Below are 72,089 nucleotides of genomic sequence, written 5' to 3'. Positions count from 1 at the left end.
GCATGTACACATATTTATCACATCAATATAAGCCTATGAATCAACTTTCAACAAGTTTGGACAAATTTTTCCCAATTTACACTCAAGATCCAAAAAGTCAGTACAAACTTTAGTTTTTACCCAGTTTTTTGTCAGTTTGGTGATCCAAATCTCTTGGGTCTTTACAAAAGTTGTTTGTACACATGCAATGAGTCAATGGTATGAACCTTGGTCAATTTAGATCAGAAAGTTAATAATCGTGATTATTAATTTTAGGCTTGAAATGAACACTTTTTTGCAGTTTTTTCAAAGATAGTCCTTATATGAGCTATTTTAAGCCTATGAATCAAGTCAAAACTTAATTTGGCTTAAGATGTCAAGAAAAAGTAAATAATCTAAGTTTTGGCCAATTCTTGAAATTTCTACCTCGAAGTGTCTTTGAACTTACCAACTGGTTCAGATAACTTTTAGGCTTACTCTCCAGTCGGATTGAGTGGTTTTGAGTCTTTTCGAACTATTTCTAGCCGTAGACCTAAAATTCTGCAACTTCCAATAACAACTCACACTTGATTCTTTCAGAGAGAGCAATGTTCTGAAATCCACCTCGGATCCTACTTACCCTAGTCCTAGATTCTCATGCAATGGGGTTGTGGAAAGTGTCCACAAACACTTGTGTTTTATGTTTTTCTTAGCACTGATCTTAAGACTTGTCTCGTCTACCAATCATTCTCAACATCCTAATCTAATTCTATAATCCGGCATTCGTAAAGGCACTCAGCAAGTACGATTACTTCCAAGCTACCTCTACACGGCAAAAGACGACAATCTTAAGCTATGCGGTTTCTAAAAGAAAGTTTTGAACTCTAGGCGAACCTAGAGGAAGTTAAAGGATAACATCACATAACGCTTGTGTTTTTCCTTAGTTTAGGTCTCTTCGATCCCGGCAACGACGTCAAATGTGGGATGCATGTCTAACCTCACCATCCTATCTTATTGCAGTATTAGCAAGAACCACGATTAATTTGTCAAACCATGGGATAAAGCTGACTCCACTAGTGCATAGAGGCCACAAGAGGTTGTCAATCTCTCGAAAAACAACTAACAACTTGGATCTAACTCAGGTTACACTCAAGTGACTGAAATCACCAAAAGCCAATCGCTCATCGGCGGCAAACAAATCACATCCGTTACAGCATCAAATGACATCCAAATGTAACGAAACTTCTAGGACAATTTTATAAGACCTAAACACGCATGCTTATGGTTTCATACCCCACTTTAGGTCAAGTTCCAAAATCGAGATTATTAACAACACTGGATTTTTGACCTAGTCGTTTTCTACCCAGAATGCATCTAAATGCTTAGCAATGATGCACCAATACCCCGCCTATGCTCAGTTTTCGATTTAAAAGTGTAAATTTCTAGTTATGATGAAATTAGGCCGCGGGTTGGCGATGCCAAAATCTACAAAATACTGTGAACTGCTTACGCCAATGCGTAGAGCTCTTACCTTCGGTTGCAATGAAACAAATGCAATCGCAATGTGACAACCGTGGAGGGAGTAGGAAGCGCAAGAAGGAGAGGAGTGAGCACCGTTAGCTCACGCTGTATATTTCTTATCCAAAAATTTATTAAAAACTTACAAAAATTGGCTTTTATACCTTAGCCAAGGTTTTTGGGTGGTCAAAACTAATGATCTGGAGTTCTATCAAAGCTGGGTAATGACTGGCTGATACAATCTAGAAGCTTGTAGCCCTAGCCCATTAATTAAAAATTTTATCCAACAAATTAGGAGTTACAATATTTTTGATTTATCAAAATAATAAATGTTTTACAAAGAAAATGGTGTTCGTGTTAGCTTGCTGCTAACAATAATCAATCCCACAAGAATTAACAATCACTTTTTCTAACAGTCCTAAGGGATTTTCAATGTGTCCATCTGCCAATTGATATTTCATTTGAGTTTGTCTAATGGTTGGTTTTCCCCATGATTCCCATTGTAAGGTCTCCGACCCCGAGCTAAAAGAACACCATTGTACCATGAAACAATCATAATGGAAAAAGTAACTATTTTTAGCAGTTTTTCAAAATTTGTCAATGCCATGATGTTTAGAATGTCATAAAGCTTCCAAAAGTGAATTAAAATAATTTTTGTGGAATTTTTTCAAAAATAGTAAGTTTTGACCGTCTCGAAAAATTGCACCCGTACCCCAAATTTGAAAAAAAAAAGCATTTTTGAACGGTGGGGACTGCTAAATATGGCAGGTACCCAGAGTAATACACCTTAGTTAGAGCTTAGTATAGCAAGTTCCGGCATTAAATTCTGATTCGTATTGCCCGTCTTAGGTTAAAATTAAAATTTCCTAAAGTTGTGCGGGGAGGCACTGGTACTCGGGGGCTGTGTGGGAACTGGCTCCAGGCCACTACAGACTGAGTTTGGCAGTAAGAGGGCGCCCTCACACACGCACAGGGCTCGTGGGCTACTTTCCATGCAAGAGAGAGGGAGACTAAGTGAGCTCTTGAGCAGGTTGGGACACTGGGTAAGTATGCAACTAGAGCTGCCATGCATGAAGTGAGTACTCCTCCAGATGCATATAGCAGGCAAATTCCAAATTTTCAGCTTGTGAACCTATATAAGAGCATGCTCACACACACACACAAGCATACATATATGCTCACATACACACTAAGTACGCACACACACACAGTCCTACACACACACACACACACACACACACACACACACACACACACACACACACACACACACACACACACACACACCTTGAGGAGGTGCTGCCGGCAGACATAGTCTTTGGAAGAGGAGCTAGGAGGGAAGGTGATGCCCGTTTCTCGTCTCAAGGAGGCCCTTGCATCAGAATTTTGAGAGGAATTCAGCCGGAACCTCGGTAATTTTTGATTTAATTCATGTTTGTTGTAATTCCCTCTCTAATATCCTCTTAATTCTGCATCTAGTATGCATAATCATAGTCAAAATACTCATTAGATACTCTCTAATTCTCCGTATCCATGATCTATTGCATAAATCTTAATCTAATTAGTAATCATGCAAGCAATTAGTCACTCTTAATCATAGTTTGATGCATGTTTAAGGAATCATCCACTAGCCACCGTTGATTAAAAATCAAGTCAGCTTTGAGGTGGGAATGGTCCATTGCATTCTATTACTCCATAATGTGTAAATAATTAAATTAGAATCAATTTCTCATGGATTAGGATTTAATTAGGGAAAATTAATCCATCATTAATCATTAGGAAGGGAGAAATCCTCTCATCTATGCATACAATAAATCTGCAATTCTCTACTTGCATTAAGAAGCGATTAAGCACGTCTATTTCATCTCTAGTAGAACTGATTAAGTAAAAATCTGAATTTCATAATTATCTAGGCCAAGTAATTAACCTTAGGGCCTATTCCCATAGAACAAGTATGGTGCTATCGGGATTCTCTATGTCTTGAAGTAAGTCTAACCTCTCGTACAAGGGGATTTGCTTATTGAAAATAATCTGTCATCATGGTTGTATGTTACTCTCGAATGTTAGCTCTCTTTTTCCAAGTTGTCAATTAAGCAGTGAGTATAAAATGGCCCGTGTAAAGAGAAATTGTTTCGGTGGTTCCCACGATCGCGAGGCATGGACAAGCAACACTAATGGAAAGGGAAAAGCTCCCATGGTCGACCAAGTACCAGCCATCTCACAGAGCAATGACGAGGAAATTGTGGAGGTAGGTCAAGTTTTAATTCAAGTTTGTTAAAGCAACATTGCATTCGATAACGTAGGATGAAAAACACATTTTCCAACATGTTGGAAATCAACGGAAACCACGGCATTTAAATTAATTGTATTTTATATTCAAGTAGGAAAGAATGCTTTCGGAATATACTGTCTGAAGTAGGAAAGATTGGTTGCTAGGGAAAATTTAGCTCAGCTAGTTAATTTTCAATTTCAATGTTGATCTAGTCCGAACCCCCTCTTGATCGGGGGCAGCTCGCGAAGTTATTTGCAGGAGCTAGAGTTGCTGGTTAAGGGCTCTTGAATCCACGACTGCTGGCTAAGCGGTGGATATCGATGACTACTGGTTAAGCGATGGAAGTCTACGACTGCTGGTTAAGCGGTGGACAACCTAGTTGTATGGGCAACTAGGCGACAACGGGTGGAGTAAACACTCGCTGGGGGATTTCGTGCCTCCAGAGCATTGGAACTTTAAATGAATGATTTTTTGAGTGAATTTTTCCTAGAGTTACTGTCTTGGTGCCGCTTTGCAATACTGGTTGAAGGGCTGTATTAAAGAACTTGTGAATCGGAAAAATAAACACAGAACTTATATGTTGAACAACCATTGTGGTAGTAATTAGGTAATAAAGGAAGTGTGAGTATGGGGTGGAAAGTGGGGGCTTAGCTCGGGTTGCCAATGCCTATGAGAAGGGTGGTCCCGATTGGTCGAGAACTCTCCATCCCCATAGTACTATAAATTGACGGTAGTATTACTCATTGCCCCAAGAGCGGCGAAGTCTCAAGTGTACGTGCCTCCAAAAGCTATGGGGAAAAAGGCACTTGAGACTTCTCTCCTCTTGGAAGGTGGATTTTAGGACCGATAATTGATTAGACACGCTTCCCCTGTGAGGTATAACTAGATCTCGATGCTAGAAGGCTCGAACTCGATTCACTTGGTGATGAGAGATCGTCCGCTAGTTGAACCCAAAACCATGTTGTTTGCTTCCGCTGTAGATCTAGTGGCCACCAAGTTTACTATTAGATCCGTCGTTTGAGACGACGGGGTGGGGACCTCACACCCATACTGCTTTCGTGGCTATGGCTTCGCTTGCCCCACTATTTACTATTGCCATGGTTTCTATATCATTATATCTCACTGGAAGGGTTGTGTTTCCTTTCTCCAACTTTGTTCATTGGAACGGATCTAATCTCTTTGATATCTAGTTCGTGTTTCAATTTTTTCAAATTTTTTATGATTAACCCTGTTATCCCCAACTTCTCTAGAGTTTTCTTTAGATCATTCCATAGATATTGTTTGATTTTTAACAGTTCTCCTAAAGTAAGAGTGCATTGAATGGGTGTAGACATGATTGAATGGATATTGTCTACCTCTAGGATCTGTTCCGCTCTTTTTATTTGAGTGGTTTTACACACTATGGACTCATCTTCGTTATCTCCCAGGTAAGAGGGTAGTGTTTTCAGAGTCATTGGTTTAGACATTCCTGAAGCTTCTGAGCCGCAATCCCCATACAAGGATTGTACATCCATGTCCATATCAGGAGGTAGATTGTCTAACCAGACCTCCTCTATAGGAGCTTACTTCAGAGTTAGGCTCCCATCATTAATCTCTCTAACTTTTTCCCATAAATGTCCTAGCCAGTCTTCTTCTACGAACGAAACTCCATCTAAGGCATCTTCACTGTCAGGCACTATGAGTTCTGGCTCTTTAGTTTCAAGGTGGGGTTCTACCACCACTTTGGATTTCTCTTTACTAGTTCCTACCACAAGCTCCTCAGGTTCTACCATACTCTCGAGCTTGGGTTTTTGTTTTTCAAGCATCTCTTGAGTAATTCTTACCAAATTTTGATAAGCTTCAAACTTATCTGCTTCCATATCTGGAGAAGGATAGTTTTTCCATTTGTTTTCCATGTTTTGGCCTACTTTAAGTCCCACTTGGTAATCTTTCAAGGCTGCATTGAGTCCCGCTTGGTAAGCTTCCAAGGCTACTTTAAGTCCCGCTTGGTAAGCTTCCAAGGCTGCATTGATTGGCTCAAAAATTTTGTCTACCAAAATTGATCCTCCAGATTTCACTGTGGCTTCCTTGATTTTACTTCCAGTTTCTTTCACTTTTTCTTGGAATAGTTTCTTGGCGCTCTCCTCAATTTCAACCCTTTGTTTCTGTTTTCTCATCTCATATTTGCTTCTCTTGGTCTTTTGAGAGGAAATTTTAGTATTCTCCGAATCATCAGAGGATTTATGTTTCTTTTTCTTAGCTTGGGCTCTAGTGATTACCTGATTAGAACAATAGGTTCACTCTCAGATGAGCTACTAGGTATCACTTGGACTACGTTCACTAATATTTTACCCTTGTTTAAAGGATCTTCAGGAAGTGTCCTTCCTTTTTGCAACATTCCATACAAAAAGCTTCAACTGGCTTAAGGTTCTTGTCAGGCTCTGGGCATTCATTTTTCCAGTGATCGTCTGCACCATAGTTGTGACAGTTTTGAGTCCTTGGCTTAATCATGGGTCTTACCATAGGAAGTTAAACACCTTGATTAGCTACATAGTACATCGGTGAAAGATCTGGTGTAGTATAAGTCACATGTTCTTCCATTGGTGGTGGATGTGAATTATACCAATCTCCTTCTATCATTATTGTAGATGGACTAGGATCAACATAGGGTGTAACAGACACTAGTGCTTGTTCATCTATGAGTCCCTCTGAATGCATGTACTTTACAAGTACTACATTGTGTCCAGGATATGGATATGGAGGTTGTTGACCCAACACAGGTTGAGGTCTTTCCATACCCATCGGTGGTCTTTGAGATGGAGCTATATTAGGCTGATATCTATACATGGGTTGTCCTTGTTGCCTCATAGGCACATATTGAACATTTCCATCATACTTTGGTCGATAATAGAACTCATTAGTCTCATGGTTGGTCCATTTACCCTCGATTGCACACCATTTTTGCGGCGTAATTGGTTGTCCCTGTTGAGGTATCTTTTGCCATGGTCCCCTCATAGGTGATTTTTTCATGTTATTCATCATTTCATTCATCCTTTTGAGCATGTCTTCTATGGCTGCAAGCGGTGCTGCAGCAGCTGTTCCCACTTGTGCTGCTTTGGTGGATGCTATTTTCTCACTTTGGTTATCCTTAAGGACATCTTCTTCATTGAAAATATCACAATTGTCTCCTAAGTCAATAACATCTGACACACACTCTTCTAGGGTCATATGTTTCTTGCTATACAATATAGCATGCAGTTCTTTGTTTAGCAGTCCCTCTAGAAACAATGATACTAATATTTCTTCTGTAGGTATTTCTAGCTCTGGGAATCTTGCAATGTATTGTTTTATTTTAGTTGCACAATCCCTAACAGACTCACCTTGTTTCTGTTTGAATCTATAGATTTGAGCTACCGTATTATGTTTGATCCCCGTTTTGGAACATGCAGCTACGAATCCTTGAGGTAATGTATTTAAGTCCATGATTACCTTGGTTGGAACCATATCCATACTTTTCCTTCTAATGTCATTCCAAATCCCTCGAATTGAGTATGGAAACAAATATGCATTCTGATCTTAGCACTTGTTTAAAGCTTGCTAAGTGGTCATATGGATCCCCAAATCCACTGTATTTTTTGACCCATTTTTGAAAATCAACTGCTATGACACTTCTATTTGGTTCAACCCCTGATCTCCCGGTCTTGTTCCGAGTCCTTCAAACCAGTCTGTTGGAATTAGTGACTCATGTAGCCCTGAACTGGCTTTAGTGTCACTTGGTTTTCTTTGTGATGAGGTAGTTTCTAGTTTTTTAACATTGCTCTCAAAATATCTCACGCGAAGTTCATCTCTTGGAATAGTTTCTGTTCCTTGGCCCAATATCCAATCCCTTATGGAGTACCCTTGGTATTTGGTTTGTTCCATCTCTTCAGGACTCATCATAACAAAATTATTGTCATAACAATTCCTAAATAGGTAGGTTGGTAGATTTGTTGAACCCTTGTCTTTGATTTTGAAGATATATATGATTTTCATGGGTGTTAATTGTCCTGATTTGGCATGAGAAGTTCATAGAAGATCTTTTACATTTCTATCCTCCCAACAATAGACTCCGATCCTAGGATTATCCGTGCTAAGCCATTTCAAAGGCTTCAAATCAACTTGATTGTATAACTCGAATTCTAAAGTCAGTGGTCCTTCTTTTGCTGCCATATCTGGAATTATGGTATTTACTTCTAACTCCCACTTGTCTATCACATAAGGTTTTCCACTTGTATATTGAGTTCCGTTTTTATCCATATACATTTTTCCTTATTTGTTTGCTCTAATTTCCTCTTCAAGCTCTATGTCATGGTCATCAATGCGAATAACATATTCTTCATTAGGATCCAAGTAAACTTGAGCTCCATGGCCATTAGTCTTATAAAAGGTGAGTATGTGCTTATACCGCACTGTCGTTCCAGTTCCAAAACGAGTCGAATAGGAAGACATTTTAGATGTTGATTCTGAAAAAGTGTCTGAGACTTCTACAAAGATAGTGTCCAAGTGATCGCTTTGATTCACACTCTCTTCGGTGGATACTCTACTAGAGGTCTCTCCAAATATGCCTTGGTTTGCTAGTATACGACCAAATCTAAGGTGCATATAGACTTGTGAAGCCCTGGATAGAGTACTTACCGTCTGATTGCTTTGTTTTCAGTTTCTTCCACTTGACTTGATTGCAACTCCTGTCAAGCTTCCAATTCCTTGTCTGCAACCTGATTCTTGTATCAGTGTTAATCAAGTTAGCTATTCTTTCACAAATATTGTACAATTTTTTGCTAACTATTGTGACTAGTCTATGTGTATCTCTTCAAATTAAGCTAAGGGGTCAGCAATTGAGACTTTCAGATTCTACTTTTGCAAAAAGTCAAAGGACTAATTTGCAACCTGAAAACTGAGTGAACATGTACTAATTTGGATCTGATTGAAACCCAAATTGCCCAGTGGTCTTGTATTATGTTGGTCTAACACTATACAAGTTCAAAAGTCCAAAATCTTGTCTCTATGTATTAGAAGTAAACAATCACGATTATTATCTTTTCTCAAATTTCTACACTTTTTGGCTTGATTTGCTAAGTATTCAACTTGTTAAGGTCTTTGGACAAGGTTCACTAAGTTTGAACAAAATTTATCCAAGTTATTAACTGTTTCGTGTTCGAAGACTCAATTTTCAGGAATCTGGCTTAAGTCCCACTTTTGTGATCCAAATTTCATCAAATTTGCTTTGTGTGGGCTACTTGATATGCTTGACCTTGTGGTACACTCAAAAGTGCAAAAATGTCCAATTTTATAGCAGATATAAATAATCGCGATTATTTACTCTTGTTATTTTTATGCAATTTTTTCCTACATTGTTGACACATAATGGTTAAACAACTCAACTTAAGCTTCCTAGCCAAGTTTCATGAAGTTCGGATTTTCCCTGTTCAAATGGTCAACAGTTTTGTGTCTACAGATTGACTTTATAATTTTGGCCACAATTTTCAATCCAATGATCCAAATCTTACCAAATTTGATTTGTGGGCTTAATATAACATGCTAAAACTAGTGGTATGTTGGGTCGGTCAAAAAAGTTGAAAAACAGAACAAAAGTAAATAATTGTAATTATTTACTTTTGGTAAATTTTTGCATCTTTTTGGTCAAGCGAGCATGTCCACTTGTTTAACACATCAATATAAGCCTATGAGTCAAATTTCACTAAGTTTAAACAAAATTTTTCCAATTTACACTCAAGTTCTAGACAATCAGTACAAATTTCAGTTTTAACCAAGGTTTTGGTCAGTTTGGTGATCCAAATTCTATGGGCCTTTACAAAAGATGTTTGTACACATGCATAGAGTCTCTGGTATCAATCTTGGTCACTTTTGAGCTAAAAGTAAATAATCGCGATTATTTACTTTTGGCCCTAAACGAACACTTTTTTTAACTTTTTCAGTGGACAGTCTTTTTATGATCTATTTTAAGCCTCTGAGTCAAGTCAAAAATTAATTTGGCCTAAAATATCAAGAAAAAGTTAATAATCTGAGTTTTTGTAAACTCTTAAAATTTTACCTCAAATGCGTCCTTAAGCTTACCCACTGGTTTATACAACTTTTAAAGCATAATCTCCAGTTGGATTCAATGGTTGATAGCCTTTTGGTGCTATTTCTAGCCATAGACCTGAAATTTTGTAACTTCACATAAACAACTCACAATTGATTCTTTTGGAGTGAGCTATGTTCTGAGATCCATCTCGGACTCTACTTACCCTACTCCTAGGTTCTACTGTAATGGGATTGTGGAAAGTGTCCACAAACATTGTTTTCTTGTTTTTTATGGTTTTCTAAGCCTTGATCTTTAAACTTGTCTTGTCCGTCAATCATTCTCAAAATCCCAATCTAATCCTACATTCCTATAATCCTAAAAGGACGTACTTAGCAAGTACGCTTACTTCCAAGCTACCTCTACACAGTAGAAGACGACAATCTTAAGCTATGCGAGTTTTTTTAGATAGAAAGTTTTGACTTTAGGTGATCCTAGAGGAAGTTAAAGGATAACTTCACAAGACGCTTGTGTTTTTTCCTAGTTTAGGTCTCTTCAATCCCCGGCAATGGCACCAAACTCCTATCTTATTGTAGACATAGTGAGAACCATGAATATAATTGTCAATCCATGGGACGAAGCTGACTCCAGTAGTGCATACAGGATGCAAGAGGTTGTCAATCTCTTGGAAAACAACAAACAACTTGCATCTAACTTAAGCTACGCTCAAATGATAGAAATCATCAAAACCTAATCACTAATCGGTAAACAAATCATAACCGTTACAGCATCAAACGACATCCAAACGTTACGAAACTTCTAGGACATGTTTATAAGACCTAAACACACATGATTATGGTCTCAAATGTCACTTGAAGTCAAGTGCAAAAATCATGATTATTAACAGCATTGAGTTTTTGACCTAGTCATTTTCGACCCAGAATGCATCTAAATGCTTAGCAATGATGCCCCAATACCCTGCCTACTTATTTTATGATTTTGAAGCTTAAATTTCTACTTATGATGAAATTACACCATGGGGTTGGCAACACCAAAAGCTATGGACTACCATGAAATGCTTACGTCAATGCATAGAGCTCTTACATGCGGTTGCAATGCAACAGACGACACTGCAATGTGACGATCGCGAAGGGAGTAGGAAGTGCGAGAAGGAGAGAAGTGAATGTCGTTAGCTCCTGCTGTGTTTCTACTATCCAAAACTTATCAAAAACTTACAAAAATTGGCTTTTATACCTTAGCCAAGGTTTTTGTGGTCAAAACTAATAATCTGGGAGCTCTAACTAAATACAGGTTGATACAATCTAGAAGCTTGTAGCCCCAGCTCATCAATTACACTGTTTATGTAACATTTAATGGCCTATTAAGTTGTGTGTAGCGAAAAATAGCACGAACATAGTGAGCATTTCATTAGAATAGATTCCTACTGAGATTAACAAGAGTGCTTGGATGGAGAGAGCAACAAAAGGCATAACATCTAGTTAGATAGCATGAACAATACTTCAAAAGAGAGAGAAATTAAGCAATTGACAACAGTTGAGGACCGGTTGCATGGAGCCGGTCCCCCCTCCAAAAGGCTTTGTATTATGGTTTCTCCCATCAAGAGAGACATTTTACAATACAATTCTTTGTGTTCCTTCAATACTAGCTAGTGCAATGAAGATGGAAACTTCATGCACTAAGAAAAACACTTATCAAACACAACATCAAGTCCCTCACGGTCTCAGACCCAAGACCTCACACACCTTCGAAGATGGTGAGAGCTAGCGGGGTATGAGAGTAGATTGAGAGGAAGAAGGAGTATTCTTACGAGAAAGATGTACATCTCCTCACATAATCACTCATATTAGCATAGCTTAGCTTAGTAATTAGCATGGTAGAGGAGATGATCATGCATTGAAGCTTGGATCTTGGTTGGATTTGCATCATAAAGCCAAGAGTTGTTGGTGTAGGCCTCCCTTCTCACAAGCTTGGAGTAGGTGGTAAGCTTTCCATTAAAGCTTGAGAAGGACAGAGAGTCTTCTTTGCTTCACACATAAGATTTTGTGAGTGTGTGTGTGATAATGCCTTGCAAAAATCAGCCCCCCCTCTCTCTCATGGTCGACCCCCCTTGCTAATTACTCATGCTACAACCCTATTGGACCTCCCCAGCCTCAGCCAATGGAAATTAAGCAGCATAAGTGATAGCATTCTGAGATGTGTCCCCCTTTCCCCTTTTGTGAGAGCTTTAGGTAATTAATAAATGCAACTAAAATCTCATTGGACCCCTTTGCCTCTTGGCCAATAGGAATCAGGAAAGCCATTGGGCTACTGAATGCTCATTGGTCCCCTTGGGAGATTGTCCAATAGTCTTCTAGAGGGCTTAATTCTTATTGGTTCTTTTATTAAGTGTTTTTAAATTAATTAAAATAGATTTACTCTAGCCTAATTCTCATTGGTCCACCTCCATGGCCATCCAATAGGATTTGAGTACACCTTGTGGGCATCTGGCCTAGGGAGCTGACATGTGTCCCTCTTTCCCCTTGTGTACAAAGGGAGCTTGTGTGTGTGTGTGTGTGTGTGTGTGTGTTTCTCTCTCATCCCCTACTTCTTGGGCTTGCCCCCTCCTATGTAGGGCTTGACAAAGACTTTTTGGGACATACACAAAGCATCCAATTCCCCTAATGTTTGACCTTTGGACAGAACCTTTGAATTTTGGAACCTTAGCATTTTGGAAGTCTTAATGGGCTGAATTTTAGGGTCTTTTTGAGCCCATTGTTGCACATAGCTCTTTTGCAGAAGGGTCCCCCTTTGGATCCCTATTTTCCCTCCTTTGGATCCCTATTTTCCCTCCTTTGGATCCCTACTGTGGCCAGTCTGCTAGCTTAACCAACATTCTAGATTTTTCTCCCGTGGCACTTCCCCATATTAAAGGATTAGCTTAACATGAGAGAATCATTTATGAGAATTAGAAATTGATTATTATGACATTACCTCTCTCTTGAAATCATAGTCGTCCTCGACTATGGGGTAGAGAAGATAAAGAATATTCATTAGTCCTTTTTCCTAGCGGGTAGAGGATCCCTATGTTACCCTACGACATCGGTTCAGAATGGTGACTAGTCCATTTGGCGCTTTAGAGCCTAAGTTGCCACAAGCATGTCTGCACATTAGTCCTATCAATCTTCCATAGTAGAGTGACAAGCTCTACTTGGTGTTTGGGAGATGTCGTCCCCACAAACTTGATCTAAGCATGAATACTACTTCATTTTTGTGCACAATAAAGAAAAAGAGAGTCTTATAAGACAAAAACTTTGTTCATTTTTAATATTTGTACATTTGTTTACTCTAGGAAGCATTGTAAGCATTGACAAGGTTTAGGTTATCCTTTAATTGTATGCCCTGCATCCATCTAGCATCCTTAAAAGGATAATTCTTAAACTTAATAAGATATTTTCGGATAGTCTTACCACCTCTTACTACCTTGTCTTCATGTTGGAGAATGGACTTGGGCTGCAACACCTCTTCTTGGTCCTTGGTCTCCAATGGGTCTTCAATAGTTGATTCTTGAGGTAGCTGTCCTTTCTAAGGCTTTAATAGGCTCACATGGAAAGCATTGTGTATGAGCCAATGGTCGGGCAACTTGAGTTGATAGGCCATTTCATTGATTGGCCTAAGAATTTGAAAGGGACCATAGTACCTTTTTGCTAGCTTAGCATAGTACTTTTGGTGTCCCGTAGGATTGTTGCTCGTCGTGTGCCTTAATCAATCCTTGGGAAATTTTAATACGACCCAATCATTTTCTTTAAAGGCTTGGGCTCTTCTATGCTTGTCAGCAGCAACCTTTTGCCTTTGTTGTGAGATAGAGATAGCATCCTTAATCTTTTGGAAAGATTCTTGTAGATCTCGGCTATACTCATCTACAACGAAGATCTTCCCGTGTACTTTAAGTACTAGGGGACTTTTTGATCTTCCCTCAATTACCTCAAAAAGGTGCTTTTCCCATGGAAGTATGTACAATACTATTGTAGGAATACTCCACTAAGGGTAAGTACTTCTCCCATTGGGATCTTTGATCTACTTTCATTGCATAAGATATTAGTAGATCAAGAATTGTTAGGTTAGCTATTTCACTTTGGCCATTCGTTTGCGGGTGATAGGCCAAAGGGAAATTTAGCCTTGTTCCTAAATTCTCAAAGAGACCCTTTCAAAAATTACTGGTCATTCTAGGATCTCTATACGACACTATGGACATTGGCAAGGCATGGTACTTGAAGATTTGTGAAATGAAGAGGGTTGCCATTTGATGGGCTTTGATATCTTTTTGACAGGTATAAAATGAGCTTGTTTACCAAACCTATCTGCTATCGTCCATATTCCCGTATTCCCATGGATAGATTTAGGCAATCCAAAGATAAAATCCATGGATATGCTCTCCCATGGTGAATTAGGGATTGGCAAAGGTTGAAGCAATCCAGGTTGCTTCCCTCTATCAAACTTCATCTTTTGGCATACCACACATTTAGAAACATACTCTTGTATGTTTTCTTTCATGGTAGGCCAATAGAAATATGTTTCAATCCCCTTTAAGGTAGACTGAATCCCTCTATGCCCCGCATAAGGAGGAGCATGAGATTCATACATTACTTTCTCACGTAGTGAGTAAGTAACGCATAGTCTATTGCCATAGAGAAGATAACCATCTTGTAAAGTAAATGGTTCCTCTTTATTTCCTAGTGCAAGGGCTGAAATCACATCTCTAAAATCGGGATCAATAGCATACTCATCTATCATAGAAGATAGACCATTGTGAGTTGCTATGAAACCGCATTCACTCTCGGCTGTCTTGAGAGTACATCGGCTACTTGATTATGCTTTCCATCAAAGTGAGCAATATGAAAATGAAATTGCGAAAGGAAATTTTCCCACCTCATTTGTTTGTTGGAGAGCTTGGTTTGCGTCATGAAGTACTTAAGACTTTGGTGATCCGTTCGCAGAATGAAAGAAGTCCCCAATAAATAGTGCTTTCATGAGTCTAAGACATGTAGAACTACAAGGAGTTCCTTTTCATATATGCCTAGATCTTGATCAACAGGGTCGAGCCTTCGACTTTCATAGCCTATGGCGAGCCCTTCTTGAAGCAAAACAGCTCCAAGGCAATCACCACAAGCATCACGTTGGACCTCAAATGGCCTTGAGAGATCCGGTAGTCTAAGCACAGGTTGAGAGATAAGCTTTTCTTTAAGATTTTAGAAAGCATTGTTCTCCTTGGCAGATGATGTGTACCTAACATTTTTCTTTGTTAGCTCATGAAATGGTCCTGCTATTAGTGAGAACTTTTCTATGAAGCGTCTATAGTATGGAAACATACTTATAAAGCTTCTTAGTTCATGAAGATTCCTTGGTTTAGGCCATCCTTTTATTACCTCTAACTTTGATGGATCCATTTGGATGCCATCTTGAGAGATAATGTGGCCTAAATACTGAATCTCTTGTAAGAAAAATTCACTTTTCTTTCGATTAACATAAAGTTTATACTCTCTTAAAACTTGAAATATTACCTGGAGGTGTTGCTGTGTTCGTCTAATTATGAATTAGAGTAAATGATGATATCATCGAAGAACACATGAGTAAAGGTTTGGTGAGGCCTAAATAGCTTCTCCATCAAGTGATTGAATGTGGCTGGTGCATTGGTCAAGCCAAAAGGCATGACAATGTATTCGTAAAGACCAAACGTAGTGCGAAATGCGGTCTTTACAATGTCTTGATCAACTATCCTTATTTGATGATAGCCACTTTTTAGGTCAATCCAACTGAAGTAGGTGGACCCTTGTAGCTTATCAAATAGGTCTTCTACCCGTGGAACGGGAAACCTATTCTTGATAGCGATCCTATTTAGTGCTCTATAGTCGACACACATATGATATGTGCCATCTTTCTTTTGCACTAAAAGCATAGGAGAACAAAATGGAGATGAGCTAGGCCTAACCATGCCCTTCTCAACTAACGCATGCACTTGCCGCATAGTCTCCTCCTGTTGAGCTTGAGAAACTCTATAAGGAGGTTTGTTAGGCGGTGAACTTCCTAGAATAAGTTCAATTGCATGGTCATCATTGCTTCGTTTAGGAGGTAGCTCACAAGGGATCTCGTCAATAAAGACATCTTGAAACCCCTTGAGAAAATTGGATAACTCTATTTTCTTTTGATTGTGTATATTTTCTTTTGCTAAAACACTAGGTTCATTTTGAGAGTCTTTAAGAGAAATCATGTACACAGAAATAGAGCTCTTTATTGACTTATTGAAAGCTTGAGTATGTACAATGGGTATAGTGTTACCCATTTCCTTAGCATCTATATACATATATTTTTCCCTGAACTTAAAGGAGATTCTACTTTCAGGGAATTTAACATTGGCAGCCATGCAATCAAACCATGGTGCCCCTAGGATTACATCCTCATGCTAGAGAGGAGAGATAAAAAAGTCCTCTTTGTCCACATAGCTTTGGACATGGAGCATCAATTTCCAAATTAAGGGAGTGACTGAAGCTTCTGGCCCCTTGAAAGCACCGTCTACGGGTAGGACATCTCCCATCTCATAGGCTTGTATGCCTAGCTTGGTGGCCAACTCTATAGATATAAAATTGTGAGTAGAACCAGGGTCAAAGAGAATAAAAGCATCATGTTCGCTTACCTTTCCCCAAGCATGGCATAGAGGAGATCCTTTGTGGTGAATTTCCTCCTCTTGGATTTTGACCAAGGTAGCTCTAGGAGGTTCAGGGCGGGTGTTCTTTTGGGGACAAGCGCGGTACGCATGCCCTTGCTCACCGCACTTGAAACAACGGTTATCCTTGCGATAACGCTCAAGCTCTTCAGGAGAGAGTTTATTTTTGCCTTTGTAAACTAACTTCTCTTTAGCTTTATTGGAGTTGTTCGTAGGAGACTTTTGGACATTGTCCTTCCCCTTAGGCTCATTGGAACCCTTGTTTTTTGTGGGCTTAGAATTTCTTTTAGCCCTCATTTGGAAATTGATTCAAGAGGCCACCATAGTATGGTGTATAACCTTCAAGATGGTGCGTGGCCTTTGGGACTTGACATACTCCACCATTTATTCAGTTAAGCCCGCACAAAATTGTTTCTTTTTCTCTCCAAAATCCAAGTTTTTGAAGACAGTGGCTTTGAGTTGTAGGTCCCAAAACTTGTCTACATATTTGTGAAGGACTAGTAGGGAGAGAGCTTTAAGCTTCGCCATTCGGTGAGTACTTTGTCTTTGGCATCAGTGGCTAAAACCTGCTTCATAATGGAATCTCTTAAAGCTTTCCATGTTTGTGGAGCTTCACCGTTGGCCTGTAGGCTAGACCACAATTGTCTGGTGGACTTTTGAAAGTGCATAGCTACATGGTGTAGCTTAGAGGACTCTGTGAAGCCCTCATCTCCAAACGCCACATCGCATTGTTGGATAAAGGCCAAGACTTTGTCCGTAGCACCAAAGGTGCCATTGTAGGTAAGGAAAGAGATGAGCTTCTCTCCCTCTTTGAACTTCTTGAGCTTGGATGACCTCTTCCACGCGGCATAGGATTTCCTATGGCCTCTTCTTTTTGATGGTTCAAAGGTTGCACCATCACTTTCTTCAAAAGGTGAAGAGTTTGAGGAAGATGGAGAAGAGGGTGACCTCTTTCTTGCCTTTTTCTTTCCTTGATCTTCATTGTCTTCACCATCACTTTCATAAGAGGAAGAGGATGAACAAGATGGAGAAGAGGGTGTCCTCTTTCTTGGCTTTTTCTTCTCTTGCCTTTTGTCATCCCTCTTTGAAGTATGGTGTGGATAAGTATGCGATGGTCTTCTCCATTTTGGAGGTGATGGAGAGAGGTTATCCTGCCGTCTTTGTGGAGCCATCTCCACCGAGGTGGCAGGAGACTCACTTCTTTCTTGTTCCTTTGGTGGAGGCTCTTGAATTATCCTTTGAGAAGGATCATATGCGTCATCAAGGTGCAAATTTTTTGAGCCCTTCATATGGATCTTCTTCTTCTTCCCGAATTGGAGAGAGGCCTCTTTTGGAAGTCTCGCAAGGAGGCTTCCTAGGTGCTCCCTTGTCATGGTGGGGAGCTTGGAAAATCCCATGAGCATGAAGCTGCCATTGCACTTCACTTTGGAGGGATGGATTTCCCATGGCTTGTTGAAGCCTAGAAACAAGATAGTTAACAAGCATCGGGGCATCATTAGTAGCTTGCTCATTAGCAAAATCAAAGTTATCTACATTAATTTCACTCTCTTTACTATTGTCATCCATTCTAACAACTTTTAGGTGGTAAGCTTGGAGTAGGTGGTAAGCTTGGAGCTGGTACTGTTTTGGTGTTGAACGACCCTCTCTTCTATTTCTTGCAATTAATGGTATTTGAGCCACGGGTACAGTAGCTTGAGTGCTTTTTCTAGAGGGGTAAAGAGGACTAGGTGGTAAGCTTTCCATTAAAGCTTGAGAAGGAGAATGAGTCTTCTTTGCTCCACACATAAGATTGTGTGAGTGTGTGTGTGATAATGCCTTGCAAAAATCAGCCCCCTCTCTCTCTTGGTTGACCCCCCTTGATAATTACTCATGCTACAGCCCTATTGGACCTCCCCAGCCTCAGCCAATGGAAATTAAGCAGCATAAGTGATTATGTAGGGCTGGACAAAGACTTTTTGGGACACACACAAAGCATCCAATTCCCCTAATGTTTGACCTTTTGATAGAAACTTTGAATTTTGGAACCTTAGCATTTTGGAAGTCTTAATGGGCTGAACCTATTTTCCCTATTTTCCCTCCTCTGGATCCCTACTGTGGCCTGTTTGATAGCTTAACCAATATTCTAGCTTTTTCTCGCCTGCCACTTCCCCATATTAAATGATCAGTTTAACATGAGAAAATCATTTAAGAGAATTAGATATTGATTATTATGATAGTTTATCTGGAAAGTAGGAGTTACAATAAAAGCTCTGAAAATTGTTATCCGAGTTAGCTTGCTGCTAACAATAGCATCATCCCCCACTGAAAATTACTCAATTAGCATGTCATCCTTTGAGATTCTGACCTTTCAACACCAATTGTTGCTTATTAGCTACACATCCAACTTCTTTCATTAAGGCTTATTTCAAGTTTTGAATGCTCTTCATTTTGTCAATTCTGAAAGTATGCTCCTTGCAAATAGTTGTTCTGATTGTCAGTACCTATTATTTTGAAACTTCCCATTTGAATCTCCTAAGATTGAAGATGTGCCTGACGTCCACAGTTCCTCAGATGTTCTAGTCTTTACAACAAATTTTAGTTTAGATGCTCGTATTGCACAAGATACTAGTTTTGATCAAAATTGGGTCATAGATTTTGGAGCCACTTTTCATGTGACATCTCATAGATAATGGATATGTACATATGCACATACTCATGGCAAAGTGAAGGTTGGTGATGCCTATGAACTTGAGATACATGGTGTTGGAGACATCAAGCTAGTTATGCAAAATGGCACAAAATTCATAGTCAAGAATGCCAAACCTATTAGTTAGCAGACAGTTTGAAATCTATTGGGTCAGCTTGACAACTGGGGTTACACAACCACCTTTGGGAATGGTTCATGGTTAATCAAGAAGGAAAATCTGTCCATGTTTGTTTTGTGTGAGAAAGAGGATTATATATTCATAGTTGAGGTATTGTCTACTGAGTTGTGGCATAACCGGCTAGGCCATATGAGCCAAAAGGGAATGAAAACACTATCTCATGTTGGTTACTTGCATGTGTTAAGGTATGCCAATTTTTCCATGTGCGAACATTTTATCTATGATAAACAACCTCATTTCCATTAAATAGGATGCGTTTGCAGCCACTAGAGCATGTACATAGTGTTGTTTGTGGTCCTATGCGGACCAAGCCTGTGCACAAAATTGATTTTAGAAATTACACATAGAGAGTAAGAGGTTCTTCACTTATGAGCATCAATATTTTGTGACTTTCATACACTATTTCACCAAAAAGTCATGGGTTTATCCTTTACAACATAAGGACCCCCACAACTTGGAGATTGATCTCCACGCCAAACCTATGATTGCTTTCCATTCTGGCTTCTTATCCTTCAATGTCGATAGAAGTTCACACCCATTAATTGTCTAGACAGTGTGCACATAAAAACTAACTTCATATTGAACCCTCCTTATATGTTTCCTTCTCCCATGATAGACCAAACTACAACGACTTCCAACTAACTTGAAAACAAAATATAGTGACATGCAAATGACATGAACACAGCGACAAACACATGCAAGGGGTAATTAGGGCTACACTCGGTTCTAAGGGAGGTTGCCTATGGTTTCACATAATGGGCCTACCATATCCCCCTCCCCCCCCAATTACAAAAGTTTAGATAGATTCCTCAGCTTGCCTAGAAGGTCGGTAAAATTTGAGTGCAAAAATGAAAAAATCCTACAAATTTTGACATGATCAAAAGAAAAGATTTTGGTGAACCTTATTTCTAGTGTAGTCATCAATTCTTGTTGTGACCCCTTCTGCCACATGAGCTCTGTCTAAGCGCATAGATCTCATACCTGGCTTGACCGCATCAGGGTCGTACTCCACCAGCCTTTGCCCCTCCGTGTTCATAGGCCCTTCTCCTTTGAGTTGCTATCATCCCATGCCTTGGTTTGACCACCCACTTAGTTGTATAAGCTCCACCACCACAATGCACATTACATGAGCAGATGAAAAATATCTCTAAAGCACAACCTACATTGTTAGAACCATGATGTTTGTACGGAACCATTACTAGGTGTACCACAAAATTGAATCATTCACTGGAGAGAAGGGCATCTAGATCCCACTGATTCTTTATCAACACAAAATAGTGCAGGCTGGGATACTTGGCAGCTACATTCATGAATATGATCATGCGATTCTTTGCCCCATGTGGATATCCACCATACTTCTGTACTGCCATCTACTCCATTGTTTTGGCACTTATATGCCCAAGTTGATAGTGCCATACTACACCATCAAGTTTTGTAGATGGTGCACAAATTGAAGATAACACGGTGACCGCACACAAGTAGAGTGTACCCACCATAGATCCTTTTGAGATCTTCCAACATTTTTTTCTGAATGCAATGTTGTGGCCTCCATCATCCAATTGACCTTGAGAGATCAAGTTTTTGCAAAGAGAGGAAACATGTCTAACACCTTTATGCTTCCATTCATTTCCATTTGTAGTTTTGAAAGAAACTATACCTTTGCTGACAATTTCACAAGCTTCATCATCTTACAAATATGCATATCCAGAATTACCTTTGATGTAATATTGAAAATACTACTTGTGTGGCATCGCATGGAATGAAGCATCGGAGTCTACTATCCAAGAATGGGACACATTGTCTAATGAAAGAGCAAGAGCATTTTGCTCTACTTTACCTATCACAGTGGTTTTTGATGTTGGATTATTGTCTTGAGAGTCCAACTCATTCTTCTTCTTGGGCCAACAATCCTTCTTGCCATGGCCCTTCTTGTTGTAATTCTAGCACTCAAGAATCGACTTTGTGCATGACTTACTTCACCTTGAGCGATCATAAATTCTTTAGTTCTTGAACCTCTCCTTTAGTCTTCCTCTCGTTTTCATTGATAGTGCATCACTTATTGATTCATCTGTGCTTTTCCTTTGTATCTACTTCCTTAAGAGAACACCCACATTATCATCAAATTTGAGAGTATTTGAACCAGATATTGATTTACTTACAACCACCTCAAGGATATCCCAACTATCTGGTAAAGACGATAGTATAAGGAGGGCTCACACTTCATTGCCAAAGTTGATCTTCATCGATCATAGTTGACTTATATTGGTGCTGAAGTCATTTAGGTGTTATACAATCAGATCACTCTCTACTACTTTTAGATTGAGCAATTGCTTCATGAGCAATTCCTTATTGGATGTCAATGGTTTTTGGTAGAGGCCATCAAGCGACTTCATCAAGTCCTCCATGATCTTCATCTTTAAAACATTGAATGCCACCATTGACGCCAAGCATAGTCAAATTGTTCCCAATGCCTTTCAATCAAGGACGTCCCAAAATTTGGGCTCCTTTGCAAGACCACCTAGTGGTACATAAAGATCCTTTTGATAGAGATAGTCTTCAATGTGCATCTTCTAGTGTTAATAGTTCATCACTCCCACTCAATTCAAGAAATCCTTTACGAGAAACTTCACTTTAATACCAGTTGTTAGAAATAAAGAGGTAGCTAAGTAGAGATTAGAGTGGTTTACTTAATGGAGAGAGATAATTACACATACACGAGAGAGAGAGAGAGAGAGAGAGAGAGAGAGAGAGAGAGAGAGAGAGAGAGAGAGAGAGAGAGAGAGAGAGAGAGAGCACATGATATTCACCCAATGTGTTCTACATTCACAGGAAAGAAACCACTTAATGGCTGTGCACTTCAATCTTGAAGTAGGTTACAAAGGGATCAGCAACCCTTAATGGATCTCTCGCATTGCTTCACTCTCTTATCCCACTTCAATCCATTTTTGTGTGTAGAAGAGGCCTCCTTCTATAGGACAAAATGGGCTACCCTCTCTAATGAGAGACAAATGTGTGTAACCACCCTTGTGTGGACAAGCTCAAGTGGAACTCTCCCATGCGGCCCCCATCTGTGGTCGTCCTTAGACGAACAGTTTCGCCTAAAACTTGACCATAGGCAATAGAATTCCAATCATTGGCCAACCGGCCATTGACCACCGACCAATTGGTTGTTTTTTTATCACTTTTTGACTGCCATACGACCACAATATTCCGATGAATAGAAATATTTCAACGATTGTTTTTTCTCACGCATGATGGCTTCTCCTCATAACGGGGCCCTTACAAATGTGTGTTTTTGAGTTTAAAATATTTTTACAAGGGGTGAATCAAGCTCCATACTTAACACCAGTATGGTCTCTTGTGTTTTGATTCTTGTTTATGTTGTTCTCTTTATATATTTTAATTATTCAACCAATTTTTTTGTTGAATTTACTTTTATTCAATAAATTGATGTTGGATTGAAAGTGTTGGAAAGATATTAAAAAGCCAACAGTGGTATCACAACGTTAAAAATGATCTAGACAATTTATAGAAGCAAAGAAGAGTGCTTCTTGTGGGAAAATCAATTAAATTTTCATATGAAGACTCTCAAAGAGATTGATTTTGGAAGGTTCTCTTTGCTAAAGATACAAGAATAACAAGCTTTCTCATTTCAATAGTTTCAATCACAACTACGAGCAACCTACTTCAAAGAAAATGATGCGAGCAATTAAAGAAAATGATACGAGCAACCTACAATCACAACTACGAGCAACCTACTTCAAAGAAAATGATGCGAGCAATTAAAGAAAACCAAAAAAGGCAATTCATGCATCGCTTACACTCTCAAGGGACAATCACAAAGTGTTGGAAATTAGTCTTAAAATCAATCAAAGTGCTTATAATCATCAACAAAATAAGAAGACACTCTCTCAAGTGCTTCAATCTACCGTTTTGGATTGTTCAAAGGCTTTGTATATTCACTAGAGATCTTTTGAAACATTTTTGGCTCGTTCAACATGCATAAATTTCATCTTACAACTTAAATATTACATATATTTTGGATTTACATCTATATTTTAACTTTTCTTTTGTTCAAGTTAACCAACTATGACCACCCAAAATTCTCTTATTATGGTCACTAGATTGATACTGTTTTTGTAGAACTTAAAAAGGAACACACTGCACATAATCTCCTTCAACAGAAGCTTGAGAAGATACAAAAATAGAGTCTCCACAAGCGCAATCATAAAGATGACAATGAAAACAAGTAGCTTATCAAAGTGGGTTAAGCATATTTTGGATGCTCAAGAAAGGCTCAAGCCAAGACAAAACAAAATAAGATCTTTAAAAAGATAATTAGTTTTAAAAACTATGATGGAAGAAAGAATGCACACATGCATCTTCTTGGTCATCGTCGTTGCATGACTACTTTCAAGGAGAAAAATTCAATGAATGAGAGAAAAATCACTTGTGTAGCAAACCAAATAACGGAACATGTTTGTGTTTTTTGGAATATGACTTGTAACTGAAATAAATGACCATGAACTTGGATGAATGGTAATGAAGTACTTTCTCATTTCTCAATACAAAGATAAATCTAGACATACGTGGGATACTCTTCAATCTAGGAGATGGAAAACTATCACACAATACATAAACCAATTTCAACAAATTCTACTTGTTCTTCAGAATGTAGAAAACGTTTTGCGCTCTACTTTCAAATGCAAATATATTACTAGCTTGGATTTTACTTTGGGTGTAATGGAAATGGTCTATGAACTTTGAGAATAGAAGAATTAAGAGAATTAGAGTGAATATTTTTGTGAGATTACTTTGAGAACATAGAGGATGGACTTAATTGATGGTAGAAACATAAACATAGTACTTACTTAACTTGGAATGAACAATACTTTTGCAAGAGAGAATATTAAAGAACATGAAAATAGTTGAGGACCGGATTTACTCGGAGATTCTTCCATCAAGAGAGACTTGGTATGATACAATCTTTATGTTCCTTGTGACCTAGGTGATGCAATGAAGATGAAAAGCTTCATGCATCATGAGCATAGCATAAAATTTGCAAAAAGTGTTAACTATCCCAAGCCTCAGTCCCAAGGCCTCAAACACCTTCGAAGGTGGAGAGAGCTAGCCGGGAATGAGGGTAGGAAAGAGGAAGAAGAATCATTCATAGAGGAGAAAGCAATAGTTCCTCAATTATCATCACTCTTCTTGCTTAGCATAGCATAACAGCATAGTAATGAAGATGAAGAAGATGGCAAGCTTAAGCATTGAAGCATGGCTCTTGGTTGTATTTGGATTCCATAGCCAAGAGTGTGGTGTAAGCTCTCAACTTCTCAACAAGCTTGCAGAAGGAGATGGAGCTCTTGCACTTTGTACTTCACACAATGAGAGTGTGTGTGTTTGTGGAAGAGTATACCCCCTCTCATGCTTGGTCCCCCCCCCCTCTCTCTCTCTCTCGTATTATTTTATTATATCATTTTGGACATGTGTCCTCTTTTTCCTCTTTGAGAGAAAGAACTTAATTATTAATTTTTACGCATCAATGATTCTCATTGGACCCCTTTAAAGCCTATCCAATAGGATTCAAGCACATCATGAGGGCCAAATGGGGAGGATCTTGACATGTTTTGTTTATGCTAATTAAGATATCATGTTTAAATTGAACACTTCAAGCACCTTAGTCATTTAAGCATGAAAATCGTTTATGCCTCTTGAGAGATCATGTTTGAATTGAGAACCTTAGTCATTTAATCATGAGGAGAACCTCAAGATTGGGGCAAGGTTCCCACAAACACCTTAATTAAGAACCTTAGTTTAGCAAGCACGAGAAGCACCTCATGCTTGGGTAGGATACCCACCTCAAGGTTAGCCCTAGCTTGCCTAAGATTAAAGGACTTTTTAACACTAACTTTTGGAGTTCTTTGATTTCTGGAGGGTCTTCAATAATTGGTTCTCTTGGTGACTCTCCTTTGTGGGGCTTAAGTAGGCTCACATGAAAAGCATTGTGTATGAGCCAATGGTTGGGAAACTTGAGTTGATAAGCCATGCCATTAATTGGCTTCAAGATTTGAAAAGGACCATAGTATCTTTTTGCTAGTTTAGCATAATACTTTTGATGGTCCGTAGGATTTTCGCCCGTCATTTGCCTCAATCGAGCCTTGAGAAACTTAAGTAATACCCAATCATTTTCTTTGAATGTTAAGGCCCTTCTGTGCTTGTTAACAATAGCTTTTTGACTTTTTCGAGAGATGGTTATAGCCTCCTTAACCTTTTGAAAATATTCTTATAGGTCATGGCAATACTCATCAGCAGAGTGAAGATCTTCCTATGTACTTAAATAGAAAGGGACTTTAGGTCTTCCCTAAATGATCTCAAAAGGTGCTTTTCCTTTAGTAGTATGGACAATATTATTGTACGCATACTCTACGAGGGGTAAGTACTTATCCCATTGTGAGCGTTGATCTACTTCTATAACATAAGTCTCTAGTAGATCGAGTATCGTAAGATCGGGTATCTTACTTTGGCCATCCATTTGTGGGTGATAGGCCGAAGAGAAATTCAATCTTGTACCTATATTTTCAAAGAGACATTTCCAAAAACTAATGGTCATTCTAGGATCTCTATCTGACACAAAGATGTTGGTAATCCATGGTGTTTGAAAATCTGAGATATGAAGAGGGTTGCCATTTGGTGTGCCTTAATAATATTTTTGACAAGAATAAAGGATGCTTGCTAAACCTATCTGACTATTGTCCATATTCTTGTATATCCATGGATAAATCTGGGTAATCCAAAGATAAAATCCATGGATATACTCTCCCATGGTGAATTAGGGTTTGGCAATGGTTGGAGTAATCCAAGTTACGTCCCTCTAGCATACTTAGTCTTTTGGCATACCACACATTTTGAAACATACTCTCCTATGTCCACTTTCATGGTAGGCCAATAGAAGTACGTCTCTACTCCTTGAAGAGTAGGTTGAATGCCTCTATGCCCCGCATAGGGAGGATGATGGTATTCGTACATGACTTTCTCACGAAGGGAGTGGGTAACACATAGCCTGTTGTCGTGGAGAAGATAACCATCTTGCAAGGTGAATGGTTCCTATTTCTTCCCCAAAGCGAGGACTGAAATTACATCTTTGAAGTTAAGGTCAGTAGCATATTCATCTATCATAGAAGATAGATCATTTTGAGTTAATATAGACACCGCATTACTTTTGGTCTTTGTGAAAGTGCATCAACTACTTGATTGTGCTTACCAGCAATGTGAGCAATATGAAAATAAAACTGCGAAAAAAATTTTGCCCACCTCATTTGTTTGTCAAAAATCTTGGTTTGCATCAGGAAGTACTTGAGACTTTGGTGGTCTGTTTGTAAAATGAATGAAGCCCCCAATAAATAGTGCTTTCCTCTGTCTAGAGCATGTGGAATAGCTAAAAGCTCTTTTGCATAAATGCCCAAGAACCATTCATCCGAATTGAGCCTTCGGCTCTCATATGCTATGGCATGCCCTTCTTGAAGCAAGACTACTCTAAGGAAATCACCACAAGCATCACAATGGACCTCAAATGGCTTTGAGAGATTCGGAAGCATGAGGACTGGTCAATCCATGAATGCTTAATGTTCGTCTTTGTTAAGTCATGTAATGGTGTTGCTATTTGAGAAAATTTTACCATGAAGCATCTATAGTATGCACACATACCAATAAAGCTTCTTAGCTCATGTAGACTCCTTAGATTAGGCCATGCTTTTATTACCTCTAACTTTGATGGATCCATACGAATACCATCTTGAGAGATAATATGACCTAAGAATTGAATCTCTTGAAGGAAAAATTCACTTTTTTTTTGGTTGAGAAGAAGCTTGTTCTCCCTCAATGCTTGAAAAATCACTTGGAGATGTTGTTTGTGTTCCTCCAAGGACTTGGAGTAGATGATGATATCATCAAAGAAAACTCCAGTGAAATTGCGGTAGGGTGTAAATATTTTCTCCATCAAACGGTTGAATGTGGCTAGTGCATTGGTAATGCCAAAAGGCATGACTATATATTCATAAAGACCAAACGTTGTGCGGAACGCGGTCTTTAGAATATCTTCATCCACTATCCTTATTTGATGATAGCCACTTTTAAGGTCAATCCTAATGAAGTAGGTAGAGCCTTGTAGCTTATCAAATAGACCTTCTACCCGAGGCATGGGAAATCTATTTTGAATAGTGATATGGTTTAGTGCTCGATAGTCCACACACATACGATATGTACCATCATTTTTTTGCACTAAAAGGACTAGAGAGCAGAAGGAGAGGATCTAGGCCTCACCATCCCTTTATCTACTAATTCTTGTACTTGCCTCATGATATCCTCTTGTTGAGCTTGGGAAACTCGATAAGGAGGCTTGTTAGGTGGTGAGCTTCTTGGTAGGAGCTCAATTCGATGGTCATCATCCCCTCATTTTGGAGGTAAGTCCATAGGGATATCATCGATAAAACATCTTGGAATCCATTTAGAAAAGTAGACAAGTCTAACTCTTCTTGATTCCTACCATTTTCATTCGATAAATCATTAACATCATTAATGGATTCTTTGACAAAAGTCATGTACACAAAAACCGAGCTTTTCATTGACTTATCAAAAGCCGGTAAATTTACAAGTGGTATAGTACACCCATACTCATTAGCTTCTATATACTGATAGCCGTTTTTCGGCTCTTTGTAATTACCACAGTGAGTTACCTCACCCTACCAAAATCACCCAAACACTGTGGCTATCCCTACCATTTCACTGTACATAGGCGTGCGTGAGTCACGGGACTTTTCCCATATCTTCTTCAAAAACCCTCAATTAGCTAGTCATTGGGCTAGTTGAGCCAAAAAAATAAAAATAAATAAATAAAATAAAAAATATAAGTATATTATGGCCCATGCATATGTAAATATTTCTTTGTATATAGGGCCTAAATAAAAGATTTTTTCATAATTATTTTGGTATTTATTTAAATATTTCTACCTAGGTGTGTGTTATTTATGCTCTGTACATTGCCTCACCATTACCACAATTTTTTCTTTTTCATACTCTTTATTCCATATAGAAATATTTTCATGTAAGCTTCTCTTATATTTTGTGTAACTCCATCCCAACAAAAATCCAAAAAACTAGTTCTATTTATGTGTATATTTTTTTCACTATTGTGATTTTTTCCTTCCTACATATATTCTCTATTACTCTCATAAATTAGACCACCAAAAATATTCATCTTTTTATGGTAGACTTATAATGAGAGAGATTTATTTTGACCCCTTTATATTTTTCCACCTACATTATTTATATTTGACATGTACATATTTTTTAGACCCCTCAATATTTGATTTTCTTAGTTGTACTATTCACTTATATACTAATCTCAACAATATCTTCAATTATAGACCTACCAAATAAGGTCAAGGGTAGGTGGCATGCATACATGCACTATGGAGGGCTCACTCTTGGAGGTATTCAAAAGAATCATCCAAAGAAGGACCCCACAAAGACCTTGTGCAGTGGAAAAAAACGGTCAGTTTTGCTGAATTTTTAAAGTTCACTTGCTCTCCGAATTTGAAAAGGTGATACAAACAAAAGTTGTAGCTCGTGGGCTGAACTTTTGCCTCAAATTTTTTCATGTTTTTTTGAGCTACGAGCTGTGAGCTATGATTTTTTTAGTGGACCTCAGTTTTCCCATGCTATGCAGCCACACTCTCTCTTCCACTTTATCATTTTCCTCTTTCACACACACTTCTCCACTCATCATCCCCATCTCTCTCACCACTCCTCTCTGCACACTACTCACCTTCTCCTCAACCTTGAAGAATAAGAGAAACCATGGTGAACTCATACCTCCCACACACAATTCCATTCCAAAATTGACCACCTAGTCTCATTTTTCCTCCTCCAATTTACCCATATCTATCAAAAAAAACCACAAAATTCAGCCTCTTCTCTTAAAAGACAGCATCATGGTGGTTGATTACTCAGCTTCAATTATCTTGTCTCTCAAGGAAGGTCAAGAGTGGAGAAAAAATGTACCGTCAAAGCTAGTGGATCATCAACAGGCGTCAAAATCGGCCCTACTCAAGACACTTGGAGCATCAACCTTGTAAGAAAGCCACCTTTTCTTACCTCTTAAGAGTTTTTTTCTTCCTTATTTGTATCCTACATGGATACTCCCATTGTAAATATCCAATTCCATTTGTAAATTAATACTAACTCTACTAACACTAACCCACTATGAAAAGTCCTATCACCTCCATTTCTCTCCTCTCTTTTTCCTCACCAACTTCTTGATAATTCCAAGCAAAAGAAATTAGATAAATTGCTGAAAATCTAACCCAACCATGGTTAGAGGAGTAACCCTAGCCTTCAAAATTGCTATAAAAGGAGGGTGTAGCTAGCACAAAGGGGGAGCCATAAGCAAAAGCACTATGCTATAGCTTGAGAAGCCAAGCTCAACCTCTCTAGAAGGAGCTCTTGAGTGGAAGCTCATTGTCTTATGCATGTGCATGTGTTGTAATAGGGGATTACCAAGGGAACTCTATGCCATTGTAAGAGAGAGAGTGATCATTCAATTGAGAGTAGGAAATCTATCATTTCTCCTACTAGTGTAAGCCCAACATTTGCTGAATCAAGGAGGGTGGATTTGGACTAAGCTTGGATATTTTGTCTCCCTTCCAACGTGAAGTAATGGACAACAATGATGCGTAAGTGTCTTGGTGTTTTTTGTTAAGTTCGTGATAGCTTGTTCTCTGGTGTTGTCATCAACCTAGCCATAAATCCCACATACTGTAAGAGGGCGACAGGGTGGAGAGGACTCCCCTGGCTTTAAGACAGTGATTGGGGTGGCTTTTCTTGTGATGTGTTGTGGTGAAATTTACGCAAGCTATGTTGAACAAATACTAATTTCACTTTGATTTGTCATGACAGATTTGTAAGAAGGTATTAATGCAACAAGCACCCCCTCCCCCTTTCTCTCTCTTTCTTAAATATATAGTTGTGTTTGCTTGATCATTGCCGATACGTTTCAAAGCAGCCCGAGCACTATCTATCTCTCTCTCTCTCTCTCTCTCTCTCTCTCTCTCTCTCTCTCTCTCTCTCTCTCTCTCGTGTTTTAGGGTGTGAGAGTATTCCATTGGTGTTAGGGTTAGTGTAAATTCCTTGCTTATTTATGGGTTGCTCTAACGATTCTCCTCTTTTGCGTCCTAGTTCGCTCTTAAACTAGGTGGTGCCCCTTGTGTAGTTGGGATTTGGCTGTGGGTTTGTTGTTTTGGTTTGTGTTGTGTTGTGCCCCAGCCCCATTGAGCAGCACGGGAGCCTTGAAGGGTGTCTAGAGGCCACTCTACTTGTTGCCCGCCCCGGACCGCCTCAATACATGCTCTTTCCCCTATAGGTGAAGTAGATTCTCCTTTTAGGGAACTTTATGTTGCGGCAGCCATGCAGTTGAGAACCATGGTGCCCCTAGGATATCATCCTCATGTTCGAGAGGAGAGATGAAAAAGTCTTCTTTGTCGACATAGCTTTGGACATGAAGCCTCAACTTCCCAATCAAGGGAGTAATGAAGGCTTGATGTCCCTTGAAAGCTGTGTCAGCAATTATAGTATCTCTCATATCAAAAGCTTGAATACCCAACTTGGTGGCCAACTTCATTGATATGAATTTGTGAGTAGAGCTAGGTTCAAACAAGATAAAAGCATCATGTTCCCTTACCTTTCCCCAGGCACACATAGGAGAGGCGATCCTTTGCAATGAGCATCCTCTTTTGGAGCTTCAATGGTGGAAGCTTTAGGAGTCCCAATACAGGCATTTCTCTTGGGGCAAGAACAATAGCCATGTCCTTGCTCCCCACACTTAAAACACTTATGGTCCTTGCAAAAAGCTTCAAACTCTTTAGGAGAGAGGTTTTTTTAGCCTTTGTAAACTCCTTTCTCCTTGGACCGATTGTTGATGTTGTTGTTATTGGAATTACCTTGGGAAGAATTTTGAGCATTGGTTTTTTCCTTTGCATCACTTTTGTCTTTGTTTTCCATGGGATTGACATTTTATCTAGCCCCTTGTTGGAAATTGATGTTGGAAGCAACCATGGTGTATTGGATTACTTTGATGATAGAAGCAAGCCATTGGGAGTTGACATACTCGTCCATTTCTTCAGGTAATCCCGCATAAAAGTTGTTGCTTTTGCTCGGCAAATGCTATCTTTTGGAAGACAGTAGCCTTGAGATGTAAATCCCAAAACTTGTCCACATATTTGTGAATAGACTCATGGGAGAGAAGCTTCAAATTGCACCATTCTCGGTAAGTACTTTGTCCTTTGCATCGCTTGCAAGTAAATGCTTCATGATGGAAACTCGTAGAGTTTTCCATGTCTTTGGGCCTCACTGTTGCCACAAAGGCTAGCCCACCATTGATGAGCTAATTTTTGGAAGTTCATAGCTACATGGTGTAGCTTGGAGGACTCCGTGAAGCCCTCATCTCCAAAGGCCACATCAAATTGCTGGATGAAGGCCAATACTTTGTCGGTGGCACCAAAGGTACCATCATAGGTGAGAAAAGAGATACTCTTTCCTCCCTCTTTGAACTTTTTGAGCGTTTGTGACCTTTGCCATGCATGGTATGATTTGCGATGTCCTCCCCTCTTATATTCTCTAAGAGAATATCCATAGATTTTGTCGGAAGAGGAGGAAGGTGAAGAAGAAGGAGAAGAGGGTGACCTCTTTCTTGACCTTTTCTTCCTTTGTTTCCTCTCTTCCCTTTTGGAGTGATGAGGAGAAGGACTGTGTGTTGACCGTTTCCTCTTGGGAGGAGTTAGCAATCGTCTAGACCGCCATCTTCGTGGAGCCACATCTTTAGATGAACTTAGGGATTCATTAATTTCTTGTTCTTTGGATTCCTCCTCTCGTATGGGAGAGAGTCTTATTTTGGGAGTCTCATCAAGAGGCCTCCTAAGCTCTCTCTTCTCTTGGAGAGGAAGGGAAATCCCATAAGTACGAAGTTGTTGAGTAACTTTGGCTTACAAAGTAGGGTTTCCCATAGCTTGCTACAACCTAGTGACAAGATAATTGACAAACATGGGACCTGAGTAAATTTGGCTTGCAAAGTAGGGTTTCCCATTGCTTGCTACAACCTAGTAACAAGATAATTGACAAACATGGGGGCATCATCATTAGCACCTTGATGTGCAAAATCAAAGTTATCAATGTTTATTCTACTCTCTTGGTTATTGTCAGCCATGCTAATTATAATTATGGGTTTACTTAGTGTATTCTTTGGTAATCCAAAACCTTAGTTGCTACTCCTCTTAGCCTTTGAAAATAAGAACTTAATTATCTACACACACGGCTCAAATTGATTAATTATAGAGAGTAGTGGAGTGGGTCTAATAAGCCTAGCTCCTTTTAAACTTATTATGACTCAACAATGGTAAAGACATAGGAAAGTCTAAGAAGGCCCCATTATTAAGACCAAAGCTCTCGAGGTGTGCACCATATCCCACATAGTGAGCTCAACAAAACCGATAATAGATCCGAGTCCCACTTAGCCTAATATAATTAACAAAATCAACCATTAATAGGCTACTTAAGGACCTCTCTTCTTAAGAAAGAAAAGAGAAACCAAATGCTCTGATACCAAAGTAATGAAAATGGCCTATGAACTTTGAGAAAATCAGAGCTAATAGAATTAGAGTGAGCATTTTTGTGAGATTACTTTGAGAACATAGAGGATGAACTTAATTGAGGGTAGAAACATAAACATAGTACTTAATTAATTTGGCATGTACGATACTTTTGCAAGAGAGAGTATTAGAGAACATGACAATAGTTGAGGACTAGATTTACTTGGAGCCAGTCCCCCCTCCAAAAGGCGTCCATATTATAGATTCTTCCATCAAGAGAGACTTGGTAAAATACAATCTTTGTGTTCCTTTTGACCTAGGTTATGCAATGAAAATGGAAAGTTTCATGCTTCACGAGAATAACATAAACTTTGCAAAAGCATTAACTATCCTAAGCCTCAGTCCCAAGGCCTCTAGCACCTTCTAAGGTGGAGATAGCTAGCGAGGAATGAGGGTAGGAAAGAGGAAGAAGAATCATTCATAGGAGAAAGAAATAGTCCCTTACTTATCATCACTCTTCTTGCTTATCATAGCATAATAGCATAGTAATGAAGATGAAGAAGATGATAATCTTAAGCATTGAAGCATGGATCTTGGTTGGATTTGCATTCCATAACCAAGAGTATTGGTGTAGGTTCTCAACAAGCTTGGAGAAGGAGATGGAGCTCTTTCACTTTGTACTTCACACAATAAGAGAGATAGAGATAGAGTGTGTGTGTGTGTGTGTGTGTGTGTGTGTGGGAGAGTATACCCCCTCTCATGCTTGGTCCCCCCCCCCCCCCCCCCCCTCTCTCTCTCTCTCTCTCGTATTATCTAATAAATCATTTGGACATGTATCCGCTTTTTTCTCTCTGAGGGAAAGAACTTAATTATTTATTTTTATGCATCAAAATTCTCATTGGACCCCTTTAAATCCTATCTAACTAAGATTCAAGCACATCATGAGGCCCCAAATGGGGAGGATCTTTACATGTGTCTTTTATGATTTTTAAGATGTCATGTTTGAATTGAACACTTCAAGCACCTTAGTCATTTAAGCATGAAAATTGTTTATGCCTCTTGAGAGATCATGTTTAAATTGAACACTTCAAGAACTCAAAATGACTCTCTCTCTTTGTAGAATGCACGCAAATATCATCCATGGAAACTTCTAAGAAATTTTGCAGATATTCCTTAAAAGTATGGCTCATTAGTTGTTGGAATATTGCTGGTGCATTGGTCAGACCAAAGGGCATGACCATGTAAGAAAAAATACCCCATTCTGTAGCAAAATACATTTTATGTTGGTCTTTTGGATCCATGGACAATTGGTTGTAACCAGAGAATCCGTCCAAGAAACTATACACCTCTTTGCCAGCTACCCATTCTAGAACATGATCCATGATCCAAAGAGGATAATTATCTTGTACGGTGGCTACATTCACCTACTTGAGATTTTACACACACTCTGAAATTGCCATTATTTTTTGGCACCACCACAATAGGTGATACCCAATCAATGTGTTCTATTTTGTAGATGAAACTTCCTTGAGCTTCTCAATCTCTTTCTTGATCTTCTTAGTAGCAAATGTCTCATTGTAGGTGTATGGTTGTTTTTTGATGGACTTAGTGTCATCTCTCATAGGGATAGTATTCTGACATATTTCAAGATCCACTCCTTTGAGATCTTTGTAGGACTAGGAAAAATTATCCCTATACTCCTTTAACGTTCAAATGAGAACTTCTTCCTCTTCTTGCAACATATCTGTAGCTATGTATGCTGGTTTTGAATCTTCCGCTAGGTCAATTTGTTTTGGATTTTCAGGTCCCTCATACGATTTTCTTGGTTCTTTCAAATTCAATCTTTTTTCTTCACCTCTCCTGAGTAGAAGTTTTGATCTTACGTACTTCTTTTTAGAGTCCAATTACTCCGTTGTGAGTGTTTCTTCCTCCAATTTGTATGCGGCATCATAGTAGTGATAAGAGAAGACTTATTGCTCCTCAATCATTTCAATAAATACCATATGAATAGGCATTATGTTGTAGTCCTCCTCATCACAAAAGTGTGTGGGTGTGGATTTGTTAACACACAAAACCATAGTGGCCAAAATTTGAGTCCACTCAAAAGGTTCAAATAGATGTTTAGGAAATGGCTCAAGTATGTATTCCGTATTTTTTGCTTCTCTATCTAGAACATAGTCTTCTCATCGTAACCTGTCTAATTCAGAAGCTCCGCACATCCAAATTGGAGCGTCTTTTTGTATCCACAACAATAGTTTATTTTTTGTTGAGGTTTCCAAATCCAACACCTGGATTGGTGTCCTCAAGGCATCCTTGTAAGAATAATCCTTCAAATTCATCCAATTAATTGATCCAACTTGTTTTAGGTAAAGGTAATCATTTCCCCAATCTTGGATCAATTGTATTTGTCTCATGAATGGCCTTCCTAGGATGATTTCATAATTGAGTTTCTTTTCATATTCTACAATGGCAAGAGTGTGTTGGTAGTCAATTCTACAAGAGCTAACTATCACATTTTTTGGTAAGGCCATCGGTTTTTCAATGTGTCCACCTACCAGTTGTAGTTTCATACGTATTTGTCTAATTGATGGTTTCCCCTTGGCTTCCTCGATAGCTTTTGTTCCTATGGCTACGCCTACTCCACTCTCCAAAACAGCCATGGTTGTTACATCATTGTATTATACTAGAAGGATAGTATTTTCTTCATTTCCTTCACAATAATGTCCTACTAATTTGTTCATGGACACAATGTTAAAAAGTTTAGTTTGTATCTACTCGTTTTGAAATCCATCACGTTTTCTTGGGTTATCCCCTTTAAGTCCATCTTTTCCATAGTAGATTGCAAATCTCCCCATAAGTGAGGTCATATCTTAAGTAACTGACCCAATGTGATTGTCCATTGGATTGGAGTTGACATAATGGAGTGCAAATTTTCCACATCCAAAGTTTGCTTGGTCTATTTAGTTTTGTCGTTTTGTAGCCCAATGATTTCTTTTCACTTGCTTCCAAGTATGAAGGCAATGTCCATAGGGTTCCAGATTTTGATGAGCTTGACCAATGTGATCCCCAATCTCCATATAGGGACTGTTCATCTAATTCCATGGGCGGTCTATCTAGCCATACTTCTTCAATTAGAGCCGATTTCAGAGTCAATCTCCCTTCTTAACTTGTTCTCAGAGGTGGTTTGGCCAACCTCATTCAACTATGGGCACTCCATATAAACCCTCCTCACTATTAGGAACTATTAGTGCAGGTGAAGGTGCGTCAGTGTCTCCTAGAGTTTTCTTCAATCCTTTATCCTCTTGTGCTTTTTATTTGTCGGTTCTTGTCACAATTTCTGTTGCTTTTCCTATGACTTTCATTTGGGGTTCTTGTTTCTCCAATATCAATTGCATGATTTGCACTAAGTTTTTGTAAGCTTCTATTTTTGGTGCCTTCCATATCGATGCTGGATAGTTTTTCCATTGTCAACAACATAAACCAAGCGTGTGAAACTTTTCAAGGCAACTGCGACTCGGGAAGAGAGATTGTATTAGGTATGGCCAACGTGTTTCGACCTTGTAAGGTCTCATCAGGGCAAATACAACTCTCTCAAGTAAGGGCCTTTTATAAGATGAAAGTGTTGATTTGGGTTGGTAGAGGCATAGTTGGGTTGAGTAAAGATTGTGGGTTTCAAAGAATCAAACTTTAAGAGGTGTGGAGGATACATTTGTAAGAGCTATGGACTATGTCAATCTTTAAGAGAGGTAGAGAGTACAAGAACGAGTTAATGCAATCGTTTGCAAGTTTTCAAACTTGAGAAAAGGTACAAGAGTTTGGGTTGCAAGTGTTCCCATGTTCAACCTTGAAGGTGATGCATTGTGAACATTATATCCAATCCCATGTAAACACATTTTCCATCATCGTAAACATCGTAAACCAAGTGTGCAAGCCTAGGGAAGAGAGATTGTATAAGGTATGGATAGGATGCTCTCGATTGCATGAGAGTTGCAACAAAGAAGAAAGACCTCCATTGAGAATATGAGGTGGATAGTTTGTGTTGGTTGCACGAAGCATGAACAACATGAAGAAGGATGCTGAGTAGAGAGGCTGGGACAACTTTTCTTGTATAGAAAATAGATGGTTTGAGTTGTGAAATTATTCAAAGGTAAAGAGCACATCCATCCTTACAAAAATAAACTCTGAACGCATAAAATTGCACTAGTTGCATGAGAGATTGTAGAGGGTAGGGGGGCTGACATGAAGGGGGAATATTACGAACAAGAGAGGGTGATGAAGGTAAGGGAAAATAATCCTCAAGGCTGTTGGACCAACTACATGGATTGGTTGTAGGGTAAGCTCATGAAAACAAATAGAAGCAGGGATTCAAGCCTTTCCTTTCAAAGACCTACGAGGGCTACAAGAAAAAGATTGTTGGGGGGGGGGCATGAAATCCACAAAAGAGATCCACTGTTGTGTTGGAAATGGCTCCTCTTGGAGGAAGATGTGATGTCACATTTCAAGCAATTGAGGGTATCAAAGAGGGCTCAGTGTGATTTGCACTAAGTTTTTTGTTAGCTTCTAGTTTGGTGCCTTCTATATCAATGCTGGATAGTTTTTCCATTCGGTTCCTAGTGTCTGACTTGCTTTCAATTTAGCTTGGAGGGCTTCCAAGGCTGTGCTGCTTGGTTCATAAGTTTTGTAAACAAGTACGGATCCTACCATTTTGGTTTTGATTCTTTGAAATCCGATGACAATGTCTGCATCTTTTTCTCTATCTTTTTTTGCACTTTCTCCGCAACCTCCCTTTGTTGTTTCTGTCTCTTGAGTTGTATCGTTCTTTTCTGGAGTCTTTAGATGATCTGTTGGATATGCCCAATCCACTTAATGTTTTTGGTTTATCTTGTGCCCTAGTCACTACCCAAATCAAAATTGTGGGTTCCCCCTCCTTTGAGGAGCTACTAGGCACAACTTGAACTATATTTATGGTGGTTTTCCCTTTGTTTGCTGGATTTCTAGGATAGTCTTCTAGAAATTTTCCACCTTTGTGACCACAGGCTCCACAATATGACTCTATAGATCTTGCATTCTTTTTTGGTTCAAGACAATCATTTTTCCAACTTTCATCCGCTCTGCAATTATGCAATTTTTGGTTTTTGGTTTAGCCATTGGTTTCATCATGGGTGGTCTAGCCCCTTGGTTTGCAATGAAATAGATTGGTGCTACGTCCACGGGTACCTGATAAACTTGTTCTATTGTGAGAGGTGTTGATTGACTATACCATTTTGTCTCTACTCCCATTGTTGCACACCTCGCTTCATCGTACGGCGTGATCGGTACTATAGCCTACTTGCCCACTTACGGTTTTGAAAGCATGTACTTGATTGGTACAACATTATTCCTAGGAAGTGGTGGCTTAGTAGCCTAATACTAGTTGTGGTATCTCCATAGCCATGGGTGGTCTCTGAGCTAGTGCCACATTCAACGGATATCTATACATGGATTGTCCTTGAGGCCTCATTGGCACATACTTCATGTTTCCATCCTACTTGGGATTATAATAGCACTCGTTCATCTCATTTTTTTTTTGGTCAATTTTCATTCAATGATGCACCATTTCAAAGGTCTATGTTTTTTAATAGGTTGTCCCTGTCCTGGCCCTCTCATAGGCATCCTTTGCATGTTAGCCATCATGTTGTTCATATGCTTAAGCATGTCGTCTATATCATTGACAGGAGATACCACAATTGATCCCACTTGTGCTAGCACAATAGATGTGGTTCGCTCACTCTGGGGAATCTTAACTTATGCTTTCCTTGTTAAAGATCTCACAATTGTCTCCCAAATCAATTACATCCAAGCTGCATTCTTTCCAAGTGGTGTGCTTTTAGCTATACAAAATAGCATGCAAGTCCATGTTTAGTAATCCCTCTAAGAAGAGTGAGACAACTTGCCCCTCAATCAAAATTTCCAACTCTGGACATCTGTCGATATATTGTCTCATTCGACTCACAAAATCCCTTACCGTTTCTCCTTGTTTCTGTTTAAAGCTATAGATTTTTGCCACAGTGCTGTGCTTGATTCCCATTTTTGAGAAAGCAACAATAAATCTCATTGCCAAAGTTGGTAGATCGATTATTGATCCTTTTGTGCCAAGATGTGATTTCTTGCACACCAGCACTTCAAACTGTATGTGATTCCACATGCAATTTTTAATCTGAAGTCATAAAATATCTGACAATTCTTGCTATCCATTTGTAGTTTTGTCTAGGCTATCTTTGGCATGCTGAAGATCGCTACACCTTAATATAAGGGTCTAAGCATGCATTGGTGGTATCACTATTTCACTTTTTGGGGTACCATGAAGAGACTACTTTGGAAAGGAATTTGTGATAATTCAAAAAAGAAAAGGGAAACTTTAAAATGTTAATGGCCTTAGTAGTTGAAGGGGGCCATTGATTGTAGGGAGGGGCGGCTTAGTCATCATTTCAAGGTATGCGTGATGTGACTTGTCATAGGACAATGTCGACGTCAACTTTTGACAGATCTACCCACGTGCCATGTGATCTCCCTGAGCTTCGAAACAAACGCTCGTCTCATTCACTCTTGCCTCTATTCTGTCGGACTGAGAAGGTAAAACACTACTGCCGTTTTGATCTGTTGATGTGGTGCATACATCTCATTGACTCTCGCCTCTGCTCTGCCGAATTGAGAAGGTTAACCCTACTACCATTTTGAACTACTGAGGTTTCCATGTTTGCATGTGCCTTTTTTTTGCTGCTTTTGAAGTGAAGCTTTGCATGCATCATGAATACTGTAGCACTTGGAGTTGTATGCATGCATTAGTCTTTCTCCTCATGCTCATAAGACATGCATCCTTTCTGCAAACAGAGGTCTCCATTTGTGGTCATAAAAAGTTTTGAAATGTTGAGGCTTACATGTATGCATGTCTCGTTTTGCCTATCTACTTTATCGAAGTCAAGCTTTGCATGCATCATATTGTAGCACTTGGAGTTGTAGGCATTATTCTTTCTCTGCTTGCTCATAAGCTCATCCTCTTTACTGTACAATCAAGTTGTAGGGTGCAAGATGAAGTCACATGCACGCGGTTTACCAAGGCACAAGACCGGGAAGGGCACAATGTCTGAACCTGGACTTCAAGATCAAACCCCTCCAACCAATGAGCTCGCAATGCGAAACAGTCCATCAAAATTGGAAGTAACCTTGTTGTCATCAATATCGACAATGTCGACAAGCAAGCTGCAGCTATTTCAGGCAGTAGAGATGCCAATGTATATTCAGCTGGTGCTTAGCATGGCGGAGGGACTTAGTGGCCCAGAGAATGAGCAAAAAAGGCTAATGGGTGAGGTGAAAGTGTAGCTGCAGGAAAAGAGGGACCTATGGCTTAGAGATGAAGGGCATTTTTCTGCTTACAATGACTTCTATAGGGAATTGGACCAACTAAACAAGGAGTTGGAGGTGCTCAAGACCTCACTCGATTCAGATCCACGGGAGGTAGACCGCAAAGAGGTAGAGGTCACAACTATCACCAAGATGCTATCCAAGGCAGGTGCCACTACTGATCAGGGCGGCTTAAAGAAGATTTTGACTCCTTGCAGGTCAGCTTGCTGCTAAAAGTGCCTAGAAAGTGCTTTGTGATAAATTCAAATTGCTTAATAGATAAGGAGAATGTGCTGACCAAGTGGTTGGACTTCAGACTAGAAGTACTTCATGTTATGAAGTGCTTTGAGATAGGTCTAAACTGCTTACTTGGAGTAGGAAATGTTGAACAAGTGGTTAGAAAAAGCTTCATAGTGCTCACAAGTTCCTAGGAGGAATCCCAAGCTCCGAGCAGACTTTCCCAAGCTAATACAAAATCGAGCGACTCTTGGAAAAGCACCTTGGATATATCTTTGGTGTGAAACTGATCTAGCTCATGATAAATCAAGGAAGCATATTCTCCATCATCTAATTGTATGGCCTCCAACTTCAATTTTTCATCATCTCCATCGTCTATTTTTAAGACCTAACAATTCACCTATGCTTCCAAAACATGAGCAAATGCAAAGATATATGGTCCCCAATGGGCTCAAAACACTCTTTCACAAAATGACATTCATCTCAAACATTCTAATTCCAACATCAGCATAAGCTTTATGGCCATGAAGAGGTCTAAAGATAGGGATATGCCTATCCTTAGGGAGCTTTTATCTGGAAAAAGTTGGAAAGGGAAGGTGGGACGTACTGGAAATGATTACATAGAAGCTAAGAGAGTCAGTTGCTAGTCACCTTTGAAAGTGGAACTTTTGGAGGAGGAAACAATAGACTCTGTAGATGACCCTTGAGGGGGCAATTCAAGAGGAAATAGACAACATATCACGACACATAGTAGATCACTCCTTTTGACTAATGAGGAAGATCCCTACAATACATAGGACCTTTCTTTTTCTTTAGGTCATCGATAGTCATTTATGGTGATTGTTGTTTGTGGCAGTCCGCTAATATACACCACTCGTAATGAAAAGGAGGGGGTGTGGTCCATGCATTTTAGAAATCTAGTAGATTCTTATTATTTAGCTCTGAAAGTAGTGGAAAATGGAGGCGACTGGGGATAGGTTTGAAATCTGACAATTGGATTGTTTTTTGTCTAGGCGATAAGTATTTCCTCTCTCCTCTAGGGGTATGAGTTCAATACTCTCCTCATTTGCTTGTGGGTTAAGTCTTGCTACTTGGTCTCCTCTCATTCCTATAATGAGATTTTATTGCTCTACAATCCCAAGATCATGTCCGTATGCTACCTCTATCTATGGCTATTTTGCATTATTCACTTATTGAGACCCTGCTAAATCTTGCATAAATTTTATTGCACATGCCTCTTCTTTTGTGTAAATTTCTTTATATAAGTCATGAAATGCACATGATAGGTGGAGTTAGGGCTTATGATAGGGAGAGTTAAAGGCTAGGTTCTTTTATGGGTTTAGAGAGAGAGGGAGTGTGTGAGAGTCTCCACCCCGAGAAAACTCCACCTCTGACCTGGGCATCTCTGCTACTTGAGTCCTTGACAAACTCGCTTCTCTGGCCACTAACCTAATTTACACACGATGGCATAAATACTTACTCTTAATTACAATACATAGCATGCTAAGGTTGTCACATCATCTAAGGTTGTCATTGACTTGGCAACCTAACCATAGGTTCAACAATGGTAGTATGGGTCTAGATGAGTACCCATTCAAGGTCGTCATGCATTGATCTTCATTGATGGTACTATGGGTTTGGATGCGTACCCATTCAAGGTTGTGATTGATCCTTATCCATGCATTTGTGAGTGGGGGATCCTCCTCCATGTGTGGTGGTAGAGGACACCTCCTGTCGTCTACTGTTTGTATGAAGACTGAGACCTCCCCCATGCAATGGAGGTATCAAAAAAATTTATGTGGCCACCAAAGGTCACGAACAACATGACAAAAGGATAATCTGGAGCGAGGACATCTTGTTTGGCACGACCATGATATTTTTGGATGCCACTTTCTGTTGTGCCACTCCAAGGACATATTGTTTGGCCTCCCCCATGCACTGCAATTATCAGAAAAAATTATGTGGCCGCTAAAGGTCATGAACAGCATGACAAGAGGAGAATCTGGAGTGACGACATCTGCTGGGCATGACCATGATATTGTTGGATGTCACTTTGTCTTGTGCCACTCCAAGGCCATATTGTCTAGCAAAAACACCAAGAAGGTGGACTTGATGGGTGAAAGTGGCTGCGATAAGCTTAATACAACTGGTGAAGGGATGAGCACCATAATTATGAGGATTCTGAGCAGGTGCTACTACTACATGGGGAAAGCTTGGCGAGGGTGAAGTAAGAGCTAGTGATTGAGCTGGGTGGGTAGTGGTTTGATATCTGATGGGTTGTTCAGGAGGTAGAGAGAGCGGTAGCAGGAGGGGGTGGCGATGTACCTCCTACGAGTGATAAGCATGATATTGCATGTTGACAAGAGAGGAGACTGCCAAGCCTGGCCCTGCAACGATACATCTACATCCAGCGGATGGAACACAATATCGAGAAGCCAAATCATCATGAACAAAGTAGGGCCTGCATACTATTAAACAATAAAGATGTGATCGACTTGTTTGTCAACCTAGCTCCAACAAAAAATTGAAGATTTGAGCGTTGATTGAAGGCTTTGAAAGCTGAGGGTGCTTGATATTGTGAACACCATGGCTGTGATCTCTAGTGATGTGCTCCAAGTGAAACCTACTTGTAGCCACCCGCGCTGGTGTGGATGGCTACCAGTAGTTTGATATTGTGAACAAGCGCAAGATCAATGCCCGTTAGTTTGAGAAAGAGATTGATCTAGCTGCAAACATGCCAACAAAAACTTGAAGATATGAGTGCTAATTGGAGGCTCAAAAAGCGTGATATTGTGAATGCCATGGCTGTGATCACAAGAGAGGCGTTCTAAGCAAAATCTACTTGTAGCCATACGTGCTGGCACGGATGGCTACAGGCAATTAGATATTGTGAACGACCATGCTATGAGCAAGAGATCAATTCCCAATTGACAATGATAAGAAACCCTTAGAAGTTTACCCTTAGCCATTTATGCTAGTATGTATCAATAATTTTCTAAAAAGAGAATAGAAATGGAAACTCATATATTTTTTATTGAAGTGAATATTAGAGTGGAGGCCCGGTCACTGTCAATTTGAGAGAATGGACTGAGCAACAAGGTACTAGCATGGTGGCATTAAGCTGAGTAGCAGGCAGTTGACGTAGGTGAATGAGGTACTGGGAGGGTGTCAAGGAGTTTTTTTATAAAAAAATTCTAGTAACAAAATGCTTGCATCAAAGGCACATGGATGAGGTGGTTAGCGTGTTAATTTTCATCGAGGGTACCTGGGTTTGACTCCGAAGGCACGTTCACTTGTTTGACACATAGGCAAGCAATGAATCTTCTCAAATGAATCATGAATCTTCCTTGATTCTTGTGTGTAATAAAATGAGGAAGCTGCTAGTACATGCAATTTGCATTCTCTACCAAATAAGTGATACTCTTAGACTCACTAGATTATGGTGGTGAAGGCTGTATTGAATTTCTTAATGTTGCAAGTTTTTATGTCATTGATCCCTTTCTGTTAATGTTCTAATTTATGTTGTTTACGTTGTAGAACCTATTTCTGCCAAACAACATCAATTACAACATGGATGGCTAGAGATGATGGCATCATTGCTAGCATTGATGGCTAACAACATAGCAATGGGGGGAATATCAATTTACACAACAAAATTTTGTTTGATGGCATGAGTAGCCCTTTGATGGCATTCTTTTTCCAAAAATAAATGCACGTAGTTGTCCACACTACCATGGATGGCTACACGTACTACTCTTCCTTTCTTTGTCACCTTCCATTGCCTGCGTGCATTTACATCACCATAGATGGCTACAAGCAGTAGAAGGGAATGAGATTTTCTTTTCTTTCTATGAAACACAGAGGAATTGCTACTTCTATAAAGGAATTTTTTAGTGAATGAGAACAATGATTCATTCTGATGATTTTTATGAGGCTTGATGCGTGCATTTTATATGGGCATGCACGTTGTTGCATGCCTAATATTACTGCTTTAAGCTTTGGAGACATTGTATTTTAAACTGCAAAATCACCTTCATGTTTTTAAATTGCAAAAATCATTTTCATTTTGGAAACATTGTATCTTAAATTACAAAACTAACTTTCATATTTTTTTAGAGAATGTGGTGATCAACTCAGATCCAATATGGATTGATGCTATTAACAAAGCATTGGAGCTTCACCTCATGTAAGCACCGATATTGAAAGCCTTGACCAATAAGATGTCTTATAACTGAGAGAGTAATCATATAACTATTGCTTGGTCTACAATGATTATAGAGAGGTTCTCTCATGTTAATGGAGAAAATGGAGGGCCCTTTCTATCATTATTGACGCAACAAAAGTGCCGGCCCAAAATTACGGTTCTTGAAAGTCTACAATGCATGAAATTGTGAGTTGATACATCTGTTTAAGCTCTGATTGTTTTCTAAACATAGTGATTCATTACCTATTTACAATGATGTTTATGTTCTTATGATCTATAGCATGAGCATGCATGCTCTCATCGTCATGGATCTACAAGATGAGCTTAACAATTGCTTGCATATATGTGTAGCAGATCATGGGTATTATGTGAGTCTACCTGATAAGAATCAAAAGCTGATGAGTAAGAAATATCTTTCAGGCAGAGAGCCTTCGTATGCACTTACTCGTTGTTCTTTAGGGAAACTTCTAAACTATGTGAGTGTTATTATATTTGGCAGCTTTAGATTTTTTCCCGCATGAAAGTTTAAACAAGATTTCTTTGTTTTGGTTCAAATGACAAAAGATTTCAAGGCTAGATTGGAGCATGCAACTTACTATGTGAAACAAAGAACTCAAGAAATAAGAAGAGAAACTTCACAATGCTCTGGCTTTGGAGCATGGAGATTGCATAGGAAAGATGTGCAATTTGGATTCTGAACATTGAATCCCATGTTTTTGGTGTATAGAAAACTTACCGGGTTCTCAACAATGTTTTTCAAATTGTTGACCGCTGGGTCAACAACACAACATAACTCAAGTTTCGTACCAAAGTCTTATCTTTTGTGAGTTATGAAATGCTGTGGATTATGGCTATAAATGTCATTTGTAATGAGTAGTTATTCTAGTTTCAGAAGCCAGGGTGCAATGGCACTTCCAAATTGTAAATACAAAGCCATTTGACCCTTTCAACCCCATTTTTGGTTAAACCTAAGGTAGCCTTAGTATATAAGGTACCTAAGTCATTTTGTAAAAGAGGACTTTTTCATAATCAAAACTTAGCGCTGCCGTCTACTTTGTGTGAGAGAGAAAGAGAGTGAGCGTGAGCTTTATCCTCTCCCTACACCCAGCTTGCTCAACACATTGGAGATCCGAGTGCACCATTGCTATAGGCTCGAGGAGAGCTACGCGACAACGCTAAGCATTCCACGCGAGACGAAGCGCACACGCCGACGCATCTACGAGCTATTTGTGGCCGTAAGTGTATCAAACGATGTCTATTTTCTGCGTGCTAGTAGTCTATAGAATCGTGGCGACATAAGCTACGCATAGGTACTCATAAATTTTAGTTTTGGGCACTTTCAAAATTCTGCTCTGTCCTCCTACGCTTTTTCTGTAGATGGGTTTAGAGTGAGGGTTTTGAGTGTAGAAGCTTAGGGACAGGTGTATCCTAGTGAGGGGATGGTGTTCCTTAAGTTTCGTACGAATCTGGCATGATTAGGTGAGTTACCTTTCGTATGTGTGTATGTGGCTAGGTGGTGTAGTAAAGAGTAGTGAGGTTCTCGATTGTGGTTTAGTTGGCCTTCCAGAGTGTTGTATGTGTAGGATGGTCTCAGCCTGACAAGCTTAAGAGATTTCCTCCGTGTGCCTATCGTGTCATCTGTGTCCTCGATCGACATTATGTTGATCTAGGTAGTGTTTGCATGCACTTCATGGGTGTGTGAGTCTTCCCGTCCAACATTGGCGCCGCTGCTGGGGACACAAGGACCTAAGTAGGTTTTCTACTAACATTCGTGTGATGGTTGCTTGATTTAGTTTCGGCTAAAGAAAGCGTTTTTCTTAAGTGGATCCGGAAGAGGATATTCCGCGATCAAGTGGATAGCCAGGAATCGTGTGTCCTGTCGAGGGTCTGCCACTAGATAGGTTTAGTTAGGATCTCTGGATTAGAGTAGTTGTTGGTGGTCGAGTGATTTGTGAGGTGATAAAAGCGTTTACTAGTCCGTGTGTGGTAGTGAAGCGTTTTTCTACTCATAGATGCAAAATCCCATATGATTTGTAGGAGTAGATTTAGGTAAGTGATCCGATTCTGATCTAGAGTTATTCAGCACTGAATTATTTTCATAAGTGCTTGATTGCATTTGAAATCACGGAAAAGTGTGCATTTGAGGGTAAAAATGCATTAAACAAGCTTTTGTGGATATTTTTTTATGACTGACTGATGATGTGCATATAAAAGAGCATTTGCTAGGGTTCTGTGAAGAAAACCTGCAATTCTGTAAACATAGACATCCTACGCGTAGGATGTCTCAAGGGGGTTCTGGAGACCAAATTTTGAAATTTTGAGTTGACTCGGAGGGTAGGTTTTACCCTAATAACATATTGAGTTGGGTGTTTTTTCCTATTTTTGTTGATCAAAAGCCAAAAGGCGGAGTCAGAAAACGTAAAATTTCAGAAAAGGCTTAAATTGAGTGATTTTTGCATGCTTTTGCAATTGTGAAGCATACTTGCACTTGCTGAGTGCATAAGGAAGCATAAGGGACACTTCAGTCTAAAAAAATAAGCAGTAGACATCCTACGCGTAGGATGTCTACAGGGTGATCTGGGCATTTTTTTTGGAAAATCTGAGGTTACCAGTGTGTTTAGAAGGTAGGTTCTACCCTATTTTCACCTAGAAGGTGGAAATTTGACCAAATTTTGACAGATCAAAGCCAAAAGACGAGAATTGCCAGACATCCTACCCAAATTGTGTCCAAGGCCTAATTTTGAGACCAAACCATAGGATGACTCCAAAGGTATGTTCTAGATGTTCTATTGAGTGCATGTGATAAATTTCATCTCATTTGGGTCAGTGAAAGTGAAGATTGAATAGACTTTAGCGTTTTTGGACAGACAAAAGGCAAGAATAGCTAGTTTTGGGGTCTTTTGACATCCAAACTCAAATCTAAGCATACCAGTGGGTTGCTGAAGACTAGGGGGATCTTTGGTCCAAGTTTGGGTTCCTTCTGAGCAAAAAGACATCCTACGCGTAGGATGTCTACTGCATAATTCTGAAATCAAAATTCTATTGTGACCATACCATGTTGTCATATAGCCTTAGATAAGCCTCCTAGGCAAATTTGGTCCAATTTGGAGTTGATTTGACTTGGGAATTCATCAGAACAGACATCAGGCTTTTGGAACAGATTCTTGATCATTTGACCAACCTATAGGTGTCAGAATCAAAAAGTAAAAATAGCTGTGAGTTTAGCACATCAAGGGGAAGCTACAATGCAAGTTTGAGCTGAAACAGAGCAAAAAGACATCCTACGCGTAGGGTGTCTCCAGGGTCATAAAGTGGTCAAAATTCTACTTTGGCCATATAGGGAGGTTCTAAGTGTCTCAAGGATTCCAGAACTTTTTTCAAAAGTGAATTTGGACCTTGTTTGGCCTATTTACCAAGCAAAGGCAAGAATTGTCAGACATTCTACTCTTGGAGTGCACTAGAAGCTCTTGCAGCCTAAATCTTGACCTATTGGCATCCAAATTCAATTTTGAGTATACCATTGGGTTGCTGAGCACTAAGAGAATCTTGGGATCGAGTTTGGAAAAAATCTGAGCAATTAGACATCCTATGCGTAGTATGTCTCCAGCTTGATTTAGGACTCCAAACCAACCTATGAGCACACCACTGTGATCAGTACATCAAGGAGAAGCTGGGGTGAAAATTTCAAGTCATTCTGAGCAAAAAGACATCCTACATGTAGGATGCCATTTTTAGGTCCAAATGAGATTTTGAGCATACCATTGTGTTGCTGGACTTAAGGGGAGTCGCTGGACCAAATTTTGTTAAATTCTGAGCATATAGACATCCTACGCGTAGGATGTCTCTAGACCAGTTTTAGGGCCCAACTGTACTTTTGACCATACAGGAGTGTTCACAGTGTCACAGAGATCCCAAATCTTTTTTCAAAATTGAATTTGGACTCATTTTGACCATTCTAAACTGCATTTCACTATTTTGGCCATAACTTTCACAAACAGTATCGGATCGGAAAAGTTTTTATATCAAAACGTAGCCTGAGAGTGGCTCTACAGATCTTAGAGCATAGTTCAATTTTGGAAAAAAACATCGTTTGAGGCCTCAAAATACATCCGCAAGTTAGGGGTGTCTGAAAGAGACAATTTGCGAGAATTGTGACGAAACGGTTGCGGTTTTGGACATAGTTTCGACTTTTCCCTAACCAAAGAACTTGAACACAGTCGACTAAGTCTACTTGAACCAAGCAAAAGCTCTTAAGCTCAGAAATCATGTCTACCCTAGATTCAAACGCAGCGTACACAAGCTTGGAGATCCCGATGATAGAGAAATATCCTCCCACAATGGATCTTCCAAACTTACAATTGATAAAGATCCATCTTGTTGAGAGAGTTTGGATGATTGGTCATAAGAGTGAAGGACTATATAGATACATTGATGAAAATCTTTATAGGTGCTCAGATCCATACCTAGAAGAGATAACGGATTACAAGCTCTTATATGTCTACACATACGGAGTGGACCGTCCATGGAGATCTATAGTTGTCGACAAGTATGGACGAGAATACAGAGTTGTATAAAGCACAAATCCACAGACTGTACTAGAAAGAGGTGGATATTTGGTCAATGAAGGACCACAAATTCCTCCACCAAACACGAGAATTCCTATAGGAATTCCAAGAAGAGAGCCACCAGGATTCCCTTCAAGAGCGATAACAAGAGAAGGATTGGGAGAGTCTCTGGTTAGACTTGTAGACAATCGACGAGTTAGACCATCCCAAGTCCAGAAATGGGTAAACAGAAAATACTCCGGAGATAAAGATCCGAGAGATCACGTAACGGCTTTTAGAAGAGTGATTAGAGCAGAGGAAGTTTCAAATTTTGCGACACAGTTTGCGGGATTTGGATTGACTCTAGAAGATGATGCAGCTACATGGTTCGACTTGGTGGAAAAATGGGATTTTGAGACCCTAGATGAGTTGTTTGAGGAGTTTATTGAAGAATTCTCACCAAAAGGCATTGCTCACAACACGGTCTCGCAAATCCATAGATTCAAGCAGAAAGAGAGTGAATCAGTACGCAAAGCATCATTACGGCTCAAGAGATATGTTAAGCTCTGTCCGAGAGCGGAATTACCTACGCAAGCACGACTGATGCTGATCTTTATCCAGGGAATGAGACATGCGGGCCTTCAGAAGGATATTCATATGATAAGGAGGATGACGCTAAACGAGTTGATCAAAGAAGCTCTTTATCTAGTGGATAACTGTGAGGCATACAAAGAAAACGACTTAAAGAGTCAAGGAGATGACACATCCTCTCAGCACAATGTTTCACAGATAAGTGAGTCCATTGCCAAGCCAACGGCACCTATTGATCAAGAAAAGCTTATCAACGACTTGGTCAAGAGGTTGATTCCTCTTGTAAGGTCTGATTCGGGAGAGCCGAAGTGGTGTGAAATTGAGAGAAAATGGACGAACCATACGGGGGAAGAGTGCTATTATAGCATGGAAAATGCTAGGGAGAGGTATGTACAACCTGTTCTAGAAGTACCTACTCCACCTAGATACATTACGGGGAATGCGCCCTGACCAGTAGGAGTTTTAAGGCCATAGCTTGTCTTAGGACAACAACCTCCGCTGCCAGGTGATAGAATGCAGGTAGACATGAGATACATGCCAATGATGGAAGCATCAAATAAACCAACGCCAGTACCAGCTACAATGTGGTATAGCAACCAAAGTGAGTACTACCCTTCGGAGCAACAAAATGTGAGAGAAACACATGGAGTAGTGAGGCCGGTACAACCTCCACCTCCTGGGTTTCAGTCAAAAGAAAGAAGGTATGAAATGGATGAAAGGACATTGCGATTCATTACAAATAGCGGCTTATCTAGGTCAAAGCTTTCTTATAGCCAAGAGGAAATGCTAAAAGAATCTCCTCAACCAGAGACAGATTGTCACAAAAGTCGTGACAACCACTCGGTCAAACAATGTCCTCATACGGAGATCACTGAAGTAAATGCCTATTGTCTTGAGTGTGGCATCACTCACTTGATCCCCGATTGCCCGAAAAACCCAAACCAAATCAGGAAAATCACGACAAATGTATTAGGGATTGTTCAACTACCTAGTAGCTCAGAAAATGAAAATGTCGTACCAGTTCCAGTGGTTACGAGAGCACAAGCTCAAAAGAGAGCTGATGAGAATCCAGAGACAAAGAACACGGAAAGTGACACGAGTCCAAAGACAGATGATGGACCAAAGACAGACGCACCTAGTCAGAAAACCAAGAGCAAACGAAATAGTTTGAAAGCTAGAAAGACTAGGATGAAAGCACGCAGGGAACGATAGCAAAAATCCCTCACTGAGAAGCTTATCGAAGCGGAGGAGAAGATAAAACAACATGAGGAAAAGGAGGCACCTTCTCTTACACAGCTGGTTAAACCTCTAGAAGAACCATCCACAGATGAGAAACCGAGAAGTGCTAGTTCAGGAGGACCTGTGTTGGAAGAGAAGGTTAATGAGACATTAGATACCCTCTTGAAAGCCTATGATGTGAGGCTCAAAAACAACCAAACCCAAGAACACATGTGGATGACATATCCCTATGCGAAACTAGAAAAGCAAAGGTTTGAAATGTGCCAGAAAATGAGGATGTGATCCGTTTCATGCCTACACAAGTAATCCCACCAAACCAGGAACTAAAAGAGCCAGATTCTAGTCATGAGCACAGACCAAACCTCAAAGACCCAGCATTAGAACCAAGGATAGTACTGAATACCACAGATAACTCTTCCGAGGGATTTCACCAAGCTATACCTGAGGACTGTAAAGAGATAGATGGTCTTGACAAATTGTGGAAACAAGTCAGAGAGGCCAATGAAGCCGATGACTTAAGAAGACAAGTAGACAAGACTAGTGATGAACGAGGAGTGTTTCTACCACCAATAGAGGAATTTGAGACTGGATCTCAAATGAATCTAGACGTGCAATCGTATTGGGGCGAGAAAGGATCTGTACAATCTATGGATAGTCAACCCCATTCGCTAAGAACACTACAGTCCTACATGGGAGAGTACGAGACCAAGTCAGATGTGGTTGTAGTCCCATCACAGAGACTGTCTCCCAACAAGGCCATCGATTCAAAGGGGCTAGTAGATATTCTATCTACCCCAGTCACCTGTACAATAATGTTAGCCGAGTTGCTCAGAATAAGACCAAACATGTGGGTAAATGTCTAGAGAAATTTGGTGTAAAAACCCCAATGAATCAAATCGAGGAAGGCATCAAAGAGCTTGAAATGCCTCAACTAAATACTAGGCCAGTGTCATTAAACAAGGTAGGCGAGTATTACGAGGGAGAAGAAGGAAACACCACCCTTCCTATGAAATTCAATGGTGTAAAAACCATGGCAATCCTTGACAGTGGAGTTGGTGTGGCCATTGCAACCAAAGAGGTTTGGAAAAAATGGGGAAAACATGCCTTGATATCCACACGAATGACCCTGCAGCTTGCAGACAGACACAAGGAAAAGCCCCTAGGACTGCTAGAAAAAGTACTTGTTACTTCTTGTGGCATTGAATATGAACACACTTTTGTTGTTGTTGAGTTTGGCAAGAAGAACAACTATGACATCATTCTGGGAAGACCATTCATGCGACAATTGAAAATGGTCCAAGATTGGGGTTATGACCATATATACCTGAGACATATGGAAACCATAACTAAGATAAACTTGAGGGACCATAGCTATAGGGATGTGACGAGAACACCGGTAGAGGAGTTTGATTCCGCCACAGTAGCAGGATCAGAACTTTCAGTTTGGTTAGGTAAGCCTAAAGAAATGTGTATGTGTGAAGCTTCACAATGTGGTAGCTTGAAACGTGAGGAATGTATCCTAGAGTGAGTTATAGAGGATAGAGACTATATCCGAGAACCATTTCCTAAAGAAGAGTTAGAGCCTTTTGGATGGGAACACATCTTGGATACTCTGGACGTGTGCGCCGTGGAGGATGCTCCCACAACAAAGTTTTGTGATGAAAATGGCTATGATGTCGTTCCTTATTTTGCAGTGAGTGTAATCCAGGAAAACGAAGAGATCCAGACATCAACAAGCTCTTGAAATAAGGAGCAAACAAAGAAATGTGGAGAATCAAAAAAAGAAGAAGACACGAGTTCTATGACTCTGTAGAACACTTCGAGCTTCAAGAAGATCAACGACCCGGGAATCAATGTCATTGCTACACGAATAAAGTGCATAAAAAGTGGATTCCAAAGTCCTCGGTGAAGACACAGCCACCACAAGCATCCTCATACATGGCTCCTAATAAGGATGCAAAGACTCAACTAGGAGGAATACGACCAGAGCAACGAGCTAACAATGCTCTAATCAATGGGCTAGAAAAGTCCTCCAAGAAACTACCACCCACAAGAAAACAAACAATAACTTTCCACTACCAGCCAAAAAATCAAGGGAAAATACAAGAAGTCAACCTTGCTGAGGATAGTAGTGATAGCGATGAATCTTACGACATCCCCTATCATCAACTCAGGCCATCACTATCACCAACCCCTTCAGCAACAACCATGGCAGGTCAAAAGAAAAGGACAACAAGTCAAAGCCAAAAAGATCGTCAAATCTGGATACCAAAAAGCCAGATCGGCCAAAAACAGATATGGATCAAGAAGACAAAGATCTCTAATGACAAATTACAAGATCCAACACCAAAACAAAAACAAGGAAAGCGTGCACGAACGGGTAAGAATATCACAAAGTCGCAAGCTTTCACAACTCAGGTTTGGGGCCCCAAAGAAGTTGATTCAAGCACGAAAAAGTCAGGAATTTATTTGGATTCCAAAACAGCCACAGTATCAACTTTCAAAGCCTAAATCCCGTCCCCAACCAAGCATACAAGGGCTGAAGCAAAGACCACTGTCAACTCACACAACAAAAAGGTGGATCCCAAAGAAGTCTCTTCAAACACAAACGAAGCACGGGCAAGTATGGGTTCCCAAACGAGCGTCAACAAAAAACAGTGAATAATCGCAAAGACATGGGTCCCAAAGAAGAACAACAAGACTGTTGTCAGTGCATCGCCGCTTGAATTCTTACAATTCTTCCTACGATTACAGTATAGTTAGAAGAGAGCAAGTCGCTTCAATCAAGCAACGATATAGGAGCTTCAAAGACCATTACATTGCTTAGAATAGGAAGCCTCGCCAACAAATGCCAATAAGCAAATTGCTCATACCCACATCTTGCACAACATAAATCTTTTCCATGCATTGACTGTGTATGCATGATAGGGCTACATTACAAGGCCTGCATAGGCACAACTTTTAATTGCCCAAGCACAACACATACCCTTTGCGATACCCTGTCGTAAAGGATGACTCCAAATAGGAAGGGGGGAGGCATTTTGAATGCGGACCTAACATTATGACTATTAGAGGGCAATGTTTTGTGAGATGCATTGAATTTTTGTGTTTTATTGTGATAATTTTTTGACGAAATTTAGAGTATATGCCCTCATAGTAGTGTTACAGAGGAGTATGGGGACAAAATCCATATATGAGCCCCTAGGGACATGTGTATAGTGTACATAGCGTTTAGATTTCTATTTGAATGATTTTTCTTTTGTTGAGTTGTTTTAAGATTTTCTTTGTTTGTTATTAAGAAAAAATTTAAAAAATCCATAATCCACATGAAGAAAAGACTGACGAGAGGCCTGAGCACTACAAAGAGAAGAAGGTACAGGAAAACGATGAAACTTCACGAAGTATGTCTCAGCAGCCACTACAACAGCCGAAGAACTTGTCACAAAGCAGTGTCAACAGGCAACCGACAAGTCATAAAAGTCAGAATCGAGTCGCTAAGCCGCAAAATGAGTGAGGTATTAGTCCCAAAGCTTGAAGTAATATTCTCTGTGGTCTAAGCGTCTTAGCTATTCTAGGTACTGCTCAAGCTCGAATATTTGAGCCTTTTTACGTTGTGTCGCTCATGCTGGTATAGGTGAGCAAAAGAGTCGAAGTCTAAGTAATTAAGTCTGGTGAAGTGAAGGAGAAGGTCCAAAAGACACTCACGTACTGAGCACAGTGAGATACGAGTGGAGAAAATTCTACATCGATAACCCTTCTTGGAAAGGTGGAAGCTAGCTACATTTATTCCTCGAAACACCCATCATCTCCTTCTTTCACATTGTATGCTTTTGGTGACAAATTTCTCATATGCATATAGAGTGTCCCATAATTGGCACTTGCATCAGGCACTCTTTCCGTGTTTCACCCAAGCACTCACCTTTCATGAACATGTACTTCACGTTCAACTGCTCAACTCCAATAAGAGCGTATACCAAAGGCATTTTTTTTCCCACCTGTTTTTTTTTTCCCTTTGGTCATCCAGGTTTTAGACCCTAATCTAAAGACACCTATCACCATCCTCTTGTACATATTCCTTCTACATCAACAATAAGGAAATGCTACTCAAATCAATTGACAAATGAATTGGAGCACCAATTTCAAATCATAGCATACTTCTCCTCAATGGCAAGTCGAAGAATGCCCTACAATGACAAAGCTGCAGACAACACTAACAACATGATTGCACAGGAACAAAGAAGTCCCCAATGAAGAAGAGCAGACATAAAAGTAATCAGAGGATCTCAAAAGATGAATGGTTATGCTGATAGAATGGATCATAGTTCTTGTTGTGGTTCGACAAAGTTACAAGCAGTGCAACAGATGAAGCCAAAACAACAGCAAAGTGTTGACCGTTGGGTCAACAACACAACATAACTCAAGAACAAAGAAGTCCTCAATGAAAAAGAGCAGACATAAGGGTAATCAGAGGATCTCAAAAGCTTGTCCTTGATAATGCGCATCGAATGCTCGGTAGGGTTTTGAACCTCAAATTAGAATAATTAAGTCCTGGATTCGGCCTGACAGACAGACTTTGCATTGGAGTGCAACTTGGCCTAAAGAAGTTAAGGGTTTAGCCATACAATTTCTACAAAATCCTTACAAAGTTGTCATTGGCTCACAAGATCAGAAAGCCAATCATTCAATTCTACAGATTGTAGAAGTTGTTTCTGAGAATCACAAATACTCCGAATTGACAGATTTGCTGGAGCAAGTGATGGATGGAGCTTTCTCTATCCATGATGATAAGAGTCAAGTTAAACAACATTGGGTTCGTTTTGAATTTAGATCAGGCAGTAGACCTATAATGACAGAAACAGATGTTGCAGCTCGGAGCGTGGATGTGAAAGACATAAAGTTCGTCATCAATTATGATTTTCCTGAATCATGTGAAGACTACGTACATCGAATTGGACGAACAAGACAAGCTATTGCAAAGTCTATAGTCTATACTTTCTTTACAACAACAAAACGATAGCAAAGACCACATCGCCATCGACAATCGGGTCATGTCGGGGACGACATGAACGCGGAAGGGGGGAATGTTGACCGCTGGGTAAACAACACAACATAACTCAAGTTTCGTACCAAAGTCTTATCTTTTGGGAGTTATGAAATGCTGCGGATTATGGCTATAAACGTCATTTTTTATGAGTAGTTATTCTAGTTTCAGAAGCCCGGGTGCAATGGAACTTCCAGATTGTAAATACAAAGCCATTTGACCCTTTCAACCCCATTTTTGGTTAAACCTAAGGTAGCCTTAGTATATAAGGTACCTAGGTCATTTTGTAAAAGAGGACTTTTTCATAATCAAAACTTAGCGCTGCCGTCTACTGTGTGTGAGAGAGAAAGAGAGTGAGCGTGAGCTTTATCCTCTCGCTACGCCCGGCTCACTCAACACATTGGAGATCCGACTGCACCATTGCTGCAGGCTCGAGGAGAGCTACGCGACAACGCCAAGGATTCCACGCGAGACGAAGCGCACACGCCGACGCATCTACGAGCTATTTGTGGCCGTAAGTGTATCAAACGATGTCTGTTTTCTGCGTGCTAGTAGTCTATAGAATCGTGGCGACATAAGCTACGCATAGGTACTCATAAATTTCAGTTTTGGGCACTTTCAAAATTCTGCTCTGTCATCCTACGCGTTTTCTGCAGATGGGTTTAGAGTGTAGAATCTTAGGGACAGATGTATCCTAGTGAGGGGATGGTGTTCCTTAAGTTTCGTACGAATCTGGCATGATTAGGTGAGTTACCTTCCGTATGTGTGTATGTGGCTAGGTGGTGTAGTTGAGAGTAGTGAGGTTCTCGATTGTGGTTTAGTTGGCCTTCCAGAGTGTTGTATGTGTAGGATGGTCTCAACCTGACAAGCTTAAGAGATTTCCTCCGTGTGCCTATCGTGTCATTTGTGTCCTCGATTGACATTATGTTGATCTAGGTAGTGTTTGCATGCACTTCATGGGTGTGTGAGTCTCTCCATCCAACACAAATGTAGATGCATGCATGCTCTCTCTCTCTCTCTCTCTCTCTCTCTCTCTCTCTCTCTCTCTCTCTCTCTCTCTCTCTCTCTCTCTCTCTCTCTCTCTCTCTCTCTCTCTCTCTCTCTGTGTCTATACATCGACCCATGGTAGATAGAGATCTTCCGATGGTGCATTGAAATGGAAAAATTTCCTCTAATTGAACACTAGAGAGAGATGTACGATGCTATGAGAAAAGCACATTATCTAGCAAGACACTACCTCCACATATGGATGAGCTATAAGTTTGTAAGTTTAGTTCTATTATAGCTCTCAAATTTGTATGTGAAATGCTCTCTTTTTTTCATAGAAAACACAATATATAATGGAAATAAAAGAATTAATCTCTCTCTCTCTCTCTCTCTCTCTCTCTCTCTCTCTCTCTCTCTCTCTCTCTCTCTCTCTCTCTCTCTCTCTCTCTCTCTCTCTCTCTCTCTCTCTCTCTCTCGGATTTCTCGCTTGGTTTTTTCCTTGCTCTATAATATTTGCTCGCCACATGGTAGGACTCGTGCCTAGAAAGTGCTAATAAATGCCTTAAAAGCACCTAAAAGTGCTTTGAAGTGCACAATGGTCCCTAAAATATGCTTGAAAATGCTTGATAGGTGGTAAGAAAATGTTTCAAAGTGCTGAAAGGGTCCTTCAAAGTACTCTGAAGTGCTTAACATAGCTCTATACTGCTTACTAAATGGTTATGAAGTTTTGACCAATTGGTAAGGATTGAGCAAAGAGACTGCTTTGAAGTGCTCCACAATGCTGAATGGTGCTAAGAAAGTACTTCAAAGTGATTTCAAGGAAGTAATCAACACTTTGAAGCACTTAAACTCCTCACAAGGAGCACTATGTGGTGACTAGGTGGTAAGAAAGTTCTTTGAAGTGCTCAATGTTGCTTCATAGGTGGTTAGAAAGTGCTTTGAAATTTTTTATGGTGCAAAGAAAGTGATAACTAGGTGGTTAGATACTGAATGGTGCTTAGAAAGTACCTCAAAGTGCTTTCAAGAAAACAATCTGCAATCTGAAGCACTTTAATTTCTCACAAGGAGTAAAAGTGGTGACTAGGTGGTAAGAAAGTGCTTTGAAGTGCTTACTATTGATCAATAGGTGGTCAAAAAATGATTTAAAATGCTTTTTGGTTCCAAGAAAGTGGTAACCAGGTGCTTTGATAGTGCTCTAAAGAAAGTTCTTTGAAAAGATTATTGTTGATCAGTAGGTGGTCAGAAAGAGATTTGAAATGCTTTTTGGTGCCAAGAAAGTGCTCTGAAGGTGGTTTGAAAGTGCTTTGAAAGTGGTACTAGGTGCTTAAAAAGTGGTACCAGGTGGTTAGAAAGTGCTTTGAAGTGCTCAATGGTGCTCAATAGGTGGTTAAAAAGTGCTAGACAAGTTGTTAGAAAGCGCTAAGAAATGCCTATAAAGCATTTTGATAAGATTTGTCAAGCATTTTTTAATTTTCTTTGAATTATTTAGAAGAAGCTGAATAGAAGCATTCAAGCTTGTGCACTTAAGTCCATTTAAGCATAAAAGGATCTTACTCTCAGCTGTTTGTTTATGCTATGGTTGGCAACAAAGGAATATGGCTTTGGAATTTGAATTAGAAGCCTTGACATATCGAAGAGCATTTATGGATACAACCATCCAATATATCCAAGAAAAGGGTAGAGGCATCATTGTCCCTTCATCGTCGCCGTCTAAAGACTCTATTTTGAAACCGTTTGTGTGTATTGGGGGTGACTGTGTTGCATGTGGGAAACCCCTCTGAGCTAACCACATGGCAGGGTTCTTCTCGCTAGAATGTCAACACAAATATCACCCATTTTGCTTTGCAGTTCTATGTGGCACTATGGAAAAGTGCACTCACCCATTGTGCACAATAAAGATTCCAAACATTTCCAAGTGCTCACACTTGGAATTGAGTACACAGAGCTGGAGGGTGGGTTCACTATACTCGCTTAAATCCATTTGTCACATGAGATAAGTCCCTTAATATGATTTTTTTCTTCACAGAAACCAATGCTGACAAAATTTCTCATCTGGTTGAGCTTGACGAGAACAATACAAAACTGTCTGAACTTGACGAGAACAACGTAGAGCTATCTGAGGAAAATAGCATGGCAAGGCTGTTGTAAAAAGTGGGATAGAGTGGAGGACCCCGAGGCTAAACCCTTTGTGGTTGAGAACCATGGCAAGGAAACCATTGGACATGACTCCAGCAAGCTCTCAACCGACAACCAGGAAGGTAATAAAGTGCATATATGTAGTGTTTCATTTTTTTTCGAGCAGATTTTGATTTTTTCCCCCTAAACCTTATTGTGATCCCTGAGGATAAAGTGGAGGACGTAGAGGATGTGGAGACATTACTAGTAATTGCAGATAACCTGAGGAAGAAACGCAAGCAACAGCAAGAGGAAGGAGTGCATCATCCAGATCCAAAGAAAAGTACTAACCAAGACCCCCCAAAACCCGCGCACATCGAAAACTTTAAGTTCCATGTGCTTTTTGTGCTATTTACTTATTTTGAATATAAGATATATTTTTTGTCTCATAGTGTCAGTCTTCACTACAATTTACTGGGTGTGGTTTTTTGGGCACTGTAGTAAAAATACAAGTGATTGGTAATGTTGGGCACTGGCATTGTGCTCAAGAAGACCTGGGGCACTTTGATCAGGAGACACCCCTAGTAACCCAGTTTTGTGTCCCTTACATTTTGGAGGATAATAGGCCTACCTTGATCATTAATATTAATTATTTGCTTATTGTCACTCATGACAAGAGAGAGGGATCAAGCCCGCCTAACGTGGACATGCTGTACTTTTTGAAGGTGAAGTAGGATAACAATCTGAACCACTATGTGCACCATTTTGCAGAGTGGTTTGTTTTTGGGGCTAGCCAGATTGTTGAAGTGTACGTCTGAAACACAAGCTCTTACCAAGAACTAGAAAGAGGTTAGAATTGTGCTTGCCTCAGGCCTGTAGGTGCTTGAATGGGTGGATTGCAAAGGAGGCATGCAGTAGAAGCTCATGGCTTGAGGAGCAAGGGGCCATACCTTTCTAGTCTTGGGTACTTTTTGGAACGAGTTTCCACAACTCAACAAAGATAACACCCTCCTGCTAGATGAAAAATATCCCAGGTGCTGCTTCAATGATGAAGACTCCTATATTATCTTGCCTTCTCTAGAGGACTAGATGGAAGACCAAGGGGAGAGGTTTATGCATCATGAAGTTTTGCCATTCATCCATGAGTGGAAGAAAACAGATAATCAGTCGAAGCTGATCACTGCTTGTACATTGGATGCTAGAAGAAAAGGGTGGCAGACTCTTTGAAAAGCTGAATCTGTGAGGGAAAAATTATCAAGCGGAAAAGTCAAAGTGCTGCCTCCATCACCTCCACAACCACGTTAAAAAAGGCAGTCTTCTGATCTCTGGTCTCAAGAGAAATCTTAAGAGTTGTGTACCTATGATCATGTCTGTAGATACCAATGATGAGTTTGATAGTGTAACTCAATGAGGATTTCTTTTGTTTTGTAAGATGGGGAAAAAACTAACATTGTATTGCGGAATTCAATATCGATTTCAAATGTAGAAACATGATTTTCTATTCAATTGACCATTTTGTTGTGTGCCTTGCAAGATGTCTTATTATAAGCTGATTTTATGTTGTTCTTGCAGTTTTCCTTAGGGCTTTTGTAGAAGATAAATATGAGCGGTTATTGGGCAGAAGTGCAAGCTATACCACTTGTGAAATGTGGACCACATGCAAGTGGTGGAAAACCATTTGCATTATGTAAACTGACAACCACTAGCAAGTGGTTAAGAACCACTTGAAAGAGGTTCTAAACCACTTGCAAAGGCCTTCTAGACTACTTGCTAGGTTTTCTATTCCACTTGTAAGAACATTGAAAGTGGTTTTGAACACTTGCTAGTGGTTAAGATCGCACTTGCCAGTGGTTCTGAACCACTTGCAGTGGTTCTGAACCTTTTGCTAGTGGTTTTGAAACACTTTCCAGTGGTTAAGAACCTCTTGCTAGTGGTTTTGAACCACTTGTAGTGGTTAATATAGCCTTTTGCCAGTGGTTAAGATAGCACTTGCTAGTGGTTTAGATAGCACTTGCTGGTGGTTTAGATAGCACTTGCAGGTGGTTTTGAACCACTTGCCAGTGGTTAGGAACCACTTGGTTTTGAACCACTTGCTAGTGGATAGGAACCACTTGCAGGTGGTTCTGAACCACTTGCCAATGGTTAGGAACCACTTGCCAATGGTTAAGATAGCACTTGGCAGTGGTTTAGGTAACACTTGCTAGTGGTTAAAAACTAGTTGCTAGTGGTTAAGATAGCACTTGATAGTGGTTCAGAACCACTTGCTAGTGGTTTAGATAGCACTTGCAGGTGGTCTATGAGATCGACACTATGTATACAAACAAGTGGTTCTAAAGCACTTGCAAAGGCCTTCTAGATCACTTGCTAGGTCTTCTCATCCACTTACAAGTGATTTGAAAGTGGTTTGGAAAAGTTTATGAACCACTTTCTAGTGGTTTAGATAGCACTTGTAGGTGGTCAATGATATAAAAAATATGTATATAAGGGTGTCTTGACAACTTTTGGGTGGCTTAAATGGCTTGACATTTTTGTAAAATCAGGTTGAAGGAAGTTTAAAGCAATTGCAAGTGGATGGCAAATTGTAAGCTACAAGTACTCGAAAGCATTAAAAAGTGTCAAAAACGCTTCAACTTTTGGATGAGGAACATAATTTTTTATGAGGAACAGATACAAGAAAGTGGTACCCAATTATACTCTATGAGGTCAATCCGTTTTAAATCAGCTTGCTATCATAGGGCATGCTATTGTAGATGTGCCCATACACGGTATCACTCAAAGTGTATACATTAGGCTCATTTCTCTCAAGATACAAGGGGAACTTAAAGCATCGAACTAGGTGCGAGTACATGGATGTAGGAGGCCTATCATCTCATAACACATATTGATCAGAGCATCCCTTGACGTTATCATAAAAGTGTCCCTCAACATAGAAGGAGTTCTTCTTTATCTGATTGTGACACGCATCCTTCTGAGTTGCGGTGGATAGCCTCTTCTCCATGCAACACCTCAGTATATAAAAATCAGAGTCTTCCTCCTCAGTATTGGCTGCAAAGTTATCTCCAACTCATAAGGCATCGCTCACATCATCGTGATGGCCCGCATACATAGGTGCATGAATCTCCTCGTCACTTGAAACATCTTCATCTATGTCAGCCTCTGTTGGTATGATCCTCAAGTACTGTCATGCTTCTACATGAGCTTTGTTTGCACATCTTCTCCATTAACCATGCACACAAGCATGATAGAAGTAGGACAAATTTATACACCTTAATGTAGTCGTATCTGTTGAAGAGAAACCATTCAACAATGCATCGAACATGATCCACTGATTTTCTTACAATCCCATTCTATATCTCTCAGCACATCACCCACCTTGATTTCCCAGAAGACCCTATCGACCTTGCTCGTGGATATGACCAACAGTCTTTCCTATTGTTCATTAGGGTAAGGTAATTGACCAATGTTGCTGCATTATATAGGGGGTGTCCATCCACCTTCAATTGCTCATGGGTTAATGCCCTCTTTATGACTACACCAGCACTGTCATGTTCACCTTTTCCATGACTTGACCCAAAATAGTTGTGCATCATCTCAAGCCCAGTAAGCTGAGAAAACCTTGCAACAAAAAAGAAAGGCCTTTTTTCTTTGAATTGTGATGTTGCACCATCAAACCATACGCAGTGTCACTTTAAACAAAAACCCTGGTCCTTCAACCATTGGTCATGCAAAAGAAAGCATTGTTGAACAAACAATGTGTCATGCACATTGTCATTGGATATATAAAAGTGGAGAATTTTTATGATGTCGCCCATTGTCGAGTGCACATAGCAGATGTGGACCAAAAGATGCTCACTTGACTAAAATACCAATGCATGGATTGGATCTCATCTGAATTTTAAAATTGTAATTTTTTACAAAGTCCATGACAGAGACAACGAAATCACTTGGAAAACTCTGTAGACACTCTTTGAATTGGTTGGCTTGCCATCTGTAGATATAGTTATGTTTGATAAACTTGGTCAGCTTGTCTTTCATGAATGAAATGAAAGTGGAGCATCCAATCTACTAAATAACAAGATCTTTCCTTTTGTGGTGCTGGCCATCTTCATGTATAGATTGTGTCTCCACACCGACAAAAACCTTTGCAGCCCCCTAAAAGTTGTCATTGTGTACTTTAAGAGGACAATATCTCAGTTTTTTGGCACCACACTGATTGCATTTTCCCATCAAGCAGATGTGTAAATGAAACATATAATTTTTTGGTTTAAGACACAAAAAGGACTCCCATAGTGTTGTGAGGCTCTCAAATGTTGACTTTGCAGCCTACTACCACTTACTGCAGGGTCACAACCATCACATGCATAGCGACAAGATTCTCCATGTACTCCAAACCTACCTTGACACATTTGGTTGAAAGCATCTTTCAAGTAGACAACTTGCACATGATATTCGTAGTAGCAGGTATTGCGGTCCCGCAACTTTTGAACAAAAAAGGGCTTCAAATTCTCAAAGCATCTCAGCAAAATGCACACCGTTGGATGCATTTCTTGAAACCGCCTATAAAATTCCCCCTGCACAAAAAAGCAAGCATTAAAGAGATAATGTGAGAACAAATAACAAAAATGGTTGGTACCATCACCTACAAGTTATAACACCCACTCTCTTGTTTGTGAAAGCACATAAGAGGAACATTTACCACTAAGAAGTTGTTTTGCATGTTTGAAAGGGGCTTTAAACTTCTTGAAACCACTTGAAGCACTTTAGACCACCTGAAGGTGATTGAAAAATGTCATCAAACCACTTTCAATCACCTTCAGGTGGTTTGAAATCTTCCAAGTGCTTACATAGGTTCTCACTTAAGCACTTTAAACCACCTATAGGTAATTGAAAGTGGTCATTTAACCACTTTCAAGTGGTTTGTTTACCACTTTCAATCACCTTCAGTTAAATAACACCCAAATCACGGGTTTTTAAAAATGCTCAAGAGGAACATTTACCACTTAGAAGTGGTTTCGCATATTTGAAAGTGGCTTTGAACTACTTGACACCACTTGAAGCACTTAAAACCACCTTAGGGTGATTGAAAAAGTTCATCAAACCACTTTGAATCACCTTCATGTGGTTTGAAATCTTCCAAGTGCTTACGTAGGTTCTCACCTGATCACTTGGCAGATTTCAAACCACGTGAAGCACTTAAAACCACCTAATGTGATTGAAAAGGGTCATCAAACCACTTTCAATCATCTTCAGGTGGTTTGAAATCTTCAAGGTTCTCACTTAAGCACTTGGCAGATTTCAAACCACCTGAATCACTTAAAACCACCTAAAAAGATTAAAAGTGGTCATTAAGCGGTTTGTTTTTTACCTTCAATCACCTTCAGGTGGTTTGAAAACTTCCAAGTGCTTACATAGATGCTCACCTAAGCACTTGGCAGATTGCAAGTGGTTTTTTAAATACTTTAAAGTGGTGACAAACTATTTTAGCACTTTGCAAAGTACAAGCTTCCACCCTAAGGGGGTTGAAAGCAGTATTTTAGGTACTTTAAATCACTATCAATATTTTAACTACTTTGCAAAGTACTTGAAGGGGGGTTCAACCACTTTTCAATTATTTTCTCAGTTTGCAAAGATTTTATACAGTTTGACAGTGGTTCTGACAGCTTGAAAGTGGTGCACAGTGGTCACTATACTACTTGACACTGGTTTTTTACAATTTGATTGTGGTTGTGACAGCTTGACAGTGGTGAGCATTGGTCAATATACTACTTGGAAGTGGTTGATAATACCTGAGGTTGATCCAGGAAATGCAATGGATACATAAGAACAGCCTTTCTGCCAATACACCTTTTGCATATGTCCTTGTTCGGAGAGACTCGGGTCTCTGCTATCTAGAAACCAAACACAACCTCCTTAATGTCCTCTGTGATGTTTGTAGAACGATGAGCTTCTCATTGACATGCTAACATTGGAAAAGGACTACTCTCATCCTCTAAATGGAACGCAAAACCAATGTTTTTGCCCAACGACTTTGCAAGTGCTCTATCCGTAAAGGGACGTGCATCTACTTCGTCCTTATAATTAATGCATGCCATCACTGTTGCCCTCTTGAAAAGCATTTCCGTGGCTAAGTGTGGGACCTTGACTTCTGACAAGGTGTTGCGAATGTTGGAAAGAAGTGCTCTTTGTGTAGAATGTGCCCAGTTCTACAGGTTGCAAAATACTGGTTGCTGGAGTAACTGTTCAAAAATCTCTCCTTGGAGTTTGGTTGTACTAAAGAATCTTTCTTTTCTGCTTCTCTTGAGCTCAACATCCTTTCGCTTTTTAGTACAGAAAGTCTACTGCCTTTTCCTCTTTCTTTGTTCCCTTTTCTTTGCTGCCCACTAATCGTGTAAGCAGCCTATGAACTGCTCGAGAAACTCTGCTCTACTGTGTACTGGAGGGAATAGAGCTAGATTAAGAAAACCTGAAGAGAAAGAGCTCAACGCATGAACACACATCATGAAGAGCCGAGGTTTCAATAAGATCAAACATGATACAGACACTCACACACACCTAATTGGCGAGAAGGCTCCATCCTATCTGGAGAGAGAGAGAGAGAGAGAGAGAGAGAGAGAGAGAGAGAGAGAGAGAGAGAGAGAGAGAGAGAGAGAGAGAGAGAGAGAGAGATGGAAAACTCAGCTGCAAAAACACCGCATAGAGAAGGAGACAAAGGCACTCTACTCCATGCAATAACTGCGTGCAAAGAATACCCTAAACTTGTATGCTTTGTGCCCATGCGCCAGAGAAGGAGACAAAGGGGGTGCTCGTATGTCCAACACATCCAAGAACTACAGGGGGTGGTAAAATATGCATACCCCTCTTTTGTAAATAATTCCACCATCTTCATTACTCATCGTTGAGTTTCCTCCCCCAAAAATCAAATGTAGACTCAAAAGATCCCCAAAACTACTTTTAAAAGGAGTGTCCAACACAACCCTTTTTGGACCAGTTATATATACTTTCACCCATAAGTGTAATTCTAACTTTGATCACTTGAATGAGGTCCTCATAGCCTAACAAAGATAACTTTGGTGTCAAATTAACAATATTAACCTTCTGGTGAAAATTTTGTTTGGCGCCAAAGATTAATCTTCCTTATTTCAAAATATTTTTGCCCAATAGGACTTGCCTGGGTTTCTATATGTGATTTCAAGCTTGTCCAATGGGTTTCACAAAATTTAGACTGTTGAACAGTGTTTTGTCACCCTTTTTGGTCTCATTGCAAAGGTTTTAAACTTTTTTGGTGTTTCTTGCCCTTGCTCAGCTCCAAACTTGTTCAAAATTTCTCAAGAGCTATTTAATGTTCCAATGGGGCTTTGTCAATCAAAAATTTTGCAAAATTTATCCTTTGGTGGGAGATTTTTCTTAGATGCACCAAAGATAAATTCTCAAGAATTGTAATTTTTTGCAGATTTGGTTTCACAACTTGACTTCTCCCTTGGTTTGAGGTTTACTCTTGTTTAATTGGTTTTAATGTTTGGGCCAAAAATTGCTTTACTTTTCTTAATTTCGTGACAATTGATAGTTTTTTACCAAATTTGGATCCAACCAGGTTTGCAGGTTAGCAGTGGTCCAAATAATACCAAATTCAATGGGGATGGTCTAATCAAGTTTTCCTTTCACCTTGTATGTTCAATTTCCCACTTAGAAAACATCAGCACAAATGTGTTAATAAAGTGTGCTGATAAAGTGGCCTCGATAATCCTAAGTGTGCTCACACACATCACTACTACCTATATGGCAACAATGAGACTAGAAAAAACATTGGACGAAAGACGGTTGACCTTTTCTAATCTTGATGTTATAAGACAAAGGTGGAAAATGTGTAAGAAGCTAATTTAGACTACTCAAGCATTCATAGAGCATGTATCATCCATCTTGTCTCCAAAACAAAACAATAGAGAATTGAAACACCTAAGGCGAAGACTGTTGGAGCATCCCCTCAAACAAAAATCAATTCAAAAAAACAAAAGTAAGTAGAAGTAGAAACTCCACCATGAACAATCACGGCCAAATGAGTTATGGGAAGCAATTAAAAGCGCTAAGGAAGGAGGTATAATGTATAAATATCCTCATGAAAATTTTGAAATCTTGACTTGGTGAGGTAAACCATATAAACTTTGATCACTAATTTTATTTATGTTAAACTATGTGTTTGGAACTAGTTTGTTACCTAAACTTTTTATCTTGTCTTTTTTCGTTTTGCAAAATATGACTTGAATGCCCTTGTAGCATGAAGAAACCTCCTCAACAGAGTAGCTAACTCATGTGCTACCATCTATTTTAGTTTTATGTACATGCATCTATTAGGGATAATACGATTCTCCCATTTTGTACCCCAACCTACTTATTGTTTATATGTTGTTTCAGCTTCAGGCATTTATCCATTTGTATAGTGTAGCTTTCACACTATATATGAATCTTTTTACCTTTGGCGTTGACCATCCCTTGTATAAAATCCATCCATATCAATGAAATACAAATTCTCTTCAAATTTTGTGTCTTCTCATTAGGTTAAGTTGGTGTTGCTTAATTTGTTATTCTTTTTAAAAGTTCAAATCTCTTTATAATGGTTAATTTTTGGTCCTACCACCATAACGTTTTAGTATTTGCAAGCATTGATGCATTTCGATATATATAGTAATGCAACGTCAATATCACAATCAATATCGGCATCAATATATGTATATAAAAACGCACATATTGATGCTTATATCGACACCTACATTAATGTTTGGTTTATGATATTGATACTACATCTGTATCAACGTCCTAGAAGAAAAAAACCAAGTTCATATGCATCGATATGGACATCGAAAGTGTGAAGAACCCCTTGTAGTGTTCAACATGAATTACTTTTGTTAAGATTCTATTTTCCATGCCAAAGGGAGTTGGCCTAGCAATAGAGGCGAGAGGATTTAAGCAAACCCTCAAAGATTTTATTTTCCTTGCCAAAGGGAGTTGGCCTAGTAATAGAGGTGAGAGGATTTAAGCACACCCACTATGGTTCAACCCTTACAACATGCGGGTGTGGTGCACGTAGATGCAATCCCCTAAATCTAGCTAATACAAAGAATTAGATATAAAAGTAAAAAAGATTTAATTTGCCCTTAGTCTCAAAAGTAAAGCTTTGGAGGTTAAAAACTCAAAGCTTGTAGTTTCCCTAACAAATCAAAGGCACTATTAGGCAATCACGGCTTGGGATATTCTTAACAACAAAGTAGAGCTTCTCTTAGAAGGAAACCCATGGTAGGAGGGACTAAAGTCAACGACAAATTTCAGCTCCAAGCTAGACCTTTTAGAAGCTTGGGGGATATATGGGGAAGATGTTGCAAAAGTGTAGCAAAGTTGCATCGTCCATTGGAATGGGGGGAGACTTCATATACTTAAAGTGCTCCATGCTACAACGGTCCCCTTGGCTCTCCAACCTTGGAGGAGGATCCTTGAATACCTTTTGGAGGGAAGTTTCGAGAAAGGTGAATAATAAAGGGGTTTCCAAGCTGGCATATTTTTGGGATGAAAAAATTGATGCTAGCACGATGTGGACTAGTTGGTGGTGCAACAAAGTTTGAATCTTTATGAAAAAGGCTAGTGATCAATGGAGTCTCATGAGTTCCATGCAATTATCAAGAATGCTTGCCATAAAGACGAACCTCGATTGGAAGGCTTGGCATTGGCCCAAGGATAGAATTTTTACACTTGCAAAAACATTAGAAACATATAACAAGATAATTTATAAATTGGATTTGTTCACTCCTCTCAATAAACTATGAAGGGTGAATTGGTTGGAAGAGTAGTAGCTAAAGAGTATAAAAAACATTTGGGAGGTCAAATGGCAAAGCTGAATGATGATATTTTGTGGGACGCTATCCCTAATGGGGACAAGATTCTTATGAGAGGGATTGGCAAAGACACTTGCTCTAGGTGCAAAGCACTTTCACAGTATCCCTTGTATCTGTTTACAGACTACATCCCTTCCTCATAGGGTCTTGCCACCAAAATTTGTAAATGGGTGTAGAGGATTTGGAAGATTCTTTTCTTTAGGAATGATCTAGTTTTGTGAGGGAAAAGATTTCAGAACCAAGGAATTTTGGTGTGCACTCAAATTACCAGATACTACTATTTGATGCAAGTATGGAAAGCGTAGAACCTTTGGGTCTTTGAGAGAATCTCTGTAGTAGCTCAATTCAATGTGGGGTTAGCTAATCAAGCTAAAGAATGGAAACATGCACTTATTTGTACGAATGGTGTTCTCTAGGGGAAAACATACCCCTTATCTATGGCTCGATATGCTGGACTAGGAAAGGACAAGGTCTCTTACTTATGAATTGTACAACCCCTCTTTGGAAAAGTCATTCCCTCAAGGGAACTAAGCTCCACTAGGCCTCTTTCCTTTGCTTGTCATGTTAGAGGTTGAATGGCCTTTCTTGTTGCAGGCACAAGCAAGAAGACTGCCTTAGTCAGCCTCCACCCTTAAAATAGAAGAGAATGTTGTACACCAAAAGCATGCTTCTATTTCTAGTCTCACCAATTTCTAATTTCCATGCAACTCTTCATATTCCAAAATTTTGGAGCTACTTTTCATTTAAGAGTTTTAAAAGTTTTTTTTCCTCTCTCTAAAATTATAGAGATTTACGGATTTTTATTTTTACTTCGTTAGCGTATGGGCAATTCGCAATCCCTAGCCTATCATTAGCCCACGTGGCTCCAGCGCTGAAAAGATCTAAAATAAACTACGCTGTCAAAACCCTAGCATTGAAAAGCTCTAAAAAAAGCTACATCGTCAAAAGCTCCCTCTGTTCGGAATGTCATCTGTTTTCAGCGGATGCGAAGCGAGGGCCTCTCTCTAGATACAAATCACCTAGACATGCACCTGTTCGGAATTTTGCCTCCTAAAATGCATTGATTGCAGGATGCGCAAAGCAAGAACATGGTTGTTGAAAGAAGATGTCATGCTTGGGACTATCTTGGTCGATATGTATGTCAAATGTGGTGTTCTTGAGAAAGCAGAAAAAGTGCTTGAGGATCTTTCTGTCCGGAATGTCGCCCCTTAGAATGCACTGATTGCGGGATGTGCACAATAAGAGCAGGGGCAAAAAGCTCTAGGTTGTTTTTAGCAGATGCAGAGCAAGTATATCTCTCCAAATTCAATCAAGGCATGTGACTCTACGCAAGCGCTCGAGGAGATTTGTGTCCTGAGTGTGGACTCTTGGAATGCGCCGATTGCATTATTTGCTCCACAAGGGCAGGGCCAGCAAGCTCTATTTTGTTTTCAATAGATGCAAAGCAAGGGTGCCTCTCCAGATGAAATCCCGTATGCATGCATGAAGGCATGTAGCTCTATGCAAGAAGCTGATATCGGCACAAACTTAAGTGCTTGAGGAGCTTCCTTTTCAGAATGTCGCCTCTTGAAATGCATTGATTACGGGATGTGCACAACAAGAACATGGCTATTGAAAGAAGATGCCATGCTTGGGATTGTCTTGGTCGATATGTATGCCAAATGTGGTGTGCTTGAGAGAGCACAGAAAATGCTAGAGCAATTTTATGTCCGTAATGTCGCCCCTTGGAATGCACCGAGTGAGGGATGTGCGCAACAAGAGCAAAGAAAGCTCTAGGTTGGTTTTAGCGGATACAGAGCAAGTATATCTCTCCAAATTCATTCAAGGCATGTGGCTCTACGCATGTGCTCGAGGAGCTTTATGTCATGAGTGTGAACTCTTGGAATGCATTGATTGCATGATTTGCTCCACAAGGACAGGGCCAAAAAGCTCTATTTTGTTTTTAGCAGATGCAAAGCAAGGGCCTCTCTCCAGGTGCTATCATGTATGCATGCATGAAGCCATGTAGCTCTACGCAAGAAGCTTGTATGGGCACAAAAATCCACAATTATATTGTTAGTCAGAGGCAGTTGAATGCATATGCTTGCACCTTGAAGGCCATTGACCTTTTGCAACGCCACTGACATGGGCAAGAGAATTAATAAGCCCATAGCTGGTCTGATGCTCTTAGGGAAGCGTATCATGCTCTAGGCTGCTTTCAATGGATGCAAAGCAAGTGTATCTCTTCAAATTCAGCATCCTATACTTGCGTCTTGAAGGCTATGCTTACATCTTGAAGGCATGTGGCTCTACGCAAGAGCTCAAGGAGCTTCCTTTTTGGAGTGTGGACTCTTGGAATGCTTTGCAACTAGCCTCTCTCTAGATGCAATCACCTAGGCATGCATCTTGAAGGCATGTGGCTCTATGCAAGGAAAATCATGCTTGCGACTATCTTGGTAAATATGTATGCCAAATGTGGTGTGCTTGAGAGAGCACAAAAAGTGCTCAAGGAGCTTTCTGTTCGGAATGTCGCCTCTTGAAATGCCTGATTGTAGGATGTGCACAACAAGAGCAGGGGCAGAAAGCTCTATGCAAAGAAAGTATATCTCTTCAAATTCAATCAAGGCATGTCGCTCTACGCAAGTGCTCGAGGAGCTTCGTGTCCTGGACTCTTACAATGCGCTCATTGGATGATTAGGGCAGTTAGCCCAAAGACTATTTTTTGAAAGCTCAAAGGAGAGCTATGCCAGGTTAGCAAAAAGACACAAATGAGATCGCGACTTTAGATCGTGACTTTTCTCTCTCCCACTTTCTCTGCACCCGACGTTCATTTCTTCTGCTTTATTCAAAGTGCTCTTCTCGCAATCTAATCTGCTCTTCT

The sequence above is a fragment of the Adiantum capillus-veneris genome, chromosome 26, assembly GCF_014529385.1.
Source record: "Adiantum capillus-veneris isolate H3 chromosome 26, ASM1452938v2, whole genome shotgun sequence".
Lineage (NCBI taxonomy): Eukaryota > Viridiplantae > Streptophyta > Polypodiopsida > Polypodiales > Pteridaceae > Adiantum > Adiantum capillus-veneris.
The sequence above is the reverse complement of the archived record's forward strand: the minus strand, read 5'-3'. Positions refer to the sequence as shown.